The sequence below is a fragment of the Melospiza melodia genome, chromosome 17 (assembly GCF_035770615.1).
Source record: "Melospiza melodia melodia isolate bMelMel2 chromosome 17, bMelMel2.pri, whole genome shotgun sequence".
NCBI classification, from domain to species: domain Eukaryota; kingdom Metazoa; phylum Chordata; class Aves; order Passeriformes; family Passerellidae; genus Melospiza; species Melospiza melodia.
This window is the reverse complement of record NC_086210.1, coordinates 1,049,753-1,121,841: the sequence shown is the minus strand read 5'-3', so window position 1 is coordinate 1,121,841 and position 72,089 is coordinate 1,049,753. Positions and strand designations below refer to the sequence as shown.

Sequence of the window (72,089 nt, the reverse complement as noted above, 5' to 3'; positions counted from 1 at the left end):
TAGACCTCCTCGTTTCCACGGGGCAACTGCTGCTGGCTGTGACTGCCTCTGCAGTTCAGCTGGAACTTGGACAGTTGTAACATCTGTGGGTTCCGCTGCTGCACCATCAGACTCTCCCTCTTTGAGGCAGGGGGAGGTTTCCTCACCAGCTGGGGAAGTGTATTCCTTCAGCATCTGGCCCATCTCACACATCTCCTTCATCAGACCCCCCACCCAATCTGGGTGGTTCATTTCTGAGGTGGGCTGTGGGGCGTGGTCAGGCTCTGGGGTGTTGAGGATTTTTTGTAGGTTGAGGAGTTCTTGCTAGACAATGGCCATATTCGGCCGATGCACAATCCAGCCTGCTTGTACTAATGGACAATGAACACATTCACAAAAAATGGATAATGGACATATTCAGAAATGGGGTCAGTATATCCTTGAGAAAGATACAAGAAGAAGAGTCATCAGGACTCAGCAAGTTTGTCAGCAAGCTTGGGAGAGTGAGAAAAAAGAGAAAGCAATGGGTGGGCCAGACAACCACAGCAAGATGCACGAAAAATTAGATGATCCAATCAGCATTTAATTTAGATGTGTAAACAGCTAGGATTAACCAATCATGTATTAGCTAGAGAAGCGTGGGCAGTAGAAACTTATTATAAATCTGGTCTTTTTAGGGATAATAAATTTGGCTTCACTTGATCATATTGGTCATGGTGTGATGTCCCTGAACATCCGCACCTCGCAACTGGGCTCCTGGAAGTCTTCATCTATGTCACATTCCGTGGGTTTTTATTTACTCCTTATTTGTCCATCCTGTAGAAAAGGATTGGTGTCAGTGGGAAACTGACATTGCTTGTTTGAAGGGCAGCCCACCCATCCTGCCTGAGGATGATGAACTCCTCTGTTTTAAAGTCTCTTTTTGAGGGTCTCTTCTTGGGTCTTCTACAGGTTGGTTTTTTGTTTCCTCTCCTCCAGGCTGTCCTGGCCTGTGCTGGGAAAAGCCCACTGCAGGGACATCTGTGCACCCTGGGATCCCAGGGTCCTGGGCATCTGCATGGGGATGGGCAACATAACAAAGGACTGTCTGGAGGCCTTTGGAAATGGGAATTTATGGACAGGTGGGACTGCTCAATCTGACTGCACCAGGCCCTCACCTCTGGATCTCCTTCCTGCTTGGCAGGGTTCCGTTTCCAGGGAGTGTGGGCAAGGACTGGCACTCACCTGCACAGAAAGGCTTCTGCCTTTTGTCCCTGTAGCTAAACCCAGGGTGAGATTCCTCCTTTAGTGCTCAAAGAAAGGAAAGGAAATCCCAGAAGGGATGTGCTCTGTCTTTGAAATCATTACCAATTGTGAGGAAGACCCCTGCTAAAGTAGGATGTGTCCCTGATCAAAGAAGGTCACCCTTCTGACCAAACTGATCCCAGCCCACAGGCCAGGCCTTCTGCTGGGCTCCGGAAGGGGTTCTGCAGGCAATGTGCTCAGGGGAGAGACCTCCACTGCCCTCACTTCTCTCAGGGATAACACATCCCATCCCATCCCATCCCATCCCATCCCAAGGGTTCCCAGGATGGCCACAGACAAGAGCAATGGGATCCAGCACACTTAACGACTGTGTCGAATATCAGGTTTAGGACTTTCCCAACCAGCAGTCATGAACCACATATCCTGAACATGAAGTAGATACGAAAATAAAATAAAAAAGAAAACCAAGACATTTAACAAGGACCTTTCCCCAAGGACCTCCAGGACTGCACTGAGCAGGTTCTGGGGCAGAACACATCCCACAGCTGGCCCAGGAGCCCCATGCAGTGCTGGGGGGTTCCTGACCCTCGGGCCCACTGAGGCTCTCCTGGGCCAGGGAGCTGCCTCAACTGCCACAGCACTCGGGCACCACACAGGTGCCTCAGTCCCACCAGAGGACAGACACCGACGAGAGGGTGAGACTCTTCTGCCACACACCAGGAGTGGAGAGGAACCTCCCAGGCCCCTTCACTGTCCCTTGGCACATTCATTTCAGCCTGACCCTCAAAGCCCTGCTCAGCAACATCCCCCGCTAGAGTAGGATGTGTCCCTGGTCAAAGGAGGTCACCCCTCTGACCAAACTGATCCCAGCCCAAAGGCCAGGCCTTCAGCTGGGCTCTGGAAGGGGTTCTGCAGGCAATGTGTTCATGGGAGAGATCTCCATTGGCCTCACTTCTCCCAGGGATAACACATCCCATCCAAGGTTCCCAAGGATGGGCACAGGCAAGAGCAATGGGAGCCATGAGTCCACACTTACTTATGGACTCAAATTGGCCTCCTTGGTCATGCTGCCAAGAACTGCCTTTTTTTGTGGCCATTAGGTTCACCTGAAAACAAAAAGAAAAATGAAAAAGAGGAAGCTTAACTATGATATTTCCCCTTAGGTTTTAAAAAATGCATTTAAGAGCTTTTTTGTGACACATATATCCCTCAAAATATACTACTCAAACCTCTGATTTACTCAGGGTTTTTTAATTTACTGATTTTCCTTTCCATCACTGTCCAAACAGAATACAGCTCTTTCCAATATTCAGTCCTTGCTTGTGGTCTCCCGTATCATTTTCTCTATGTTCACTCTGCAATGCAAGGGAAAAGAGGGGCAAAATCTCTGTGGTGAGCAACATCTCAGCACTAGAGAAGACAAGGCAGTTGATAAGATGTTCTGTTGCACTCCCAGCTGGTCCCTAACCCATCTTGTCTGCCCTGGAGCTCTGAGAATTCTCACAGACACACACTTCATCTTCCTTGGTAAAAATTAAGACCTTCTGCTTTTGCAGAATGCAGAACCTGGTGTTCAACCCCAGTCATATTTTCCTCAGAGGCAAGGGACCATTTTCCATTTCTTCAGACTCAAATCCTGGAGGTTATCCTGACCAGCTATGAAGAAATCTATGGTGAAAGGACAAGTGACCTTGGCTGGAGTCGACGCAGGAAGTGTCCCGACCAGAGAGTAATTACCACTCATTCCATGATGCAGAACGCATGAAAGACACTTTATTATTCGTGTATAGTATTAAGAAATATACAGTTCATATAGGAACAGTAGTGGACCTAAGACCTGATTGGTCTTAAGGTGAAAACCTCTCACACTAGTGATGCATTATGATTAGTACACTCTAGCAAACCATTTTTATAAACAATGGTTATAGAAAGAGAGATAATAATTGTTTGATATTTTTTTTTTCTAGGATTGTTAGGTTCAGTTTGTGAGGAATTGTCTCTGTTCATTCTTTGACTGAACTGAGAATATTTACAGGCTGGCTGCCAAATGCCCATCAAACTTCTCTCACTCCCCCTCCTCAACTGGACAGGAGGAAAAAATACAACTGAAGAGCTCACATAAAGCTTGGGACATCCCTCTCCAGCTGCCACCATGGGCAAACCAGACTCCACTTGGGGACGATTGCTTTGCTTTTTCAGCAATTCCCAATAGAGCAGCAAGCTGGGTAACAAAGACAAAACTGAAATCACCTCACTCCCACTCTCCCCTCTCGTGCCTGTGAACACACCTGGCGCAGGTGGCTGGGGCAGCTGCAGTGCCTGATGCAAGCTGAGCTCCAGGTGGGAGCCCGAGACAGGAGCTCATGAATGGCCAACAGAGCCCAACAAAGGGCACCAAGAGTGGTGGCACCGCTGGGGAAGGGACACCAAGAGACCCAGCAGGAGCTGAGGGCCCGGGAGGAAGAGCCAGACTCGAGCCTTGGGCATGCAGACTGAGGGGATAAAACTGAGGGGCTCCCTTGCTGGGGGAACAGCTCAGGCTGTTCCTGTGTCACTGCACTGGGAATAAATGGCTTTATGGAATCAGACAGCTGAGACTGCTCTGGGAAGCCTGGGCTGGAACCAGGGAGGACACAGGGGCTGGGTGTGGGGAGTCCAGCAGGGCCCATTGGGGCCCTGCAGCCACTGCTGTGGAGGGGCTCTTCCCAACATTGAACACCTCTGGTGGCTGGAGTGTGATGGCCAGAGAGCCTTGGGAAGGGTCAGACTGGGAAGTTTCCTAAATATCCTCTTCTGCACAGCTGGCTGCAGAAAGCAGGGCCCTGCTGACCCTTCCAACAAAGCCGCCTGTCCCTTCTGAGCACATCCATCAGAGCAGCAGGGACGAGGTGAAGGCAGAAACAGGGACTGCTCAGGAGTGAGGAAAGGTCTGCTCAGGGCACAACTCACTGCTGTGCTCTGCTCTCCCTCTTTCTCGCACTCCATTTTCCTGGGCTGTCTGCTCCTTGGGACTTTGTTTTCTTTGGCCACGTTCCAGAGAAGGAGGACCTGGACTGAATTAAGGGACCCCTTGCCAAAAGCTGCTGCATGTCCAGAAAGCTTTCCTGGTGTTCAAGGAGCGGATAGACCCAGGTGAGGAAAAGAGGGGAGGATTAGAAATAGAGAAATGCCAGCAGGGAACCACGAGAAGTCACAGCCCCAGGGCCCATGGCTGTCCCACGGGTCTAACTGAAGGTATCAGACAGGAAATGCCAGGGGTGATTTCCCAGGAATGAACCCTGCTCCATCTCTTCCCACTACATTTTGCTGTTTTGCTCTGGTCTGAAAGGAGGGAAAGCATATAAATGGCAAAAAATGCTCAGAGTTTGAGGAGTTTTCTCCTGAAAGCAGAGCAATAGCGTGATGGCTTCTCAAACAGTAACAATGAGTAGATGATGTGCACGTGGAGCTGTCCTGGATGTACCTCTGCCATTGATCACTGATGAGCACAGACATTAGCTCAGATTACCGCTCATGGAAAGATGGTTGTGCTTCCAGGGATGGGTCACCCCACTTCTCACAGACAGAGACACATTGTCCTCTCTGTCTCTCATATTTGGAAGGAGCCCTGACAACTGCTTTAGACAGGAGAATTATTTTATGCAGGGCCACATCTGCACTCTTGAGCCAAAGCTGAAGCTTTGAGGGGGAAAAAGAAAAGGAAGGGGGAAAGACAGGAGAAGGGAGGAGAATAAAAAAGAAAAGGGGGGTGGGGCAGGGGTAAGAGAAGACAGAAAAAATATGGAATAAAAAAAAGAAATAAAAGAAACAAAAAAAGAAGAAACTCTCTCTGCCACATTGTCAGTGATGGCTTTGTTGCCCAGAGACCAAGAGAGTCTGGTCTGCCAACAGATGCCCAATAAATTAGACATTTTGAATTATGCATTGAGTGCAATAAAACATTATTACCAGCATGTGAGTTAAATCCAGGAGGATTGTATGAGTGGTGGTGAAATCTCATTATGCTTTTTCTGGTGTGCTAAGGTGAGCTAATAATATTAAATATAAAAATTAAATTAAGTTCTAGTCACTCCATGAAATAATTATTCATTCTATATTCAGACTAAAAATTTTTCCAATCAGCCAAGATCAAAGCAACAAACAATTATCCATAATGTATTCATGGCAACCAGGCTGTGTCTAATCAATATGCTACTTACTTTTCACTTTTTTCCCATTTAATGTGTAGCAAGAGTCATGGTAACAATTTTTGCTATCAGAAAAAAACCCATGAAATAAATAAGTACAGCCTGAATTGACCATTTTTTCTCTACGTAGGAATGAATTAGGAACTGGATTAGTGTCTGTAGACTGAGGGCAGGAAGGGACAATCGACTTTGAATGGGAATTCTATGGAATATTAACTTTGTGGTCTCCCTCCAACCCTTCCTGACTGGTCCCCCACCCTCTGCAGCACAGCTGGGCCTTGATGAGGCAAAGACACTGAAAGCCCTGGGGGCCCTGGAGGGCAGCAGGGCTCCTTCAGGCCTCAGCAAAACCCAGTGAAGGCCCCAGGTTGGTCCAGGGAGCTTTTCCCACTCAATCCCCTCTGGCAGAACTGGACTCAGCACTTGAGCCCTTTCTCTGGCTGGGCTCCTGCTCACACAGCCCCGGGTGCTGCTGCCTTGTTTGGCTGCTGGCCCGTGTGCTCCCTCTCCCAAGCGCTGCCTTTTCACCTGGAGCTTGCTCAGTTCAGCCGAGAGCCTCAGGAGAGGAGTGCTTTACTCCTGGCTCTTGGAGAGACCATTCCTGCCCTCAGAAGAGGCTGCCCTGGAAAGCTCGGCATATTTCCTGATAGGCATTTATGGGAAATCAGTGTCAAACGGAGAAAAGAGGTGCTGGGGGGGAGGGAGGAGCCCGTGGGGGTGGGAACCCTCCGCAGCTGCTGGTTCAGCCCATCAAAGCCTTCTCCTCTGCAGCCCCAGCTGTGTGCTCTGCTGCTGGCCTCAGTCCCTGCCCCTCGGTGCCTGGACCCCGCTATTTCCCGGCTGTGACAGCCCAGGCTGGCACTGAGGAGCTCATCCCTGTGTGGGGCAGGAGCAGCTCCCCGTGAGCACCCCCCATCCACGCACCAGGCAGCTCTGCTGAGCCATCGCTCCCGGATCCCCCATGCTGCTGGAGCCCTTTGCTGTGCCTGGCCATGGATGTCAGGGCAGCTGCCATTCCCATGGGAACCTGCTCACTGGCCTGAGACCACTCCAGGCTGCCCCCAGAGCTCTTCTGCCCACTCTCCCTGATGATCAGGGGGTTTCTGAGCTGGCAAGGCAGCGTCCCCCCTTTCTGACCCCTCCACTGCTCACTCACACAAGTCAACTTAACCTCTGCCCATCCTGTTGAGGATGTCCAGGTATCCCAGCTGCTCTTCACACCTCCCATCCTCATCCTCCCTGACACTCCTCTGGCAGAGCCTCTCCCCTTCCTCTGCATTCCACCAGCACTCAGGCACAGCCTTCCAAACCATCTAGGGATGGGTTTGGCTCTGAACAAAAATGATGTAGGCAGCTTCTGAGATCAAAACCAGCAATTTTGGGTTCTCAGGGGTTCAGAAACTCCCACTCAGGAGCATTTGGACTAAGAAACTGCAAGTTTGGGAGCTCTGGGGTCCCAAACACTGATTTACAAAGATTTTGGGTTCTGAAGAAGCCTCAACTTTAGGCAGCATTGGGGTTGAGAAACACAAATTTAGGGAGCATTTGACTCAAAACCACTGATTGGGGGAACTTTTCGCCTCAGAAAGTCCCCTCTAGGCAGCTTTTCAGCTCAAAATTCCAATTTAGGGAGCTCTTGGGCTCAGAAGCGAATGTTTAAGGAACTGCAATACTCAAAATGGGATCTCAGGAAGCTTTGCAGGTCAGGGAAAGCAACCTGGGGAGCTTCAGGGCTCAGAAACATCAATTTAATGAGCTTTGGGGCTCAGAAAACTCAGTGTCCAGAGACTTGGGACACAAAAGCAGCAATTTAGGATACTTTGGGGCTCAGCAATACCATTTCAGGGCACTTTTGGCCTCAAAAATTGGTATTTGGGGAACTTCACAGCTGAGAATACAGGAGTCTCAGGAGCATTGGGGCTCACCCACCTGGGGATGTTTTTGGGACCTGAAACAGCATTTGGGTGCAGAAATACTGATTTAGGGAGCGCTGGGGCTCTTAAACACCAATTTAGGGACACACATGCCTATGAAACCCTGATTTGGGGAGTTTAAGGCTGGGAAAAAATCATATTGGGAACCTTGGGAATCAGGGAGAGTGATTTTGGGATATTTTCAGAGCAAAAAGAACAATTTAGAGAGCTTTTGGGCTCCAAAACAACCAATTTAAGCCGATTTTTGGCTCTGTAGTCCCTATTTAGGGAGCTTTGGAGCTCCAAAACAGCGATTTATAGAACTTTTGGGCTGAGAAACATCAGTTTTGGGAGCAGAAGGAGCAAGCCCTGAGGAAACCCGGGAGCAAGGGGCAGGCGCTTACCTGGGACAGGTCAGGGGAGAAGCCGCTCTGCGCTGGGGCGCAAGCACTGCTTAAAAACTGGGATAGATACAGCTCACTAGCTCACTGTGCCCGACCCGTTCCCGCCCCCACGGGCTCCTCCCTCTCTGCCCGCAGCTCCTTTCCCAGTTTTACACCGATTTCCCCTAAATGAGGTTTCCCCGCTCCGGTCAGGGAGCGGTTCCTTGGCTGGGGGTGGGAAATGGGCACAGCCAGCGCTCCCCGCCCATCGCTCCCGGAGCCTCCCTGGCTGGGATCAACCCCACGGGCTGATGGCACACCAGGCACAGGGCGTGAGTGAGGGGCGTCAGGGCTCTGGAACACTGATCTGGGAACTTCATGGCTTAGAAACCCCTGTGTCAGCAGCTTCGGGGCCAGAATGGTGAGCTCAGGAGCTTTGGGGCCGAGAATGAGCAATTCTGGGGGCCTTGGGGCTCCAGAACACTGATTTTGGGAGGTTTTTGGCTCGGGGAAAAAAAAAATATTTTGGGAGCTCCGAGTCTCAACGAAAGCAACTTAGGGCTATTTTTAGCTCAGAAGCAGCAATTTGGAGAGATTTTGGGCTGAGAAACATCAATTTAAGGATATTTTGGTGTCTGAAATACCAGTTTAGGGAGCTAAGAAACACTCATTTAGGGAGGATTTGGGCTCCGAAATATCAAATAAAGTTTTTGACCTCCCAAATAAAAAACCTTTTTGGGGAGGGTTTTGCTCCTGAGGGCTGGAATATAAGTGTGGGGAGTCCTGGCAGACTGACTATCCCCCAAACCCACCACGGCAAGTGCTGTGTGCCTGTGGTGGCAAGAACAACCCCTGGATGACTGCAGACAGACGCTGTGTCCCATGTCACTGCCTGGGACACTGTCCTGAGCTTGGAAATGGGTGCTATGGGCACAGGTGCCCCATGAAAGAATTTAATCAGAGTGTGGTACTCATTGCCAAAGCAACCTTACAGACACCTGGGGAAGAAGCAGGCACCGAGGGGATTTAGGACATCCCCTGTGATGGACCAGCCTCTGGAATGATGGAATGGGCTGGGGAGGATGACAGTGAGCAATGGGTCCTTTCGGGACTACAGCTCCCATCATGCACCGCGGCATCCACTGAGCGCCATTGCAGCCGAGACTTCATCTCTCGTGATGCTCTGCGCACCGTAGAGCATCTTTGTAGCCGGACCACCATTTTCAATATGCCCCGCGACCCCAGAGGCCCGACATAACCTGTTCCGGCCGTACAAGTCCCGTCATGTTCCGTTCCCCAAAGGGGCCGACTCTCCAGATGTCCCCCAAGGGCTTCCCGGCACCATAGGTTCCCCGAAGGTGCCCCCTGAGGACCCGAAGTGGCCGCCCGCACCCACAACTGGCTCCCCGGACCCCCAAGTGCTGCAGTGGAGCTACTTCCGGGACTACAGCTCCCATCATGCTCCGCGGCGTTCGTGGCGTTTGAATGCAGCCGAGACTTCGTTTCCCGTCACCCCCGCGCTCTGCAGGGCGCCATTAGCGCTCCGCCTTCATCCCCGCGCCCAGAGAGCCCCGTTAGAGCCCCCCAAGGGCCCGCCCGGACCCCGAAGGGCCCAAATTCCCCTCCCTGATCTCCAAGGGCCCCCCTGCATCCCCAAGGGGTCCCCTGGACCCCGAATTGTCCCTCAGAATCCCTGAGTGCTTCCCCCCACCCCTCATTTCCCACCCGGCTCCCCCAAGTGTTCTCCCGACGCTCAAGTTTTCTCTGAATTCCCCCCCTAGACCCAAAACTGCCCCAAATGTGCCCCAAAATGATCTCCGTGTAAGCCCAAGAGCCCCCTTGAACCATGTGTGAGAAAAACAGGATTAAAAACTTTACAAAAGGACTAAACATAGGGCGAATTAGCATAGAGGAAAAATTAATAACCAATAGAGGTGAATTAGTGAATGAAGGGAATTGTGATACTTAGAACCAGTTACCATTAATTTTACTGGTTGCTAAACACGGATCGATTTTTGATATAAATATAAAATTAGGTAACAAAAATGAAACAACTATTATTACAAATAAGAAATAAATACAATTAATACATTTAATTGGAAAATATTAAAAATAAAGAATGTGGAGAGCATTATTAATAATTGGTTAGCTGAGAAAGGCCACACTGATATAATGCCACTGGTTAAACTGAAGGAGAAAAGTCAGCAGTCAGCAAGCTAAAAGGAAGAGTCAGCAGCGACCTTGCTGCAACATGAGGATAGGGAGTTGAGATTAGTCCTGAATACATCCTAAGAATATGTAGAAAGTATCAAAAGTAGAACCATAGGAATGTAGAAGTAGGCGTAGGTGCTGATATGCAAGCTGACCAATCCTGAGCTCAACTTTTGCAATATGTATGAAGCTCATTATTAACTGTATTTAACCCACCGTACTGATCAATAAAATTGAGCCTGTGATGATCAAAATGATGTCCTGGTTCCCTTCCGTCGACAAATGGTGGAGAATGCGGGCATAACCGAATCTCTGCCCTTTTTCTCGGATTAAAAGAAAAAGGGATTACGCCACGGTCCGGAAGTTGGGTTTGGGTCCCAGCAGCCGGGACGGTGCAGGAATTTGAAGCACCCTTAAGGTTCACAACTGTGACTTAAGCCAATACGTGTCCGCCGGAGCCTGGAGAGCTGCAACAGCGCGCGCTGATTAATAGGTATGGATAGGCAAGCGGCATATGATTTATTTACCGCCTATTTAGAGCGGCGTGGGATAAAAGGGATAGATTTAAAAAAGGAGTTACCAGGGTTATTAGCTTATGGCCATGCTAAGGGTATCTTTTCTAATCCTCATACAGTTCATGAGTTATCAGAGTGGAGAAAGTTTGGGGAAATATTGTGGGATACAGTACTAGACGATGATAAGTCAGCAAAGAAATTCGGGAAGTTATGGCGGGTGGTGTATAACACGTTACTTCAGCAGGTCTCTGAGAGAAAGGCAGCAGAAAGGGCAACAGAAGCTCATAAGAGGAATATAGGGTATGGTCGTGAAGATGATCCCCTGGCACCCTCTGTAACTAAAGTACTTATGCCTAAGAGTCCCCAGCAAAGTGGTGTGGAGGATTTCTCTATAGGCGCAGTGGAACCGTCTGCACCTTTCCTGTCAGAGGGGGAGGGCGAGTCGGATGGTGGAGGTAGGAGCAAGCCAGCTTTGCCTCCGCCACCAGCTTCAGGCGGGTCGGATGGTGGGAGTAGGGGCAAGCCAACTTCGCCTCCGGCGCCAGCCTTGCCTCCGCCGCTACCTCTCAGTGAGCCGGCTCCGGTTACAGGTTCGGTGGGGGGGTCACCTTCCCCGCCCGATCCGGCTCCAGCGGGGGGGCTGGTTCCCCCCCGCAGGCAGGCTCCGCTTGAGTCGGCTCCGGTTTCACTGTCAGCTCCAGCGGGGGAGGGGGGGCTCCCGCTTCCCCCGCGCGAGCCAGCCTCTGCTTCACTGCCCCCCCCGCGCGAAACCTCGGTCTCTGCACCGAAGCGCCAGCAGCATAGCACTCTTAAAGAGCCAGATCCCATCCCAGGGGCACACCGTGATCCATGGGGGGAGATGGCTAAACAGAGGAGGGAAGCTTGGGCTGCTTTGGCGAAAGAAGTAATGCAAATGGGGGATGGTGAGGTGGTGGAAATAGCTTCTAGTCTTGCATGTCCGGTCACATACACACCATAATATGATGCACAGGGGAACCTTACGCATAATATAGCAGAATATACTCCCTTAGATTGGAAGCTGTTAACTCAGCTACGTTCTACGGTTAGTCAGTTTGGAGTAAAAAGTGAACCTGTTAGGCAAATGTTAGATTATCTTTTTAATACTCAGGTTTTATGTCCTAATGATTTAAGAGGAATAGTTCGGTTGATATTTACTCAGCATCAGCAGTTATTATTTAATGCCCATTGGCACGCGTTGGTAAATGAATCGGTTGCTGTACAACGAGCCCAGGGAGACCCATTACATGGGGTGACAGTAGAGGAGCTGATGGGCTTAGGGGCATATTTACGTAGAGAGGCACAGATGATATCGGGAGCAGATAAACTTACAGAGTCTATGTGGTTAGTGCGTGCTGCAATAGATATGGTTAAAGAGCCAGGAGGGTTACCGGCTTATATGGGTATTAAACAAGGAAGGGAAGAATCATTTGGAAATTTTATCGATAGAACAGCTACTGCTATAGATCGGGCTGGTGTTGCATGGCGCTATTGAAGCAGGTGTGCTTTGCAAAATAGCAATCCAGCAACCCAAAGAGTGTTAGCTACTTTAGGGGCAAACTGGACTATTGAGGAAGCATTAGAGTGAATGGCATTGATGCCAACAGCTTCACAGGCATTTATAGCAGAAGCCTTAAAGGAATTAGGATTAGGGTTGCAAAAGCATAGTCTACTCAAAATCAGGTGTTAGCTGCTCTTGCTCCTCTCCAAAGCGGCTCACTGCCATTCACGCAAGGAGGCTCGAGACCATTCATCAAGTGTTACCGATGCGGCAATGAGGGACAGACACAAGTTGCCGCCGTGACATCGGAGACACCAGCAGCTGCCGTGACATCGCTGCTACCTCCTGTCTGCAACCCGCAACAACCGGGAGCCTCGCTTGGACTTATCAGCAGCAGTAGACGTCACACTAATGACAAACCGGCCTGAGAGGATACCCACTGGAATAAAGGGTCCTCTTATACTAAATGGACAAACATGTGGAGCATTATTGCTGGGACGTTCCTCTATAACTATGTTGGGATTATTTGTTTTGCCTGGTGTTATCGATGCGGACTTTACAGGGGAAATACAAATTATGGCTTACACCCTTTATCCTCCGATTAAAATTACAAAAGGACAACGCATTGCACAATTGGTACCACTGTCACAAATGACATTGGGAATACAATCATTTACTGGGCAAGCACGGGATGAAAAAGGTTTTGGCTCTACTGGTGTTACACTTTTAACTGTGGATTTACAAAATAGACCAAAACAAAAGGTTGAAATTACCTATGGGCATCAAAGCATAACCCTTTATGGATTGTTGGATACAGGAGCAGATACTAGCATCATTTCTCCAGAAGCATGGCCACAACATTGGCCTCTATTTCCCTCATCAAACATGCTCACAGGAGTGGGAGGATTTACATTGGCAAGCAGGTCGCCGTCTTTGTCTGTGTGCATTGAGAATCAACAAATATCTGCTGTGTTTTCAATTGTTCAACTGCCTCCTACAGTTTTCTGCTTAATTGGAAGGGACATTTTAACACAATTGGGAGTGGTGTTAACTAATCAGCACCCTTTGGGGTAATTGCCATTGCTTGGACTTTCCCCATTCCACTCACCTGGAAAACGGATACACCGGTGATGGTTAAGCAATGGCCATTAAAAGGGGAGAGTCTTATGCATGCCCATGAATTGGTACAGGAACAATATACAAAGGGACACCTGCGACTGTCCACAAGCCCTTGGAATACACCTATTTTTGTAATCAAAAAGAAATCAGGGAAATATCGTTTGATACATGATTTGAGGGCTGTAAATGACCAAATGGAACCAATGGGGGCCTTACAGCCTGGTCTTCCAAATCCAGCTATGATTCCAGAACACTGGCCACTTTTAATTATTGACCTAAAGGATTGTTTTTTCACTATTGGCCTGCATCCTGATGACATGAAGAGATTTGCTTTTACTTTACCAGCAATAAACCGTGGGGAACCAGATAAAAGATTTGAATGGACATCTCTTCCGCAGGGCATGCGCAACTCTCCCACTTTATGTCAGCTTTATGTTGATGCAGCATTACAGCCACTACGTCGTAAATGGCCAGCAACTATAATATATCATTACATGGATGATATTTTGTTTGCACAGCAACAGCCATTCTCCTCTTTACAGATTAACACCATTAAAAATACTCTTGCTGCATATTCACTTGTTATTGCTGCAGAGAAAATTCAGACTACAAAGCCCTGGAAATATTTGGGATGGACTTTGACGAATCAAATAGTGATACCACAAAAATTGGAATTACAATTGGACATTAAAACTCTACATGATGCACAGAAGTTGCTGGGAGACTTACAGTGGCTGAAGCCTATTGTGGGAATACCAAATCACTTATTAGAAGCCCTACGGCCTTTGTTAAAAGGTGTGGACCCTACTACTCCTGTACACCTGACAAAGGAGCATCATCTTGCCTTGCAGCAAATTGGTAACTGTGTACAGCAAGGGTATGTGTCTCGTCGACAACTCGACCACCCCATTGACCTTACTATTTGGAATAGCCCTTGCCACTTGCTTGGTGCTCTCTCTCAGTTGCAAAAGAAAACGGGGGAGATACGGGTGTTGGAATGGTTGTCACCACCACTACAGCATAAGAAAACAATATCTTCAAAAATTGAACAATTGGCTGCATTAATCAAAAAGGGGCGTCTCAGAATTCTTGAAGTGGATGGTAGAGAACCTGCTACTATTAGATTGCCTATGGAAAAAGAAACCTTGGACTGGTACTTGATAAATTCAAAGAATTTACAAGAAGCATTATTGATGTCACCTGCTAAAGTAGAGACTAGTAAATTAGTGCCTAGAGTTTTGCGATGGATGACAGAATGGAACTGGATTACTCGACCTTTAAGAGAAGAAAACCCCATAGAAGGAGCTATTACAGTTTTTACAGATGCAGGAAAGAAATCAAGGCGTGCTGCTGTTACCTGGCAAGAAAAAGGACAATGGAAGCATCAACTCCTCACAGCAGACCCTGCAGATAGCTTACAAACTTTGGAATTGTTAGCAGTAGTATGGGCGGTGTCCAACTTACAGGAGCCTTTAAATGTGGTCACAGACTCTATGTATGTTGCAGGAGTAGTCAAACGAATAGAGGAAGCAGCAATTAAGGAAGTGAATAATAAACGATTGTATGAGTTACTGATACAGTTAAGGAAAGCTTTACGGGAAAGAGCAAACGGTACCCTTAAGCAGTATATTGAAAAACATCAAGATTTGACAGATCCACAAGCATGTTTGGCTAAGGTTTTGTATGTGATTAATCATTTATGCATTTTTGGGGAAGACGATACCCCCCCTGCAATGAAACATCATCCGAGGTCAGGTCAGGAAAATACTAAGGAAACAGAGGTCTGGGTTAAGTATAAGAACCCAAGTACAGGATTATGGGAAAAACCTGCAAAAGTATTATATTGGGGTCGGGGTATCTTTGTGTTTCCTCACCTACAGGGCCTTTGTGGGTGCCTGCTAAGTGGACTAAACCTGTTTTTGATGCAGCCTTTGGTGGATCACCTTACGGAGGAGGACAAGGAGCGACTGGGGAAGAAACTGCTTCTAGTCCTACAACCACTACTGTTTCAATTGAAGGGGTACTCGGAAGCGGTGGACAGAGCACTGACACGTCACTATCGGACAGCCCAGGAGTTGATTGGTTTCATTGACTCATTATCAACTTTTCATTTAACAGATCCAGCGAAACTACATTGCCTTGACTGTCACAATTCACATTGTGCTGCCTGGATAGCTCTACGTTGTGGGGGTTGTAAAAGAACTTTTTGGATAGAACAATCATTATTACGGGATTTGTGGTGTCATACTTGTGAACACGAGCACACATGGGGTAAAAGCTGGCAAGAAGAATTAAGGAGACAAACGGGGCAAAACGCATATATAGCTTTAAATCTTTATGAGTCTCCTGAACAGAAGGTTCTTGCTTATTATCGATGGGAAATACAATGTATTGTAAATAGAATTAAGGTTCAAAGTAAATCACGTATAGTTTCTATAAGGTGTAGGAAATTAGTGCCTTTAACACAGCATTCAGTTGTAGGACCCTTCCAAGGGGATCCTGATAGAGCATTAGATTGCTGCATTGATAAGTTGCAAAAATTAAGTTCGAAAGTGGCAGGACCAGTTAAATTAGGAGCAGTAAGATTGAAGACAGATAAGAAAAAGAAGGCAAAAAAGGGAACGGTCTCATTTGAATAGGGGTATCAGTGATTGCTAATTAATTTTCTATGATTAGAACAATTTTACTGTTGTGGGACCCTCGGGAGGATATAGTTGTTGAGGAGGATAACGAACAAGAACTACGATTACGAAATAAGATACGCCTTGTGTTAAAGAAAGACCTTGAGCTGTTAGCCTCATATAGTAAAAAGGCTGAAGAGGCTTTGCGATCACCACCATTGAATTGGTTGCTTTGGGTTGAAGATACACAATTTTATACTGGTCCTTACTTACATTTGCTTCCTTGTTATGTTTGCAAAAAGGATAAAGATAAATGCTATGCATGGGTAGCTTTGCATTGTGCAGATTGTAATCAGATTTATTGGTATTCACAGAAGTCATTGGGATATTTATGGTGTACATCTTGTTTTGGAAAGTGGATTCGAAATCATATCTGGGTTAGAGCTCTTGAACAAAGTACTGGCCTGCCAGGACGGACAGGATTACAGCTCTTTGAGAGTGCAGAACAAGTGGTTATAGCATATCTTAGGTGGAAGTTACAGGAAAACCTTAGAATATTTGAAATTACTAAAGCCTCACGCATCATAGCAGCTCGCTGCAAAGCTGATTTGCCTTCAAACTTACCTCGTGCTATACCTGTGAGCAAGGATGCTGATTTAGAATTAGATCAGTATATCCAAGAATTGACTCAGCCTTACAATAGACAATCTAGCAAACCAGGGAAAAGACAGCGAAGAAAGGAAAACAACGTAAGCAGAGGGAAGAAAAGGAGAAGCAAAGCAAGCAGAAAGAAAAATGAGGTTTGTTTTTGTAATACTGCTCAATGCTGTAGCAAGTGAAGCAGTAGGAGTAACACACTTTAGTCAACCAAGGGAAAATTTATGGGTAACACTTGCTAATCAAACTAACCAATCATCACTTTGTCTTAGCCTCGGAGGAGTCAGTAACCCATTTCGAACATGCCTGGTGAGACTTCCGGTGTGGTCTCCTGGAGAATTTTGTAGTTTGATAAACAATCAAACCTTATGTATGTCTAACATGTCAAACATGACATTGCCGGTGCAACAGGGGTATACTGCAGGTCAGAGTGATGGCTATCGTCAATACTTACTAATCCAATCACTTAACACCTCTTTGCACTCTCCTCCTGAGGAATTGGATCTTTTTGGAAGTACAAATGCCAGCATATCTAACACTACAGCTGGTGGATGGTTTAGCTTCAAACTTTTGGGTGCTCAGAATTTAAACCAACCTAAAGAAACATGGGCCACCCTAGATTCATCCCTGAATGTGAGTGAATTCTCTCCACAGCATTACAGTCAATGTAACGGCACAAATATCACAGCACCAATGAAATTACCCACAGGAATATTTTTGATTTGTGGAGACAGGGCGTGGAATGGTATACCAGCTAAACCACAGGGTGGACCCTGTTTTTTGGGAAAATTGTCATTGTTTCATCCTAATGTGTCCTTGCTAATGCAGCTGAGTCAAAATTCAAACAGGAGAAAACGTAGCATACATGACTTAGACTGCAGCAAGATAGGAGATCCACGGTTTTGGGGCACATTCAAACAGGTGGTGGTTTCAACTATCTTACCAGGAGGATCTGCCAATAAAGCTATGAATTTAGCAAAACAATTAGGATGCTGGGCAAAGAATGAGCTGAACAAGACATCACAAATTCTAGACATGCTAACTGCAGATGTGCAAAGTGTTAACCATGCTGTTTTGCAAAACAGAGCTGCTGTAGATTTTTTGCTCTTAGCACAAGGGCATGGATGTGAAGAGTTCGAGGGAATGTGTTGCATGAATCTGTCTGATCATTCAGTGTCCATTCACACTAAGATAAAAGAGTTACAACAGGGACTTCACAAACTTAAGGAAGAAGACGGTTTAGGAATTGACGAATGGCTTAAAGGCCTGGGACTTGGACCGTGGCTGAGGAACCTTGTGATCTATGCTATAGGACTGCTGGGTGTAATTTTACTGCTTTTGCTTATTTTGCCTTGTATCTTTAACTGTATCCAAAACATGGTCAGCCGTACAATAGCAAAAACATGGCAAACTAATCTCCTTGCACAAGAAGAAAACGGGGGAAATGTGGAGAGCATTATTAATAATTGGTTAGCTGAGAAAGGCCACACTGATATAATGCCACTGGTTAAACTGAAGGAGAAAAGTCAGCAGTCAGCAAGCTAAAAGGAAGAGTCAGCAGCGACCTTGCTGCAACATGAGGATAGGGAGTTGAGATTAGTCCTGAATACATCCTAAGAATATGTAGAAAGTATCAAAAGTAGAACCATAGGAATGTAGAAGTAGGCGTAGGTGCTGATATGCAAGCTGACCAATCCTGAGCTCAACTTTTGCAATATGTATGAAGCTCATTATTAACTGTATTTAACCCGCCGTACTGATCAATAAAATTGAGCCTGTGATGATCAAAATGATGTCCTGGTTCCCTTCCATCGACAAAAGAATAAATTACTTTTTCTTTTATATTTTGGGATGTTAATCCCAGGTGGACGATGTCAGACATGGTGAGGCTGGGGATGAGGAGCAGGTTGTCCAAACAGAGTCAGCCTGCAAGGGTGTCATTCTTCTCTGCACCCAGACCTCCTAAGGAGACATTCAGCATCAAGATCACTTGGGGAAAGCTTCAGTTACCTTTTCTCTGAACTGAAAAATAAAAAAAAAATACTCGTGATTAAAAAACTAAAAATCATGAGGTGCACTTTGAAATTATCCTCCTGAACAGAACTCCAAACTGACTCTAATCACTGCACAAACCCTGGAGACTCAAAGATAATGGAAGGGAGACAAAGAGCTCCCGAGGGCATTCTGTATTTTCATGATCCCCGTGGTGGGTTTGGAGCTGGGTCCAGGAGCCTCAGGCACGAAGAGAAGGATGAAGAAGCTGCTCAAGGAGTCAGCAGCAAAACTCCAAGTCCCTTGGAGCATGGCTGGGCCCCACTGAGGGCAGGGAGTGCCAAAGGCTGCCCAGGGACTGCTGAGAGGCCAGGATTGCAGGGAGCCCAAGGCTCTGAGCAGGGAACTGCAGTGCTGGGCAAGGCCTGGGCTGGTTGGGGGAAGCAGAAAGGCCAAGCCCTGAGCCCAGCCTGGGACAGCAGGGCCTGTCCCTCACGTCTGGCTCAGGGCTGTTTGTGGGCCAGGGGGATGTGAAGGGCAGCAAGGACAAATGGCATAAACCTGTGTGACACTCCAGATCCTCATGGAACTGAGGGGCCAGTGGGACACTGTGGGAAGTTGTGGAACCAAGGGGATCATGGTGGCACTGTTGGGGCCCATGGAACCAAGGGGCCAGTGTGACACTGTGGGGCCTCATGGAAACAAGAGGCCATTGTGAGCCTGCAGGGCTGCAACACCCCAGAACACTGAAATGCTGGGGGTAACCAAAGGTTCCTTGACTCGAATTTGGTGCACAGGAGAAACACCAACCAGATATTATCAACATGGACAGATGCAAAGAATATTCTTGATAGGAAGGGACCCAGAAGGATCATCAAGTCCAGCTCATAAGTGAATGGCCCAAACATGGTTGAACCCACAGCCCACTAATACCAGCACCATGCTCTGATCAATGTAGCTAAGAGGTCAAAATGACACAAAATATTACTGGCAAAATATAGACAATCAAGGAACTTTTGTAAAAGGTTTAGTACAATATCCACTTCAATATGAAACCCTTATCATAGCATTAAATTCAATAAGTTAATCTAAAAATTTAGTTGAAAAACCTTTATCCCTTAAGATGTTAAGTTACCAAAAAATGTTCCAGCTAAGTAGGATTAGAAGGAGAAGAAATAGCAAACAACAGAAAGACAGAAGATCCATAGAAAGACACACGCATAGGTACCAACTGCTCAGGTTCCAGCATCACTAACAAAGGAACCCCAGGAGAAGGCAGGACCCAGACCATGGTCTGGCCTCGTGCTCCGGCTTTTAACCCCCTGGGCCTTCATGAGCCCGCCTGTGGGTGGGACTGTCAGTTGCTTGTCCAATCAGAGCCAGGGTAGCACCAGCTGCTAGTGTGTGATTGATTGATTGATTAACAGCTGGGCTAAGCAGAGCTGGGTTAACATCACCCCCTGCTGTGTGATTGACAGCTCTGCCAGGCCAGGGCTGGGAACGGGGCTCTGTCCCACCACAAACCAAGGCCTGACCCGGCCCTGGCCCCACACGGGCATTCCGAGCATCCCAAGGTGTCTCGGGACGTCGATCTCATCCAGCCTCTGACAGCGACCATGGTGACACTACAGAACCTCATGAAACCATGGGTCACTTGTGACAATGTGGGTCCAAGGACACCATGGTGAGACTATGGAACCTCATGGAATCAAGGAGACCATTGTGCAACTCAGAGACCCTATAGAAGCAAGGGTCAATGATCAAACTGTGGGGCCCATAGGAGCAAGGAGCCAATGTGACACAGCATAACCGCATGGAGCCATGTGGGCCTCATGAAACCAAGAAACCATTGTGACATTGCAAGACCTCATGGAATCAAGGGGACCATTGTGGCAGTATGGGACTCCATGAAATCAGGGGAACATGGAACAGGTCTGCCTGGTTTGGCCTCCTGGGGGCTGTCTGACAGGTCCCACTGAATTAGACATGCCAAGGACCACTTCCCATCTGACCATGAGGCACTGGGGCTCTGTGCTTTTATTCCTATGGAAAAGAACTGTCTTTCTTGTCTAGCCTCCCATGGCTGAAATTAGGATTCCACCTCTAAAATTCCCTATATCCGGGGGTTGCTCCCAGATAAAATCTGCTAATACAGTCAAGTCTGGCTAGCCTTGGCCTCTGGTCACTGCCTCTCATCTGCCCCTGCACATTGGGGCTCACTTGTTTCCTTCCTATGGAGACCATTGTGACACTGCGGGGCGTTGTGGAGCCAAAGGGCCATAGTGACACTGCAAGCCCTTGTGGAGCCTGTTACACTGTAGGAACTTGTGGAACCAAGGAGATCATTGTGACACTGTGAGTACCATGGAATCCATGGGGCCATTGTGACACTGTGGGGTCTTGAGGAACTATGGAGACCATTGTGACTTTTTTGAGCCTTGTGACATGCAGGGGCAATTGTGACACTGCAGAGTACCATGGATCCAAGGGACCATTGTGACACTGTGGGGCCTCGTGGAAACAAGGACATCATTGCGGCTTTGTTGGGCTGCATGGTCCCAAGGGGCCAGTGTGAAGCAGCGGGGCTTTGTGGAACCAAGAGGCCATTGCTGCATTTCAGGGCCTTATGGAGCCAAAGGGCCGTTGTGATCCTGAGGGGCACCGTGGATCCATGGAGATCATTGTGACATTGCAAGGCCCCATGGAATCATGGAGACCATTTGTCGTGATCCGTCCTAGTGAATGGATGATGTGATGGTTCGTAGGGGTGATCTCAGGGTGCAAAAAAACCAACACGGCACAGGGGATTTGCAGTAACAATCAACAAGTGCAATTTTCTTGAAATAACCACAACAGAAATGCATTGGTGAGGGGAACCGGGGGAACAAAGGAGAAAATAAGGAAAAGAGGGAGGAAGAGGAGGGGTGGGTTATAGCTACCAAACGTGATGCTGAGTTATCCTTCGGGATCCAGCCGATGGAGTCTGCCAGGCCATGTCCGGGGAGATCTTGGAGGCACAATTCATCTGGACCCCAAATTATACTATTTTTCACTGGGGGAAGGGGGAATGAATTTCACAACCGAAACAAAGCTCTTCAGGGGCTGTGGAGAGCTAGGGATATGCGTGCGGAAGAAATCGAGCTGTACGGTCAGTCGGGACATCCCCCCCACCCTGCAGTCAGACCTTTGCTCCGTACCTGGCCGCACCCAGCCGGACGCGAGCAGAAGGAAATGACACTGACTGCCCAAGCTATAAAAACCCTTGTGATCCCTCAATAAACGCCATTTGCTGTCCACCACGTTGGTGTCAGGAGCATATGGACCGAGTGACCCTGGGGTTACGGCCACCGTGCTGGACTAAGAACCTGGTCGCCACGCCTTGAGAAGGCAATATCTGGTGCCGAAAACCCAGGACACGATCACCGCCCGGGGTTCGGGGATCGCCTGGACGAGGAACTGGCTGCTGCACAGCTGGCCTAGTGCAGCGGGGGGGATGCCCCCGGACCAGTGAGGAACATGGACGCTATTGCGAAGGTCGTAAGTCAGATCCACGCTCAGTGGGGTATCGAGTGTAAGCTTAAGGATTTTATTCTCGCAGTGCCAAGACTGATAAAGCTAGGGTCTATAGAAAGCCCAGTAGATATTCTCCATCCGGAGATATGGGATAATTGCACGAAGGCTCTGGCCGAGGAAACCATGTCCTCAGGCTCAGGGAAAACCCTCAAATCGTGGGGCAGAGTTATCCAGGCTCTGCAAAAAGCTCGGCAAGAGCAAGAATCCTGGAAAGCTGCGCGAACTTGTTTATTAGCCATGCCGCAGTTGGGAATAGGAGCAGCGACGCAAACCGCGGAGGACTTTGACCCATTCAGGTGCACGGAGGCGCGAACGCCGGAACCCCCTCAGTGACCAGACTCACCATCAGAGGGGGGGGGGGAGCGCACGCAGACCTTTTGGCAGGGGCTAGCAGAGGAGGCACGGAATGCTGCTATAATATCGGACCCCGACGCGGTTGATAAAAAGGCACCCCTGCCATATGCGTTTGAAAATGGTGCTGGAGCGCGTGACCAGGGCTGGAATGATGACACGGGGGGATGAAAATGCAGAAGGCTCGGTGAACAGCACAAGCGTGGGCAAGCATGGAGGAGGGGCGGCCCCCGAGAAGGAGCGTAAGACCATTCAAAGCGCTCATTTTAAATTAGGTCCCTATAGGGCAAGAACCTCCCTCAGAAGGAGGCAGGGGGAGCCCAGGGGGAAGGAACGGCCCGACCTCCGCAGGAAGGGGCGGGGTCGGAGCCCGAGAAAACGGCTGAGCAGCCCGGAAATTTCCAGGCATTCGGCTTCCGGCTCAGACTCTGACTTGAGCTGGGACGGGCTCGAAAGGTGGTCAGAGGACGATTCCGACACTGACTTGAGCTTTAACAAAAAGGGAACAGCGGCATACAAGATCACTAGCTGCAGCGCTCCTGCGTGGGTTAAGCGGATATCAGAGAAAGATCGAACCCCGCTTACAGACTGGTGGAAAATAAAAATGGCTTGTGCGTAGTGGGCTCCGTCTGCCACACTGGTGTTCCCGGTCCGTGTGGGGGGGCAGGCGGAAATCAAAGAACCTACTCCCCGGTAAACCCGAAGGACGTGCAGGCAATTGTTAAAGCGGTTGCAGACAGGGGGATTAATTCTGCCATGGTTTCCACACTCATTGACAGCGTTTTTGGAGGCGATGATATGCTTCCCTTTGATATCAAGACTTGCAGACTTGCAGGCTGATTTTCGATGGGGCGGGGATGATCGTTTTTAAACAGGAATGGGAGGACAATTGTGTAAAGCAGCTAGCCTTAGTAACAGGGGCAGACCATCCACTGCACGGCTCCAGCATACAGAGGCTAATGGGCACAGACCCCACTATGATCACCCCCCAGGTGCAGGCTGAGGGCCTGCGGGCCCATGAGGTTATGACAACAACCCATGCTGCCCGAGAAGCCATCCGTGTTGCTTCCAAAGTAATAGCCAAACCATCCCCACGGTCAACTATAAAGCAGAGTGAGAGTGAGAGCTTCACTCACTTTGTGGACCGCCTTCAGGCAGCATTAGATCTCTCTGCATTACCCTCAGAGGTGAAGGGTCCTGTGCTAGCAGACTGCCTATGCCAGCAATGCAACTGAGCCACCAAGGACATTTTAAGATCACTGCCACCTGGGTCCAATGTTGCTGCCATGATCAGACATGTTGCAAAGGAAGAACACCTAGCTCCCATCCAAGCAGCCGTTCACACTGCAATAACCAGTGTGATGGCATGCTTTAAGTGTGGCCAGGCAGGCCACATGGCAGTAAACTGCCCCCAGTCAGGACGCCCCTGCAACCCATACGCCCCACTACCAGGAAAGAGAGAGAGACCACCGAGCAACCCGACATCACCTGAGAAGCTCGCACCATCAAAATCAAAGCAGCAACAGTATCTCTGTGTGATCTTGTTTCTAGGGTTAGCAGGTGGAGGACAGGCAGACACAAAACATCCCCCTCACCAGCCATTCAGGTGGGTTCTACGCCATCTCTCAGGTGAGGGGGTCATCAAAAAAATTGTTACAGCTGACACCCCATCTTTCGAGTTCAGGCTAAAAGACATTTTTCCCTTGCATACAGGGCACCCCAAATTTGAGGAGACGACATTATTTCAGACCTACTGGTGCCCTGCTTCCAACCCAGGAAAAAATTACTGTAATTACCCAGGGTATGGATATTGTGGATATTGGGGGTGTGAAACTATTGTGACAAGCAATAGATGGAAACCACAACAGCCTGATAAGTTCCTGCAAATTAGGTATACTCCCCACAGCTGTCTCGAACCAAAATTTGATATGGGTGGGTACGTGATTTCGCCCCAAGGCAGGAAACAGCACACCTGCACAGGCTATATAATGACAATCCTGCAACCAATGATGGCTGGGCCACGGGCAAAGTGTGGACAGCGTTTATTTATCTCTCTCGCTGCATCTGGGCAAACATGCAAATTATCAGATTCCCACCTCCAATATCCCAATCAGTCGGACCCAATCCGATTCTAGCAATGAGTAGACCCAGGAAGGGGATCACAGCTAACAGCAGTTCTAGCCACAAAACACAGATGCTAAAACTAACCTCCTCCCCATCCGATCTCTTAGCCAAACCAACCCTCTCCAATCCATTCTTAAGCGTGTTAAATGCTACCTTCTTATCGTTAAACCAATCCAACCTGAACCTCACAGAGTCATGCTGGTTATGCTATGATGCACAACCGCCTTTTTTCGAAGGTGTTGCCCTCGATCTCCTATTCATCTTCTCAAAGTCAGACAATCCATGCCAATGCAGATGGGACACTCCCCGGCGAGGCATTACCCTAAGTCAGGTTACGGGCCAAGACAAATGCTTTGGCAATGCAACCTTGGCAAAGCAGATGGGCAACGTCTGCCGGGAATTCGTCAAACTTAAGGGAGGGAAGTTCTAGTGGATGATCCCAGCTGCATCAGGAATGTGGGTCTGTCAACGATCCGGGGTAAGCTCATGTGTACTCCTTGACAAATTCGATCATTCTACTGACTTTTGTGTCCAAGTTTTAATTGTCCCCAGAGTCCTGTATCACCAGGAAGAAGAGGTGTACCACTTGTTCGAGGAACCTGACCAGCTCCACAAACGAGAAGTGATAACAGGCATCACCATCGCAATGCTCCTCGGTTTAGGAGCTACCAGCGCTGCCACAGGCATCTTGGCCCTTGCAACAAAACATCAAGGACTGGCACAACTGCAGATGACTGTCGACAAGGACTTGCAGAGGATTGAGAAATCCATTTCTTCCCTAGAAAAATCCCTTTCCTCGCTCTCAGAGGTTGTCCTCCAAAACAGGCTAGGACTGGACCTTTTGTTCATGCAACAAGGAGGCCTGTGTGCCACCTTGAAAGAGGAATGCTGCTTTTATGTGGACCACACCGGAGTCGTGAGAGACTCCATGGCTGAACTGAGAAACCGACTAAACCTAAGAAAAATGGACAGAGAAGCTCAACAGAGCTGGTTCGAGTCGTGGTTCAACCAGTGCCCATGGCTCACCACCCTGATTTCTACACTAATAGGCCCACTTGCTATAATCTTACTAACCCTAATCTTTGGGCCTTGCATATTAAACAAACTGGTGCTATTCATTAAAAAGCGTTTAGAAACGCTTAACATTATGTTTGTCGAGCGCCGACAATTACTTTAAGGCATACCAGTTACTAACGCACTTAAAATTTTATACTAATTTTACTAACCCATGAAATTTTGTAACCTCTACATTTTATAATTTTATACGATTTTTACTAATTGTGAGGGAGGAGGGAAACGTGGAGAGTTAGGGATATGTGTGCGGAAGAAGTCGGGCTGTACGGTCAGTCAGGACATCCCCCCCACCCTGCAGTCAGACCTTTGCTCCGTACCTGGACGTGAGCAGAAGGACGTGAGCAGAAGGACGTGAGCAGAAGGAAATGACACTGACTGCCCAAGCTATAAAAACCCTTGTGACCCCTCAATAAATGCCATTTGCTGTCCACCACGTTGGTGTCAGGAGCATATGGACCGAGTGACCCTGGGGTTACGGCCACCGTGCTGGACTAAGAACCTGGTCGCCACGCCTTGAGAAGGCAACAAGGGGGAAAGAATAGTGTCTGTTCAGGGGTACACAAAATCGAGCCAGGCAGTAAGCGAGAAACATTGTTTTCATGGCCCAGTGCCTGCACCTGTACTTGCTCTGGGCAGCTTTCCTCCCTGCCCTCTGCACACCTCCCCCAAGTTGGGAGGGTTTCAGTCCCAGTCTCTGGAAGAAGGTGAGAGGGGGCCTTCTCACACAGGGGTTTCATGTCTCGGGTCCTTGATGAAGAGGCCTACATCTCTACTTGTCTATCACGATGGTTGAGAACAGGCTAGAGGGGTCTTCTCTTGGAGGAGGGACCACGCTAAAGCTCCAACCAGCCAGGCCAGGAGGCGGGGAGAAATTCCAGCACCATTGTTCAGGAAAAAGGGCAGGGTGCTCCTTCGAGTTCAGTGTCGCATATAGCAAACAACACCTCTGGAAACAGTGAGCTAAGATGTGGGATCTCAGTGCCTCAGGACTGAGGTGCAGAGTGACCGAGACCACCCTTGGGGGGCTCGGGAGTTCTGGAATGTTGCCAGAAGTGTCTGGTGGCTGGACTTTGATCCTACACAGGAGACAACACCTGTATGAGGATAGGAGGATTTCACTGGGGTAAATGGTGAAGGGATAAGTTAGTTAGAGTGAAACACAGGGTTTAGGATTTCTGTACAGGGGGGTCTAAAGAAGTAAGATGGAGGAATTGGGGCGTGTCCTGTTCTTCTTCTTCTTCTTCTTGGCCTCCATCTTCTGTGGTGATGTTGGCACTTTGGGATTAGTTATTACTAAAAGTGCACTGGTTAATAAGGGTAAAAGGTATTGGGGAAAAATGATAAATATTGTATACGTAACTTCGAGTATAAAGATAGGTGACTGCCCCGGGGGCTCGCAGTGTGCTCATGGCTGGCTGCTGAGCAGACCTCTGTCGGGCCAAAAGAAAATCTTTTAGATAAACAATTAATAAACGCCGAGACCGAGAAAAGATCTGAAGTCTCTTCTCGTCCTTTGAATCGCGGGCTGTCCAAGGCCACCCCGGGCCTTTCCAGGTCACCTAAACAGCCCAGAAACTGACAAAACTCCACCAGATGATCCACACTGGGATACGACCCTTTGTGTGTGGAGAATGTGGGAAGAGCTTCCGTGACAGCTCTCGCCTGATCATCCACCAGACAGTGCAAACTGGGGAATGCCCCTACATGTGCTCAGTGTGTGGGAAGAGCTTCATCGAGAACTCCAGCCTGATTCTGCACCAGAGGATCCACACTGGGGAGAGGCCCTACAAGTGCAGGGAATGTGGGAAAAGCTTTAGGCAGAGCTGCCATCTGAATGTCCACCAGAGGATCCACACTGGGGAGAGGCCCTATAAGTGCAGGGAATGTGGGAAAAGCTTCAGGAGGAGCAGTGGGCTGATTCTGCACTAGAGGATCCACTCCAGGGAGAGGCCTTACAAGTGTGGAGAATGTGGGAAGAGCTTCGGCCAGAACTCCAGCCTGATTATGCACCAGAGGATCCACACTGGGGAGAGGCCCTGACAGTGTCCTAAGTGTGGGAAGAGCTTCTCCCAGAACTCTGCTGTGACCCAACACCAAGGGAGGCAGCAGTAAGGGATGCCCTACAAGTGCCCTGTGTGCAGGAAGAGTGTCGCCTTGATTTTTTAAGATTTTCTAAGCCTTCTGATGTTTACATTCTTGTAGCAAATTTTCTCACACAGTTTCTGTAAATAACTTATTGTTTTGCATTCTTTTTTAGAAGAAGAAAAATTTGATGGACTGTTGGTTTGTCCAGTGTCATTGGAGAGGTGGCACTTTCACCCTCCAATCCACTGTCACTTTCAGAAAACTATAAATGTTGGAGTCAGAAAATAAACTCACCTTTTCTCCCTCTTGAGAGCAGCAATGTGTGTGCTCGTGTTGTTTTGTGTCCTACAGTGACAGGAAGAGCTTTGAGCGCTGCTTCAACTCCATCCCCTGTTGGGGACCTCCACTGGATAGTCCACAGTGACCCTCGCTAGGCAGAGACTTGGTCATCCATGGTCCTGGTGATCCATGTTGGGAAGACACCTGGCTGGTGGTCTCCACATCTTCCTGGCTTCCCTTGGGCACTTGGACACAGCCATAGAAAAATCCATTGGGATGCAAACTGACATCAGAATTTCATAGGGAACAGCACATTTTTTTTACTTTTGACACCAAAAGTCTGACCTTTGGCATCCAATCATTGCTTTGGGTGGCATCCAGCAATTCCAAATGGTGTTGGAGGTCTTTTCCAACCTGAATCATTCCATGATTCTAATTCTCTCTGGCCCACCAGCATATTCCACAGCCAAATGGTGATGGACTGGGGCAAAAAACCAGGATTTTGGAGACAATGGAGTGGAAATCCCTCTTTAAACAGGTCATTTCTACCCACCCAAGCATATGGATCCTCAGCCAGCATGGACACGTAAATGCTTTTATTTTGGCCTTTATTTTCTCTCATTTTTCTTTGCCCTTCACCCAACATTGGGGTAAATATAAAGACATTTAAATATCACACGGATGGTGACATTGTGGGACATGGGTGGGGACATGTTAGGGATGGGGACAAGGGCATGGGTGTGAACATGGCTGTGGATGGCGATATTGGGCATGGGGGGGTGTCACAGATAGAGATGGTGACATGGGGCTCTATGGCCATGGATGAGGACATGGGGGACATGGCCATGGATGGCAACACAAGTGGCCTAGGGGACAAGTCCATGGGTTGTCATGTCCATGCCATGAGGTGTCCCATGGCCAAGGACATCACATCCCCACCACCACCATGACACTGTCCCTTTCATGCTACCATTTATTCCCTGCTCTTCCCCTGGCTGTGACACCCGCCTTGTGGGATGTCCCCATGTCCTGGTGACCTGTGTCACTCAGGCCACTCCCACCAGTGGCTCCAGCAGCAGCCAGAGCCCATCCTTGGCACGCAGGATCAGCTCGGGCTGGCGGCACAGGGGTGACCTCACGTTGTCCCTCCGCAGCACCAGCTGGGACGGTGTCAATGCCACTACCACCTTCATCTCAGCCATGGCAAAGCTCTGCCTGATGCAGTTCCTGCCACCACGTCCCCACTGTCACTGTCATCCCACTGTGAACCCAGCCAGGGACAGGGGTGGCACTTGGGGACACTCCTGTCCCCACTCCAGCACATACCTGGGGCCAGCAGAGAAGGGGATAAAGGACGGCAGGAAGGACTGTCCCTTGCTGTTCTCCAGACAACCTCAGAGGATTGAACACCTGGAGTGACACCGACACAGTCACACTGAGGGGACACAGCTGTCACCACTGTGGTGGCAGGGACACATGGAGGCCTTGAGAACAGTTAATAACAAGTCAATAACAGGATGAGAAAAGCAAGTATTAGTCTCAACAAGAAAACCACAGGTATCGGCAACAAAGAGGGGTTGGTGTGTAATCTGCAACCAATGATGAGCTCGGGTTTTGTAATATGTATAAGCTTAATTAACACCACTATAAAAGAGTGTAAGCTAGATCAATAAATCGGAGTTCGATGCTGATCAATTAGGATGGGTCAACTCCCTTTGCTTCCTCAAATGGTGACACCTGATCGTGATACGGCAATGCACCACGGAGGAGTGAAGACACGGCTCAGGTCCTGAGAAGCAGCTGAGACGGCAGAAAATGCGGAGAACAGAAAAAAAAAGCAGATAAAAAAGAAGCTGAGACGCGTCGTGCCTCGGGTGTCGTACAGGCAAGCCCGACTGATACGTGCTGCATGGACCTTGAAGAGGCTCCAACAGCACTGACGCTTTTAGGTATGAAAAGGCAAGCAGCATATGATTTATTGACTGCCTTTTTACAAAAAAGGCAGGTTAAGGGGACAGATTTGCAAAAGGATTTACCAGGGCTTTTGGCTTATGGCTACGATAGGGGAATTTTTATTAATCCCCATACGGTTCACGAGTTAATGGAGTGGCGTAAATTCGGTGATTTATTATGGGAGGCTACTTTAGAGGGCGATAAAACTGCCAAGAAGTTAGGTAAATTGTGGCGGGTCGTTCGCAATGAATTATTGCAGTTTCAGGCTGAGAAAGAGGCTGCCCAGCAGGCTACCGCTGCTCATGGGTGTAATAAAGATTACGATCAGGACAGGGGGTACGATCAGGATAGGGGATTACCATTAGCCCCTGCAATGAGGACGGTCTTATTACCTGCTTCGCCACCCTCTTCTGCTTTAAGCCAGGCTACACAGAGTGCTTCTGAGGCTTCCACACCCCCTGAACAACACGAACTATGGCCAAGACCACCCGATAATCTCCCGAAAATCAATGAGCCGATCCCTGGGGCGGAAAATGACCTAGCGGGGGCTATTGCAAGGGAGTGGAGGTTGGCCTGGGCTGCACTTGCCAGAGACGCTATGAAAAAGGGGGATGGGGAGCTTATCAGCGCTGCTACCCAGCTGGCTTGTCCTGTTGTATTCAATCCGCAAGAAGGAGGGGGCATGCAGGCTACTATTACAGCCCTTGATTGGAAATTGCTGTCTCAGCTGAGGTCTACTGTTAGTCAGTTTGGAGTGAAAAGTGAGCCAGCCAAACAGATGTTAGATTTTATTTTTGATGCCAGTCTTCTTCTTTTGGTGAATGATTGTCATGAGGATAGCTAAATTGATCTTTACTCAGCCTCAGCAATTGTTATTCAATGCTCATTGGCAAGGGCTTGTAAATGAATGCGTAGCACAGTTAGGGCTAGGCTTACAAGAACAGGCAAAGACCTCTCAAAATCAGGTGTTAGCTGCTCTTGGACCTCTTCAAACGTCAGCAACACTGCCTTCAATGCCTAGTTGGTGCCAGAGCCGCAGTGACCACGCACCAACAGAAGTCGTCGCTGCAGCATCAGCACCTCTCGTGTCTCCAACCCGACACCACAGGGAGCCTCGGCTTGGAACCGGCAGCTGCCGTAGAAGATATGCTGATGACCTGCACCCACGGAAGATCCCGACAGGGATTCACGGACCTATTGTTATACAGGGTCACACGGTGGGTGCTTTGCTTTTCGGAAGATCATCTGCATTGGGATTATTTGTTTTGCCTGGCGTCACTGATGTGGACTATATGTTATGGTGCGTACTCTTTTCCCACCACTCCAAATTAACAAAGGACTGAGAAGTGCTCAGCTGGTGCCACTTGAGCCAAATGACTAAGGGATTACAGACTATGAAAGGACAAGAGAGGGGGGGAAATGGTTTTGAATCCACCGGAGGACTTACCTTACTGGCTTTGAACCTTTCTGAGAGACCCAAGAAAAGGGTGGAAGTGGAATTTCAAGGAGACAGAAAAGATCATTTTCAGGCTTGTTGGACACTGAAGTCGATTCCAGCAGTATTAGCCCTAGCCGTTCGCCTCCTCTCTGGGTTCGCATGAATGAAAAACAGCTAACAGCTTTCCTTTTCAGTAGTCCAATTACCACCTACCGTGCAATGCCTGATAAGGCAGGACATTATGGCTCAGTTGGGGGTGGTTTTAACCCTTTGGGGTAAAAGCCATTGCTTGGACCGTGGCTGAGGAACCTTGTGACATATGCTGTAGAGATATTAGATGTGCTTTTAATGCTTCTGCTTATTTTACCTTGTATTTTTGATTATATTCAAAATGTGGTCAGTAGAATGATAGAAAAAACTTGGCAGACTAACGTCCTTGCGCAAAAAAGAAAAACGGGGAATTTGTTGGAGAATTTTGCTCAGACATGGCTTGAAGGAAAAAAGGCCATGAACATATACAGCTGGTTAAAAAATAAAAGGCAGCTGTGAGCAGCAAGTTCTCAGGCTTTTCCCTTAACAACAGTAAACACCATGTCCTTGAGGAAGTGATGAGAAAAAACATGGTGGAAAACATGGAGGCCTTGACAACAGTTAATAACAAGTCAATAACAGGATGAGAAAAGCAAGTATTAGTCTCAACAAGAAAACCACAGGTATCGGCAACAAAGAGGGATTGGTGTGTAATCTGCAACCTATGATGAGCTCGGGTTTTGTAATATGTATAAGCTTAATTAACACCACTATAAAAGAGTGTAAGCTAGATCAACAAATCGGAGTTCCATGCTGATCAATTAGGATGTGGTCGACTCCCTTTGCTTCCTCAAGGGACACCTCATAGGGTGGCCCTACCTCAGGCTCAGGCCAGAGGTCTGGGCTGTGGTGGGTCCCGTAGATGCTCATCGGGCAGATGAGCTATGGTAGGATGGGAATGGTCACTTTAGGGACAGCAGATGAGGGTGGGTGGTGACACTGGGGACACCCTGTCATACCCTTGGGGATGACATGGCCATCACGCTGGGGGATGTCCTCGGTGCAGCGCTGGGACACAGCAGTGACAGGATTGGCGTTTTTTACATCCTGTGACCTCCCTGTCCGTGGGATGTTGTGTCAGGCACTGCGTGAAAAACGCCAATCACTTGTTTTTCAAAATTTTAGAAGTTTAATAGTAATAAAATGGTTATAAAAATAGCAATATTACTAGAGTAATAAAAATTTGGACAATTAGGATTTAGGACAATATGAGACAATAAAAACAAAGAGTTACAGACGGTCCGGGTACCTTTTTCTGGTACCCATTCAGCACCACAGCCAGATGTGCTTCCACAAACAAAGGCACTGCACAGTTTTTTCCACCAAGATGCTTGAGCTTTACAACAGCAATTTCAGCTGTCAAACACAGAGGTTTGTAATATTGTTAGCATCTGTGCTGTCAAGGTCACGCTGCACCATTGCAGATGAGAGTGAACCCTCATGGACTGTGTGCTTTGCAAATCTGGCAAATTGATGTCACACACATCCCTGATTTTGGCCGTTTAAAACACACCCGTGTCTCAATTGGCACCCTTTCCTCAGCAATATGGGCTACAGTACACACAGAGGAAAGGGGACTGGGTGCCATGGTACACTGGCAATCAGCTTTTGCAGCCTTGGGCATTCCTCAAACCATCAAAACTGATAAAGGGCCTGCTATACTTCCCAGAAAACCAGGCAATTTCTACAGCTCTGGGGTGTATCACACCAAACCAGCATCCCTCATTTACCAGCTGGACAAGCAATAGTGGAAAGAGCACATGGTGCCTGAAAAGGTATAGTTAATAAACAAAAGGGAGGTATGTGGTGAGACCCCACAGAGTAGAATAGCTAAAGCTCTATACACATTAAATCACTTAACAGTATTAGGAAAATCCCCGAACCCAGTTATGTTAAATCACTCCTTATCAATGCAATCATGTGATGTTCAGCTGCCCAAATCCAAGGGAATGGCACGAGACCTCCTTACCAATACATGGAGGGGGTCCCTGGGATCTCATTACCTGGGCTTGGGGACATTCATGTGTTCCAACAGACAGTGGGACACATTGGGTACCTGCCAGATGCATCCAGCCTGCACTGCATCCTGACAGCACCTCCTGATAAACCCTCAGCAGACACAGAGCCGTGTGATCAGTGATTGGTGACAACCTCATGGAAATCTGGGACTGCAGTTCACATAAAGATTCATCTGTTTACAAATTATTCCCCTGTTTACAAACTGTTTTCCTTGTCTACAGATTGTTTCCTAGTTTTTGTGTTTGTTTTTCTTTCTTTAATAAGGGTTGAATGATTCTTGTTCTTGCAGACTGTTTTATTTTCTTCAAGGCTTAAATGGTTTGTTGTTTTTACAAATAAGTTGCAATCTGTAACCTATAAGCCTAATGCCTGGGGCATATTTACCTGAGCTCTCCCCTAGCAGTTCCTGGACATAAATGCTGCAGCTAGAATGCAAATCAAAATTTCTAGAAAAGAAAGGGTGAGATGTTGGTGTCACCTTGCCAGCCCCTGGGCTCAGTGACAAGAGCTTTGGCCAATTTGATCTCTCATAAGCCTGCAGACATCTCAGTGGCCCAGGTCCCAAAGGGGTGTGGAGTTCAAACCAATGACAGCATCCAGACCAGGCCTTTCAAATGCTCTATATAAAGGAGGGAGTGGAAAACAAAACCCTCTCTTGCCACACAAACATCAGGGTGAGTGGTGTCTGTCTCCTGTGCCCCTCACCCTCCACATGTCACCTAACACAGAGGCAGATCCAGCTCTGGATCACCTCCATGCAGGTGAATCCTGGTGTGTGATCCATGCTGGAATCTCATGGATCCTCTCATTCTGCAGAAACAGGCAGAGAAACCAATTGCTTGACCACAGGTACAGAGGGGAATCTGTGCGGGATTCCAGAAGGGATATAGGGCAGGATTCCAGACCAGGGCACGATTCCAGATCAGGATCAGGTAGAATTCTAAAGTGTATCTGGGCTGGATTCCAGAGCAGGATCAGGTGGGATGGATGGGGCAGCATTGGAGTGGGATTCCAGAACAGGATTGAGGGGATTCCAAAACAGATCAGGTGGTGTTGGTGGAGCAGGATTGGGGTACAAGGGATGCAGTAGGATCTGGTGGGATCCTTGCTCTCTGTGGGCTCTTCAGCCAGATCCAACCCATGGCGACAGAGACAGGGTGACACCAACTCTTACTCTCATCACCAGCTGAATGATCCATGGTGCAGGTCCAACCCCTTCCCTCTCCCTGCAGAAAGCCACAAATTGCTGGCAGAGTTCATCCTGCTGTTCCCACTCATCACACAGCAGCCCTTCCCAACAGACTGACTTCCTGTTTTCCCATGTTTTAAACACAAGAATTACAGTTGTTCAAAATGTTTTATTTCTCATGTATAAATACCCTGGTTTGGGCAATAAATCTCAGTCCCATCCTCCAGTGCCCAGCACTTCCTCTCAGGGAATGAGGAATAGAAAAGGGGACATTGGGAACTGGGATAAAGACACTGGGGATGGGGACACTGGGAAAGGACTGGGGACACCAGGAGCTTGGAGTGAGCACAGCAGGAGTGAGATGAGGACATGACACCCATGCCCAGATCCATTCCTTGGGATTGATTTCCCACCCTGTGCCCCATGTCCAGGAGCAGACATGGGGACCAGGGATCATGGGGGCATGGTGGATACAGGGGATACACACACATCCAGGGAATGGGCAGACCTGGGGGACACAGTGGGGACATGGGGGACACAGGGAGTTGGGATCCTGAGGATGTGGGGAGAAGGGATTCACAGGACACTGTGACTGGGGACACCAGGAGCTGGCTGGTGACACAAACACCGGGAATGAGGACACTGGGGCTGATTCCCCTTTATTCCCTGCCAGATGCAGCCCCCTTCTTGCTGCCCATCCCAGGGCCCTCGGGCTGCCCAGTGCTGCCTCCTCCAAGGAGCAGGCGGCTGTAGGTGCCGCGGCGTTCCCGCAGCTCCGCTGGTGTTCCCGTCTCCATCACGGCCCCGCGCTCCAGCAGCACCAGGCGATCGGCCCCGTCCAGCACCCGCGGCCGGTGGGACACGACCAGCATGGTCTTTGCCAGCCCAGTGCGCACCCAGCGCTGTGCCTGCGGCCAGAGAATGCTCTCATCCCAACCCATCCAGCTCAGAGAACACTCATCCCAACCCATCCAGCTCAGAGAATGCTCATCCAAAACCATCCAGCTCAGAGAACTCCCATTCCAAACCATCCAGCTCAGAGAACTCCCATCCCAACCCATCCAGCTAGGAGAACACTCATCCCAACCCATCCAGCTCAGAGAATGCTCATCCCAACCCATCCAGCTCAGAGAACGCTCATCCCAACCCATCCAATCAGAGAACCCTCAGGCCAACCCATCCAACTCAGTCCTACCCTGTCCCACCTGATCCCACCCAGTCCCGACCAACCAATCCCATCCCACTCTCAGTCCCACCCTAATCCTATCATCCTGTTCTTACCATCTCCCTGTTCTCCATCCCATCCCCATGCCCACTATGCCATCCTGCCCACACTATCCCCATTCCCACTGTCCCATCCCATCCTACTCCTACCACTCCAACTCTTCCCATTGCACTCCATCTCTGTCCTCATCCCAGCATTCCCATCCCCTTCATTCCCACCCCATCCCACCCCACCCTATCGTATCTCCTTGTCTTCATCCTTTGATTCTACTTTCCTGCCATCCTACACCCCTGGTCTCTATCCCATCCTACTATCCTGTCCTATTTCTCCACCTCGTTGACCCACACCACCCCATCCAATCCCTGTCTTCATCACATCATTCCCACTCCATGCCAATCATTATCCCTTATTGCCACTACCTCATCCCACCATCCCATTCCAGCCATCCCAGCCATCCCATCATACCCCATTTTCACCAACTACACCCCTATCCACACCAACCCCCTCCATCCCACCCCACTCACCGCTCCATCATCTCCATCATCCAGCGCCTCATCGAGGATGAGCACGGCGGGACGCCGGAGCAGAGCCCGGGCCAGGGCCACACGGCGCCGCTCCCCCGCCGCCAGCCGCCCCCCGCGCTCCCCCACCTCTGTGGGAGCGACCACAGGGGATCAGTGGGGTGCAGCCCTGTTCTCCCCTCTTGTCCCACCCCCCACACTCCCCCACCTCTGCGGGGGGACCCTGGGATCAGTGGGATCCCAGCACAAGAGGTTCCCCCCCCTTCCCCTGCCCCCCACACTCCCTCACCAGTGTGTGAGCAATCCCATGGGATCAGTGGGATCTGACCTGCGTGAGCAATCCCATGGGATCAGTGGGATGTGACCTCAGGGATCCCCCGCACACCCCACCATGTGCCACCCACTCCGCTCTCCCATCGCTGCCAGAGGATCCTGGGATCAGGGGGATGTGCCCCAGGGGTGCCCCATCCATCCCCCTAGCTCTCACCAGTGTCCCAGCCCTGCTCCAGCCCCTGGATGAACTCCATGGCTCCAGCAGCAATGGCGGCCTCCCGCAGCTCTGACTCTTTGCAGTGCTCCAGCCCCAGCAGGATGTTCTCACGGATCGTTCCAGAAAACAGGACGGGATCCTGCTCCACCAGCACCACCTGCCCCAGCCCCAAGCCCTATGATGCTGTCTTGGCTCCTGGTGTCCCCACCCCTGTTCCATAACCCCATGCCACCTTGGTGTCCCCATAGTGTCCATCCCTGATCCCATTCTCCCCATCTGTGTCCCCAGTGTCCCCACCCCTGACTTTCCACTTTTCCCCATTCCTTTCATCCCCATCCCATTTCCCAATGTTCCTATCCCATTTCTTCTTGTCCCCACCCTATTCCTGATGTCCCCATCCTCTTCCCAGTATCCTCATTTCTGCTCCCATGCTCCTGTGGTCCCAGTTCCATTTCATTGTTTATTGCAGACATCTTTTATGGAAAATCCTTTCCTTAGGATTTTTCCTCCTGAGAAGCTGAGAGGCCTCAGGAACAAAATGTAAACATTGATTATCTGCTACTGTGGAATGCAACAGGTGCATCTGTGATGAGCCCATGTTGGATGTTTGTAATTAATGGCAAATCACAACCCAGCTGGCGCAGACAGAGAGCCAAGCCACAAGCCTTTGTTATCATTCTTTCCTGTTCTATTCTTAGCTAGCCTTCTGATGAAATCCTTTCTTCTGTTACTTTAGTATACTTTTAATGTAATATATATATCATAAAATAATAAATCAAGCCTTCTGAAGCATGGAGTCAAATCCTTGTCTCTTCCCTCATCCAAAAACCCCTGTGAACACCATCACAGTTGTCCCCTGACCCCTGTCCCCATTTTCCCCATTCCATGCCCAGTGTTCCCAGTGTCTCTGCTGTCCCACCTTGCAGTGCAGGTACTGGTATTCATACTCTGGCAGCGGGATCCCATCCAGCAGCACTGTCCCGCTGCCAGGATCCCGCAGCCGCTCCAGCAGCGCCACGGCCGTGCTCTTCCCGCTGCCAGTGGGCCCCGCCAGCGCCGTCACCTCCCCGGAGCGCACCTCGAAGCTCACGTCCTGTGGGATGGGGACAGGTGTGTGAGTCTGTCTGAAATATTCCTCATCTGCCTCACCATCATCATTGGGGGACCACTGAAGAGTCCCCACTGTCTAAAATCTCTGGTTCTGAAGGAGAAAGTCACATGCCAACAAGGCCCCGAGACCTGAGAGCATTGTTAAGCTGTTGTCCACAGGTGTATTTACTATATGCTACACTGAGCCCAATGAGAAGAAGAAGGGGGCACCTTGCCTTTTTGCAACAGTAGCCTTGGAAGCTGTCCCCTCTTTGCCTGGCTGGACTTCTCCTGAGTTTTGGGTGGTCCCCCACAAAAGACCCTTCACTCGTCTTACAACTGCCGTGACAGACGAACTGAGATGTAAGAAGCCTCTCCATCAAAGACCAAGACATGAAACCCCCATGTGAAAAGGCCCCCCACACTCTTTCCAAGGACTGGGACTGAGACCCCCAACCTGGGAGAGGTGTGTGGGGGAGGCAACCTAACCAAAGCAAGATGGATGTTGCAGGTGTGAGCAGTGGACCACGAAAACAATGGCTCACACCCACTGCTGAACATGGACTGTGTGTACCCCTTTTCCAAACATTATTCTTTCCTTCCCGAAGATACAATAAACTACCTTTGACTCGGTTGCAAAATCCATTCCCCTTCCCCCATCGAAAAAGAGTATAATTGGGGTCCAGATGGACTGCAACCCTGAGATCTCCCCGACGTAACAGGCGGATCCTCGACTGGACTGGACCAAAGGATTTCGTCTCTGCATTTGGTAGCTATATCCCCCTCCTTCTCTCTCTCTCTTTTCTCTCTCTATCTTTTTCTCTCCCTTAATCCCTCTACTGCATTTTGTGGTGGTCATTCAATAAAGCTGCATTCGTTTTATTACTGCAAATCTCCTGTGCCGTGTTGGTTTTTTTGCACCCTGAGATCAATCCATGAACTATCAAGAAACCCGTTTGTAAGGACGGATTGTGACAGCAGGTGATGCCAAAATTCCCACCCCTGGGAAACCCCACCTCCCCCCAGACCCACCTTCAGCACAGGGTGCTCTGGATTTCCAGGATATGTGAAGGAGACCTTCTGAAAAGTGACATGGCCCTGAAGCTCGGGGGGCTCCCGCGTCCCCCCGACATTCCCTGCGGGTTTCCGATCCAGGTATTCCCAGATCCTCTGTCCAGCAGCTGCGTTGGTCAGGAATTCATTGAAGCCGTAGAGCAGCACCTGGGGAGAAGGAAGGGGGTGGCACCGGGATGGACAGAAGCACGGTCGGATGGACAAACACGTGCATTCCATGGGATCACCTGGGTATGGTTACCAACTCTGTCCTGGTACAGCAGGAAGGTGACGAGGACCCCAGGAGTGATGGATCCGTCACGGAGCTGCTGGTGGCTCCAGCACCATGACCCGGATGGCCAGTTTGATCACCTGTAGGTGGGACAGGCATATTGCTGCCCCCAACCCACTCCTGGTGTCCTCATTCCATCTGCTCCCATTCCAACCCACTCCTGGTATCCCCATTCCATCTGCCCCCAATCCACTCCTGGTGTCCCCATTCCATCTGCCCCCAACCCACTCTTGGTGTCCCCATTCTGCCTGTCCCCATCCCACTCCTTTGTGTCTTTATCTCTGTTCCTGGTGGCCTCATCTCTGTTCCTGGTGTCCTTGTTCCAGTTCTGGATGTCCCCATCTTACTCTTGATGTCCCTATTCCTGATCCTGATCTATCACAGACATATTCTCTGAAAAATCTTTTCACCAGGATTTTTCTCCTGAGAAGCTGAGAGGCCTCAGAAACGAAATGTAAACAATAATGATCTGCTGCTGTGGAATGAAGCAGGTGCATCTTTGATTGGTCTCATGCGGTTGTTTTTACTTGATGACCAATCACAGGTCCAGCTGTGTCAGACTCTCTGTTGAGTTACAAGATTTTATTATTCATTCCTTTCTAGCTTTCTAATGTCTCCTTTCTCTTTCTTTAGTATACAATTTTCTTTTAATATAATATATATTATAAAATAATAAATCAGCTTTCTGAAACATGAAGTCAAGAATTTTGTCTCTTTTCTCATCCTGGGGACCTGCAAACACCACCACACTGATGTTCCCAACCTTTATCCCAGTGTCCCCATCCTGTTTCTAATGTCACCATTCCCATTCCTGCCATGCCGTTCCTGAACTCAATGTCCCTGTTCTGTTGTCCCCATTCCCGGTGTCCCCATTGTACTCTGAGTGCCCCCATCTTAGCCGCTGGTTTCCCATTTCTGGTCCCAGTGTTCTCATTCCCAGTGTCCTCATCCCTGATCCTGGCATCCCCATTCTCTGCTGTTCCCATTCCCAGTCCCCCCTGACCCTGTAGACAAGGACGAAGATTGCCAGCTCCAGCTCTATCTGCTCCTTCAGCCTCAGCTCCTTGGCCAGGTTACATCTGTGCTGCTCCTCCTCCTCCTCCTCTGCCGAAAAGGTTCGGATGGTCTCAATGGCGGCAACAGATTCCTGCACCCCTGTGGCTGTGCGGGCGGATGCTTCCAGCATGGATCGCTGAAGGGCCTGTGGCAGCAACAGGGGATCTCCAACTTTACCAGATCACCTTCCGGGCCCACCATCCACATCCCATCCCACCACACCCACTGCATCCCCACTATTGCATTCCCGCCATCCCACGCCCTTCTCTCTCACCCTCACCATTCCCATCCATTCTCCTAATCCCACCATCCCCATCCCCACTGTCTCATCCCATACCCACCACCTTATCTCATCCTTCTCTTCTCATCCACACCAGTCCCATCTCGACCATTTTGTTCTATCCTCATGTCAGCACTCCCACCATCTCACTCCCCTGGTCTTTATCCCCTTTCATCCCACCATTTATCATCCTCCTTTCCATTCTCCATCCCATCCCCATCATCCCATTCCCCTTGTCTTCATCCCCTTTCATCCCACCATTTCCACCTCCATCATCCTCCTTTCCATTCTCCATCCCATCCCATCCCATCCCATCCCATCCCCACCATCCCATTCCCCTAGCCTCCATCCCAGCTCCACCATTCCCACCTTTCTTCAGTCCCCTCCCACTCTTTCCCTCCTACTCCTGACCTGTTTGCGGGTGCTCTGGATGCGGCGGGTGGCGATTCCAAGGGGCACCTCCAGCAGTGCCAGCAGTGCCAGCTCCGGTGCCAGTCCCACCATGAACCCCCCCACCACCAGGGCCATCACCAGGCTCCGCAGCAGCTGGTTGGCTCCACTCGGTGCTGCCCTGCACACCCATGGCACTTCCATGGAAAACTGAGCCAGGAGCTCAGCTGCAGGGTGGGAAAAGAGGTTGGGATTGTGGTGGGTGAGACCATGATCCCATCATGGATGATCCCATTTGGGATGGGAATGATGTAATGGGGAGCAGTGGGATGGGATGATGGGAATGGCTGTGGAGATGGTCAGGGTGGAATGGGGCAGGACAGGGGAAATGGGATGGTGGGAAAGGAAATGGTGGGATGGGGTGATGGGATGGTGGGAGGCAGCTGGGGATACGCAACAGGGTGGAGGCACGGGAGTGAGAATAATGGGGACAGAACAGTGGCTAGAATGGGAAAGTGGGATGGGGACAGGATGGAACACTGGAGTAGAATGAAGCCAGGAAGATGGCATAGGATGGAATTGGATGGGATGGTGGGAATGGGAATGATGGGGATGGAGTCGTGGGATGGGATAACAGACAGATGGGATGGGATGGGATGGGATGGGATGGGATGGGATGGGATGGGATGGGATGGGATGGGATGGGATGGGATGGGATGGGATGGGATGGGATGGGATCAATGGGATGGGATGGTGGGAATGGAATGGGATGGGATGGGATCAATGGGATGGGATGGTGGGAATGGAATGGGATGGGATGGGATCAATGGGATGGGATGGTGGGAATGGGATGGTGGGAATGGGATGGGATGGGATGGGATGGGATGGGATGGGATGGGACGGGACGGGACGGGACGGGATGGGATGGGATGGTGGGGATGGGACTGGGGTGACAGACTAGCTGGGATGGGATGGAACAGGTGGGATGGGTCGGGGGGGATGGGGCTGGGCCGTACCCCGTTACCTGCTGGTGTTCCCTGGAAGAAGTCCAGGTCTTGGTGCACCAGGTGGGAAAAAAGCCGCAGGCTCAGGCTCTGACGGAGACGCGCCATCAACAGCATGAAGAGAGACCCCCGGCAGCCAGAAAACAGCACACTGTGGGGACACAGGGACACGGTGACATCGGGGACGTTGGGGACATGGGGACAGGCCCTGGGAATGCTCCAACCCACCTTGTGGCTCCAGCAGCCGCCACCATCCCGACAGCTCCAGCGGTGACTCCGTCCCCACTCCCGATGGCATCCAGCACCTTCCCGGTGGTGTACAGCCCCGCCATCTCCCCTGGGTGTCACCGAGGCTGCATCACCACGGGTGAGACCACTGACACAGGGGGACCCTGATTTGTGGGGGGCAGGATCCAGTCTGGGGAGCGGGGATCTAATTTTGGAAAGGCGGGACACGATTTGGGCAGGAGACAATTTAGAGAAGTCAGGACCCAATTTGGGGGGTTTCGTGAAAAAATTAGGGATTTTACACCCAATTTAAAGTGTCAGTACCAATTTAGGGGGGGTTCAGCACACAATTTTATGGATCAGAACCTAAACATAGGAGATCAGGACCTTAAGATCCCAGGTCTTAGAGGTCAACATCCATATTTGGGCATCAGACCATTAGTTTGATGGTCAGCACCCAATTTTGGGGGACCAACAGTCAAGTTTGCAGGGTCAGAACCCAATTTGGAAAGTGAGCACCCCATTTTTGCAGGGTCAGCACCCAACTGAAGGGGTCAACTCACAATTTAGGAGGGTCACCACTCTATTTTAGGGTGGTCATCACCTATTTAGGAGCTCAACACCCAATTTTAAGGCACCAGCATCCAATTTGGTGGGGTATCCCAGATTGGGGGGTTCCCAATTTGGGGCTGCAGAGCCCAAATTGGGGGTGTCAACGTCTGTCACCACATGTCAACGTCCTAAGGTGACGTTAGGATGTTTGTATCCCCATCTGTGTGTTCTGTTTATGCTGGATATCATGTTCTGTGCCTTCAAGACTGGCTCTGAAGAGTGAAAGTTTTGCTTTGGTTTTGCTATCAGCCGCTCCCCCACGGCTGGCGGGACACAGACACGGGGCAGTACATGGTGCTGCTTTTGCTTTTTGCTTGGCTTTTTGCTTTTCTCTTGCTTCTGCTTTGCTCCTGCTTCGCTCTTGCTTTTGTTTCTGCTCATTATTTAGTTTAGCTAAGCAGTCCGAATTTTTCCCTGGACTGTTTCTCCTTTCCCTTTTTTGGATCTACTTGAGCCTGCTCCAGACCAGGACCTGGGAACACCGAGAGTTTGCACCTTGTGGCTGCAGCAGCTGCCCCAGGACCAGAGGGACTGACAACAGAGCGACCACCCCCAAGAGAGACTTTCTGAATTTGTCATCTTTTTCAGAGTGGTGAAAGAATGTTGTCATCTGGTATTGTTCATTTTGTGTGCTTTGCCTGTTAAATAAACAGGTTCTTCCCACTTCTCTCTGAGGAATCTTTCCTGAACTGGTTTGGGGACGGGTTGTGTGGGTTTGCTTTCTGGAGGGGCCCCTTTTGGAGGTTTTCTCCCAGATTTGCCCTAAACCAAGACAGTCACCCACCAACGACAGCCAGCATGAGGCAGAGGACAGCAGCTCCAAGGACGTTCCTCTGCTCCCAGGTCAGTGCCAGAGCGCGCCGGACGCTGCTGGGAGCCTTGGGGACGCCTCCGGGGGTCTCAGGGACGCTGCCGGGGGCTGGGGGCGCGGCCCAGGCCAGCACGGCAGCAGCGTGGGTGACCCCGAGCCAGGCGGGCGCTGCGGCCGCCAACAGCCCCGGGCCGGCCCCGAGCGGCCCCAGGAGGCTCCGGAAGGTTCCGAACACCGCGGGGGTGGCGGCGGCCGTGACGGCGGCCGCGGTGGCTCCGGAAGGACGGCGAGGGGCTGGCAGCCGGGTGGCCGCGGCCAGGATGGGCAAGCGCAGGGCAGCCTCGAGCCACACGCCCAGCACGCCCAGCGGCGCCAGCAGCGGCACCAGCGGCACCAGTAACACCAGTGCCAGGGCGTCAGCCACCAGCAGCACACTGGGCAGGAGAGCGGCGGGTGGCAGCGCCATGGTGGGACCAGTACGGACAGTGCTCTCTGTGGGGTTCCCGGGAAATGAGCAACAGCCTGTGGAGACACCAGTTAAAACCAGTTAGGACTGGGGCGCTCCCCTGTGCACACCAGTGCTCTCAGTCTAGACTACAGTGCTCCCAGTCTGGCCCGCTGAGCTCAGCAGTCCACACCAGTGCTCCCAGTTCAGCCTGGGGCACTTCCAGCTTGGGGCACTCACCAGTCCACACCAGTGCTCCCAGTCCAGCCCTCTCAGCTACCCAGGCCACACCAGTGCTCCCAGTCCAGCCTGGGGCGCTCCTGAGTCCAGCCTGGGGCGCTCCCCTGTCCACACCAGTTCTCCCAGTCCAGACTACGGTGCTACTAGTCTGGCCCCCTGAGCTCAGCAGTCCACACCAGTGCTCCCACTTCAGACCCCTGAGCTCAGCAGTCCACACCAGTGCTCCAAATTCAGCCTGGGGCACTCTCCAGTCCACACCAGTGGTCCCAGTCCAGTTCGGGGCACTTGCCAGTCCACACCAGTGCTCCCAGTTCAGCCTGGCGCACTCTCCAGTCCAGACAAGACACTCACCAGCCCACACCAGTGCTCCCAGTTCAGCCTGGGGCACTTCCTAGTCCAGCCTGGGGCATTCTCTAGTCCATATCAATGTTTCCAGTCCAGCTTAGGGCACTCACCAGTCCCCAGCAGTGCTCCCAGTCGAGCCTGGGACTCTCCACAGTCCAGACAAGGCACTCCTCAGTCCGCACCAGTGCTCCCAGTCTAGACTACGGTGCTCCCAGTTCAGCCCTCTCAGCTCCCCAGTCCACATCAATGTCTCCAGTCCAGCTTGGGGCACTCACCAGTTCACACCAGTGCTCCCAGTCCAGCTTGGGGCACTGCCCAGTCCACACCAGTACTCCCAGTTCAGCTCCCAAAAGCTCCGTTAAGGTTTCGCTTTCGAGCCCCCGCCCATCCCGCTCTGCCCCGCCCTCTCCCCGCCCTGCTCCGCCACCATCCCGCCCAGACCCCGCCTCCTCCTGCCCAGACCCCGCCCCCTCCGGGCACCGCCTCCTTCGCCTCTCAAACCCGCTCCAGCCCCCTCTGCCTGGCAACCGATGATGTCACCTCCGCTTTGACCTATCACAGACGCCATTTCAGGCGTGGGCGTGTCAGGCGAGGATTCCCGCGCGCGCGTTCCGGGAAACGGCGGCGGCTGCCGGGAAGGCACTGGGCCGGCATCGGGAGCACACCGGGACCGTCCGAGGGCGACACGGTCCGGACCGGGACACGCTGCGAGCAGCACCGGGGCCCGCACGGGCCCCCGGGACTGCCCGGAACCACCGGCGAGAAGAACCGGGAGCAGGACCGGGAGCCAGAAGGACAGACCGAGACCCACCGGACACAGCAGAACCCACCGGTCCCCGTGTCCCCGATACTGTCTCCCCCCATTCGCCGGTTCCTGGCCCTGCTGGGGCCCGAGGGCGGGCGATGGACGCTGGTGGGGAGCTGATGTCGGCTTCTGCTCTCGGTACGGGGGGACCCCGACCGGAGGCGCAGGACCCCTTTGAGGGGCTTTGGGATCCGATTTGTGGGTTTGGACATAACAGGACCCCTTTGAGGGGATTTGGGATCAGATTTGTGGGTTTGGATATGGCAGAACCCCATTGAGGGGCTTTGGCATCTGATTTGGAGGATTTGAACACAGCAGGACCCCTTTGAGAGGCTTTGGGATCCGATTTGGACATAACAGGACCCCTTTGAGAGGCTTTGGGATCTGATTTTGAGGCTTTTTGGACATAACTGGAGGGGGACAGGATGCCGTGGGGGGTTGCAAGGCCAATTTGAGGGGTCAGGACCCAATTTGGGGGAGGCAGAATCTGATTTGAGCGAGGTCAGAAACCAATTTGAGGGGTCAGGACCCAATTTAGAGGTTTTGAGCACCCAGTTTGGGAAATCAGGATCTGATTTTGGGGTTCAACACACAATTTTGGCAGTGGTCAGGATACAATTTCCAGTCCTCTTCCCTCAATTCAGGGGTCACCACCCATCGTGGTGATGCTGATGCTGTGTCCCCACCGGTGAGGTGGCCGCCCCCTACTTCACGGGCCATGTCACCGACCTGGTGGCACAGGAGGAGGACGCCTCAGGCGCTGTGTGGCCCCTGGGGCTGGGTAGGTGGGTGACACCGGGTGAAATAAACAGGGCAGGAGACTTTTTCTCCTTTTTAATGCCTTTATTAAAAGTGATCAGCTCAAGGTTGGGAAGCTCGATGGGTCCGAAACTGCTCCCAGGGTGACTCGGAGGAGGAGGAAAGTGCAGCTTTGTCCACTAAAGGGCAGAGCTGGGGGTCCCACCTGTGACGGTGTTCACAGGGGTTCTTGGATGAGGGAAGAGATGAGGATCTGACTCCATGTTTCAGAAGACTTGATTTTTTATTTTATGATATATATTACATTAAAACTATACTGAAAGGATAGAAGACAAGGTTTCATCAGAAGGCTAGCTAAGAATAGAATAGGAAAGAATGATAACAAGGGTTTGTGGCTAGGACAGAGTCTGAGCCAGCTGACTGTGATTGGCCATTAATTAGAAACATCCACATGAGACCAATCACAGATGCACCTGTTGCATCCCACAGCAGCAGATAATCAATGTTTACATTTTGTTCCTGAGGCCTCTAAGCTTCTCAGGAGAAAAAATCCCGAGGAAAGGATTTTTCATGAAAAGATGTCTGTGACACTTCACCTTGGCAGCAACTGGTATAACTGGTTCACTCTGCAACCCTTTTTTGCCCAAAAAATTGGCAGATTTTTTTATTTATAACACCCCTGACCCCTTTGTCCATCCCCGCTGAGCCATCACAGAGCTGGGCTGTGACAGCCTGGCAGCTGAGGTCTTTGCTCAGGGTGAGAGGCAACAAAGGTTCTCAGCCTCTCTGCAGGCTCGGTACTTTGTTCCTCACCTCCAGACATCACTCTGATCTCTTAATTCTGTATTGGCTCGTTGTTTTGGGGTTTTTTTCGGTAAGTTTGGTGGGGTTGCTTCCCATGGCATGCTGGTCCCGAGGTTATTTTGCATTTTCTCTGATGCCCCCCCCCCCCCCCCCCCATATCCCATCCTCTCACTGTTGGGAGAGAAGGGCCATCAATTTAGCCTCAGGCAGGGCCATCCCGATACAAAAGAAGCGATTAACTAAAACGACTGGTGATTACAATAACAAACAGGTAGAACTTCACGGTGACTGTGTTCACAGGGGTTCTTGGGTTGGGGAAGAGATGAACATCTGACTCCATGTTTCAGAAGGCTTGATTTATTATGTTATGATATATATTACATTAAAACAATACTAAAAGAACAGAAGAAAGGATTTCATCAGAAGGCTAGCTAAGAATAGAATAGGAAGGAATGATAACAAAGGTTTGTGGCTCGGACAGAGAGTCTGAGCCAGCTGACTGTGATTGGCCATTAATTAGAAACAACCACATGAGACCAATCACAGATCCACCTGTTGCATTCCACAGCAGTAAATAATGTCAATGTTTACATTTTGTTCCTGAGGCATCTCAGCCTCTCAGGAGGAAAAATCCTAAGGAAAGGATTTTTCAGGAGAGATGTCTGTGACAGCCTGACTGCCTGTTCTGACAAAAGCCTGTGCTCTAAGAAACTGCTGCAGCCCAAGACAGAGATAAAGGGGGGGCCCTTGAACTCTGAAACAGAGAGAGAGGCTGCTGTGGAAAGCAGGGTCAAAATGACCCCAGGAATTCTTTCTGATAAAGAAAAATTCACAGGAAATGTAACAGGAAATCAGTAGAATGAATATGTATGAACTTGTTGTGAAATTGCATGCAGATGTATTTGAGAGGGAGCTATGTGACTGTGTTCTCAGGGGTCCAAGGATGAGGGAAGAGATGAAAATCTGACTCCGTGTTTCAGGAGGCTTGATTTATTATTTTATGACATATATTATATTAAAACTGAGCAGCCCAGCTTCTGTCCAGGCATTATTTCTTCTAAACAGCCCATTATCGGTCCAGGGATTATTTCTCCTGAGCTGCCCAGCTTCTGTCCAGGGATTATTGATCCCAAGCACCCCAGTTTCTCTCCAATGATTATTGATCCCTTGCCTGTAGGGTTCCTGCACACCTCAGTACTCCTCAGATGATTGAGCAGCCCAACTTCTGTGTGGGGATTATTGATCCCAAGCAACCCAACTTCTGTCCAGGATTATTGATCCTGAGCTACCCAGCTCCTGTCCAGGATTATTGATCCTGAGCAGCCCAACTCCTGTTCAGGGATTATTGATCCTGAGCAGCCCAGCTTCTGTCCAGGGATTATTGATCCCTTACTTGTAGGGTTCCTGCACACCCCAACACTCCTCAGGTGATTTAGCACCACAGTAGCCCCTGGATGCAGAGACATTTCTCCATCACATTTAAAAGAAAAGTTCAGGTGGGTTTTCCAATGAGCAATGTGGATTTCCCTGGAGTTCAGCAGCCAGGATCACATACCCCAGAACCAGAGCTTCTGTATCCCTAGGTGATGGCACAGGGAATATCTGCTCTGCTGCTCACAAACAGCTGCAGCTGCTTTGGGTGCCTGAACATCTGCAGTGACAACTGCACCCAGCTGTTCCTGCTGCAGGGAGCGATTTTGGGAAAACATGGGCAGGATTGAGATGCTGTTCCCAGGTGCCTTCTAGAGCAGTATCTTTCTGGAAGGAATGAGCTCCTGAGATTTGTTTTGCATTCTTTTATAGAAGAAAAGAAATTTATTAAACTGTTGGTTTGTCCAGTGTCATTGGAGAGATGGCACTTTCAGCCTCCAATCCATGGTCACTTTTAAAAACCTATAAATGTTAGTCAGAAAATAAACTTCCTTTTCCTTCACCTTCAGAATCCCTGAAAAGAACTGCTGCACCTCACCTGCACCTGGGTGCTGGGCCCCAGCTCCTGAGGGCAGCATCATCTCCCGGCTCACCTGTGACACAGGTACCAGCTGGGGAGTGAAAGAGCTGGGGCTGGGTGATCCCAGCGACAAAATAAAGCTATGCCTGCTTTTAATGTACGAATTGGTGTTAAAAAGTGTGAAAAACGCTAATCACGTGTTTTTAAATTTTCAAAAAGTTGAATGATAATAAAATGGTTATAAAAATAGCAATATAATTAGAGTAATAATAATTTGGACAATTTGGATTAGGACAATAAGAGACAATAGAAGCAAAGAGTTATGCATGTCCGGGTACCTTTTTCTGGGCAAAATAAGCCTGATAAAGGACACACGTTAACAAGGGATTAACCCTTAAAAAACAATAACCTGTTGCATATTCACACACCTCATACATGATGCATAAATTCCATTCAAACACAGGATTCTGTCTGGTCAGTGTCAGCTTCTTCCTTTGAATCCTGACGGCTTCTTCCCGAGTGAGGCGGGAAGAAGTTCGTTTCTTCTGATAAGAGAGCAATAAATTCTCTTTCTCTGAAAGATTGAGGTGTCCTTTGGCTGCTGACTGGTGTGCGTCCTTTCTTTTAAAAAAAAAAAGTATCTTACATAGCATAGTTTCTATTTTAACGCTTTGTTACAATCTACAACTAGATTTAACACACTACTTAAGAAAACTAATACAGCATCACTTTCTAACGTAACACACAAAGTATTCGTTTGAATATCTGCCAAGAGCCAATCAGAAACCGCGCGTTATTCAAAATGCCCATTGCGTTGGGTGGAAGACGCTGATTGGTGGCGGGGCAGGCGGAGGCGGCTGCGGGCGGGTCCCATTGCCAGCCCGGCCCTGCCCGTTCCGGCCGCGTGTCCCTGGCAGCGGAGCGGCGGCGGCGGCAGCGGGTGCGTGGTGCGGGCCGGGCCCGGGGCTGGTGCAGGGCTGGGCGGATCCGCGGTGCCCGAGCGGGGCTGGGGGGGCCGGGCAGATCCGCCGTGCCCGAGCGGGGCCGAGCATGGCCGGGCAGATCCGCGGTACCCGATCGGGGCCGGTGCAGGGCTGGGCCGATCCGCGGTGCCCCGAGCGGTCGCTGCCCCGAGCGCGGTCCCCGAAGGGCGCTGAGGCCCAGGGCCCGGCGAGGCGGCGGAGGGCTGAGGGCGCTGAGGGCGATGTGGGCGGCGGGGCCGAGCCGAGGCCGCGGGAAGAGCCGGGCCGGGGCGGCTCTGCCCGGGGTGGGTTTTGCTGCCAACAGCGGCACCGGCTCCAGCGCCGGGCCAAGGGCTGCTGTGGCAGGGCCGGGCTGCAGCCACAGAGAGCGGCCCTGGGCGCTGGAAACGGCGGCTCCGGGCTGGGAGGGCCCCAGCAGCAGCAGGAGGAGGAGGAGGCGGCGGTGGCCGGGCCCGGGATGAGCGCTGGCATGTATTATCTGAGCGGCTCTGATGTCTTTCACGCTTTAGCTCTAGAATTACTCTGAGGCCCGGCCCGCCCCCGATCCCTCTGGCAGTGCAGCTTTTCCCACTACTGGCATCGAGTGCTCAGGCCAGGCTGGGGCGCAGCCTGGGGAGAGGGCTCTGAGGCAGAGGGGGAATTTTCCAGAGGAGAAATCCATTTGGATTGAGGTGAAATGTGCATCTGTGAGTTCAGTCTGCAGCTTGCTGTTTAGTCTGACTGTGACTGTGTTCACAGGGGTCCAAGGATGAGGGAAGAGACAAGGATCTGACTCCATGTTTCAGAAGGCTTGATTTATTATTTTATGACATATATTATATTAAAACTATACTAAAAGAACAGAAGAAAGGATTTCATCAGAAGGCTAGCTAAGAATAGCAAAAGAAGGAATGATAACAAAGGTTTGTGGCTCGGACTCTCTGTCCGAGCCAGCTGACTGTGATTGGCCATTAATTAGAAACATCCACATGAGACCAATCACAGATCCACCTGTTGTGTTCCACAGCAGCAGATAATCAATGTTTACATTTTGTTCCTGAGGCCTCTCAGCTCTTCAGGAGGAAAAATCCTAAGGAAAGGATTTTCCATAAAAGATGTCTGTGACACTTATGCATAGTAAACTTTTTTCCCAAAGAAGTTTCCATATTCCAAGAGCTGTTTAGCATGGGTCCTCCTCAGTTCCACCTTTTTAGGGCATGTGTATTCCTTGGTTGTGGTTTTGGTCCTTTCTTATCATCTTCAGTTTTGGCCGCTGCCCACACTGCCTTCAGAGGATGAGTGCTGATAGCTGGTAATTAACAACAGAAATAAAAACTGTATCTTTATAACAGTTTTTTTAACAGCACCCATATAGAAAGTTATTTTAACAGCACCCATATAAAATCCATGTTAACATTTGCACAAAGCCAATACTGCAATCTATAGCAGGCCAAGGGCCGGGCGCCCCTTGGCGGCTCCGGCCTGGCAGAATTTTGGGGGTCCCGGTGTTTGGTGCCGGCAGAGCACCAGCGCTGGGCCGGGGGTGCGGGGGACCCTCCCTGGGGGGGAGTCGGGCTGCCCGGGGCAGGCGCTGCAGCACCAGCCCGCAGCCACGGGGGGATGGCCCGGGCCCGGCAGGCTGGGGGCTGGCACAGCGGAGAGGGGGCCCCGGAGCTGGGGGAGCCTCTGCAGCCTGCGGTGTCAGACGCCCCGATAAGGGGGAGCCCAGGAGCCTGGAGATGGTGGCACCATGGACAAGGGACACCCATGGTGTGAAGAATGCATATTTTATGATTGGCTCTTTGCAAATATTAAAACGAATATTATGTGTTATGTTAGGATGTTATGCTGTATTGATTTTTTAATTGATTTTTAATTGTGTTAAATATAGTTTAGGTTATAACATAATGTTAAAATAGAAACTGTGTATGTGAGGTATTTTTTAAAGAAAGGAATGAGGTACTCACAGCAAGATGGCAGCCACAGGACACCTAAATCTTTCAGAGAAAGAGAATTTATTGCTCTCCCATCAGAGGAAACTAACTGCTTCCTGCCTCTCTCAGGCTTGAAGATGCTGTCAGGATTCAGAGGGAGAAGCTGACACTGACCAGACAGAATCCTGTGTTTGAATGGAATTTATGCATCATGTATGAGGTGTGTGAATATGCAACAGGTTATTATTTTTAAGGGTTAATCCTCGGTTAATGTGTGTCCATTTTTGGGCTTATGCTGCCCAGAAAAAGGTACCTTGACGTCTGTTACTCTTTGCTTTTGTTGTCTCATATTGTCCTAAATCCTAATTGTCCAAATTACTAATGCTCTAATTATATTACTATTTTTATAACCATTTTATTACTATTAAACTTTTAAAATTTTAAAAACAAGTGATTGGCGTTTTTCACCCTTGGGTACCCTGGGTGCTGAAATGAGGACCCTGCACAGGCAGCACCCCTGGGCCCCTCTGACTCACCTGGGGAGCCCAGGGAAGGAACCTCTGGGATTGCCCCAGCAGCCCAGAGAGAGGGGACACCAATACACACTGGGGCTGCAGGAGCCCAGACAGGAGGGAGCCCCTGAACTGCAAAGTAGGGAGACCAGAGAGGGGAACTCCTTGGTGGGTGTTTTTTTGCTGAATTTTGGTGGTTTGGGGTTTTTTGAGGGTGGCTGAATCCTGGTGGTCTGGAGGTTTTTATGGACATCAAACACCTGGTGAATTCTAGAGATGGAGTCAGGCAGGAGGAACAGCCAGTCCCCAAAATCCCACTCTTGGCATCCCTCATCCCCCTCTGCAGTCCTCCCTCTAACATCTTTAAGCCTCTGGGAAGAGCCCAAAGGGATGGAAGTGCCTAAAACGCTGCTGAAGTGCCTGAGCTGCTCTCACCTGTGGATGTTCCTGTCCACAAGCCTCTCCTGGTCAGTGCCACGGGGGGCTGGGAAGGAATTTAGGGGATCCTGAGAGGATTGGAAGGGGTTCTGGTGGCTCTTGGCTCCATTTGTGGTGCTGGGAAGGGGTTAAGGGGGCTCTAGAGGGGTCTATGGGAGAGTTTTGGGAGTTCTGGAAGGGCTGTGTGGCTTGGAGAGAACTTGGGTGGGTCTTGGCAGAGGTGGGAAAGAGTTTTGATGGATCTTGGGGCCATTTCTATTGCACAGAGTGGTTCGGGGTGTGGGGGACAGCAGGGATCTGGGGGCTGGTTTGATGGAGCTGGAGTGGCTCTGGGGCTGGGAGGGGGTTTTAGGGCAGTCGTGACCCCCAGACCCCCAGAGCTGCCCCCAGACCCTGCGCACAAGGTGCTGCTGGGGGACAGGGGCTCCATGGAGGGGTTTGTGTTCCTGGCACTGTGGGAGTGAGGGGGGATCCCCAGGGGCCGTGTGTGACCCCTGCATGCCGGTGTCACCCCCTTGTCCCTCCCCACAGGGCTGCCCCAGCTCTGCTGCCCCAGAGAGAATTTGGGGAGGGGGCAGAGGGGATGAGCAGCCCCTGCTGGGGGATGGCCCCAGCCCAGCCCCTTTGTTCAGCACCGAGCTGGGCTGGGGCTGCAGGAGGAAGAGGCCGATGGGAAGCAGATCCTGCAGCTGGGACAGTGCTTGGGGTCAGGGCAAGGTCCTGCCCTGCACACCTGGCTCAGGTGTGACCCTGCCTCAGCAAGGGAGCGGGACGTTCCCATCCCCACTGATCAGGGCTGGGAGCAGCACTTGGAGCACGGATGTGGAAATACTGGGAGTGACTGGGAGCTCACTGACAGGGTGAATTATCCCCCCTTCCCCTTCTGAGGCCACCCTGCCAGCTGAGAAATTCCCCTTGTGCCTCGGCCTTGGCCAACAGCTGCTGGGCTCGATTCCTCTGCAGCTCATCACAAACACTGTCTGCTCCAGGCACTGCTGCTGCCCAACCAGCTCCTGGTTCCTTTAGCAGCAGCCCTGGGAACTGTTTCTGTTCCCTCAGTGGCACAACATCCCTGTTCTCACCCTGCCAAAGAAAGCTGTTGGTGCCAAGTGCGGCCAGGATGAACCATTGCTGGGACTGAAGCCCCTCTCTTGGGGCCCTGCTCCAAAAGGAGCCCTTGGAGCTCTCCTGGGCCAGCGACTCCCTCTGAGTAGGGCCTCTCCCAGCTGGGAACTCCCCTGTTTGCTGCACTCGGGGATCCTGAACAAGGACAGAGCGTGGGCTGATCCCCCCACTCCTCCAGGCTCAATCCTTTGCCCGCTGGGGAGATGCCAAAGCATTCTCAGGGAGCATTGCCTTCCCTCAGGGGAGTTGCTCACAGGCGCCTTGCCCTGACTCTTTGTGTCTGTGTGCACACAGGAGTGCCTGTGCTGGGGAAATGTGGCAGAAATGCTGCTCTCTGAGGGGTTTGAGTGCCTTGGATAATTGAGCCACTCAGGCTTGTAGGTAAGGTTAAATCACAAGCTGTAAGTGAATTTAAATGCTGCTAAGAGTAGTTCTTAGTAACTAAGTTGTTACCTTTAATATAAGTTATAAGCTAAGTTAAATATTGTAAAGTGTTTTTCCTCTGTTAAATTGCAAAGTCATAGGTTAAATTAGGTTAAATGCTGTTACACTCTGCTCTTTTGCTAAATTGTGAACTTGAAGGTATCAGTTAACATTAAGGTACAAGTTAAGTCCTGTTAAGTTTGAGCTCTGTTAAGCATTTAGGCTGTATTCCTTTTATCCTTGCCCTCACTGTCTTTGTGTCACACACACAGGGACAGTTCTCAGTTCATTTCTGGTTTGATTACCTGGACTCTGTTTGGTTTTGTTGTTGCTTTGTTTCCCTGGTGTGCCTGAAGTGTCCAGTCAGGAGCAGAGTGACTCTTGCCAAGGAACTCTGTGCTGCTGTCCCTTAATATTAAATCTGGTTTTTGCTGCTCCCTTGCTGGGGATTTTTTCAGCGCTCTCAAGCCCTTGTTGGTAGCAGGGTGAAGGAGCCCTGGCCCAGGCTCTGGCCCTAGGGGACACGGGGACGCTGCCGGGGGGTCCCTGTCCCCCTGTCCCACCCCCAGGGCCCAGCCCCCCGTCTCCGTGTCAGGCTCTGGGGTCGATCTCGTGGAACATCCTCTGGGGGAGGCTGTGGAGCCGGGGGCGGGGGGACCCAGAGGGACGGGGAATCCTGCTGTGCACAAGTAGGGTTGGACTGCTCTGGGGAGAGCTGTGAGGGGGGCTGGGGCAGAGTGACCTCCCCAGGGACCTCACACAGCCCCTGTGATGTCACACAGACCATGTGATGTCACATAGCCCATGTGATGTCACATAGCCCATGTGATGTCACACAACCATCTCTGTGATGTCACACTGCACCTCTGATGTCACACAGTCCTGTGATGTCACATTGTCCCTGTGATGTCGCACAGCCATATCTGTGATGTCACACAGTCTCCTGCTTTGTCACAGAGCCAACTCTGTGTCACCTTGTGATGTCATACAGAAGTGCTGTGACATCACAGAAGACCGATGACACAAAGTCACCCTGTGATTTCACAATCTGTTCTCTGATGTCACAGCCTGCTCTATGATGTAACACAGCCACTGGGTGATGTCACAACCCACTCTGATGCCACAGAGCCACCCTCTATGATGGCAGACTCTGCTCTCATATCCTCATATCCTCATATCCATATAGTCTCATATCCTGCTCTGTGATGTCACAACCGCCTCAGTGATGTCACAGAACCCTCAAGAACTCAGTTCTATTGAAACACTGAAGTTTCTTGGACTTAAAATAGATCCCTGTGAGGGACGCAACTGAGGAAGTGTCCCCAGGTTCCAGCTAGAGCAGAACACTGGAGGCAGGTGGGGACAAACAAGGCAAAGGTGTCTCTGGTGCTGAGCACACCTGGATGTGTTTGAGGAATGCAAAGGGCCAAGGCCTGAGCCCCAGCCCCTGGCCAGGCAGATCCTGTCCCTCCCTGCTTCCTCAGGGCTCTTCCCGGGATGGGCACTGGCATGGGGGGATGTGCAATGCCAGGGGCAGGAGCATGGGGCGGCATCTGCCAGGCTGCTGAGCAGGGACAAGGAGGCAATGAGGCCCCAGGCCTGCAAGGGTCACTTGTCTCCTCCTGGCCCCAGGGCCAGCAGCCATGGCCAAAGTGCTGCCCAAGTTGGCTCTGGCAGGGCTGTCTTGCAGCTGCTGCCCATCCCTGTGCCCTGTGCAGCCCAGGCTGTCCCACGGTGTCCCTGCCCTGTGCCTCTGTCCCTGCAGGCTGTCGGCATCCCCCGGCTGCCCCACCTGGCTGGGCCCTTCCTTTGCTGACAGCTCTGCCTGGCCACTGCATGGTGTTTGGATTGACTGATCAATTAGATCAAAGCTGTATTGGACTGTCTGAAAGGGGATGAGTTTCTTAATAAGTACAGAATGATATGATGTAATGTAGTAGAATAAAGCGATGGATCAGCCTTCTGCAATCATGGAGTCAATGCTAATTATTACCTGGCTGGGAGCCTGCAACAGCAGGCAAATACTGCAGTACTGATAAACAGAGGTACAGCCAGGGGAGGGAGGCAGGTGGAAAAGGCTTTGTGCTGTCCCTGCTCTGAGGGGATCCTCAGCACGGCCCTAAAGATCTGCACATAGGAGAAAACAATGAACACAAAACAACCAAATACCAAAGACTAAGCATGATGAGCCCAAGTTCCCTGAGGCTGGAGTGTGAGCAGGAGAGCTTGAGGATCTGGGGGATTTCACACAAGAACTGGCCCAGGGCATTGCCATGACATAGGGCAGGGAAAATGTATTGGCCGTGTGCATGAGAGCATTGAGAAAGGCATTGGCCCAGGCAGCTGCTGCCATGTGGGCACAAGCTCTGCCAGGGGGCAGAGGGTCCTGTGGTGCAGGGCTTGGCAGATGGACACAGAGCTGTCGGACCACATGAGGGTCAGAAATGAAAGCTCTGCTGTGATAAAGAACAAAAAGAAAAAGAGCTGAGCAGCACATCCTGAGTAGGAGATGGTCCTGGTGTCCCAGAGGGAATTGTGCATGGCTTTGGGGACAGTGGTGCAGATGGAGCCCAGGTCAGTGAGGGCCAGGTTGAGCAGGAAGAAGAACATGGGTGTGTGCAGGTGGTGGCCACAGGCTACGGTGCTGATGATGAGGCTGTTGCCCAGGAGGGCAGCCAGGGAGATGCCCAGCAAGAGGCAGAAGTGCAGGAGCTGCAGCTGCCGCGTGTCTGCCAATGGCAGCAGGAAGAAGTGGATGATGGAGCTGCTGTTGAACATTTGCTGTAGCTGCACTTGGGCACCTGTTCATGGAGAAAGGGACAGTGAAGGGTTAGAGGAGATACCAGTAACCAAAATCAAAGCAATTTCCCATACACCCTCCTTTGTAACACACAGAGACATGCTCTTGTGTTGAAGAGTTCTGATGTTTTCTTTTTAAGCTCTTTCCATGTACTTCCTGGTATTCTTGGATATCAGAAACCCTCAGCATTTCTGCTGCCCTCTGGTAGAACAGAGTGATTTCCCTGAGGCAAGATAATGAGTGGAGACTGGGGGCAGATGATCTGTCACTTCATTCTGTTTGCAGTTCCTCTGGGCTTTCACTTTTCTCAGGTGGAGGATATTCACAGTCCCACGTTTCTCTTAAAAACCCCCAGGCACTGCTGAGCGCAGATGGATCCATCACAGCCCAGCTCCACATTTGTAGCCAAGGACTCACATTGCTCATTTCACCAACCCAGCAGCATTTTCAGTGTCACACCTCTGCCTTTCCCCATGGATCTTATCACTGAGAGATGTTCTAGGACAGGTTTGCATGCTGGGTTGAAGCTCCCGGCTTGGACTGAAATCTCAGAGGGACTTCCAAGTGTCCTTATGCTGGCATTGGATGAAGGGAGATGCAGCTCCTTTCCTGGCTGCACTGACAGCATTGCCCAGAGCCAGGCACTGGAGACAGTGTCACCCTGAGCCAGCGGTGCCCCCTCCAGAGCCCCCAGGGCTGGGCAGCTGCTCCCAGCCCTGTGCTCTGCAGAGGGAACTGGGCCCGGGGCTGCAGAGCTGCCCCACGGCTCTGCTGCAGCTCTGCCTGCACAGGAGGGGCTGCACGCCTTGGAGCCTCGGCCCTGAGGGCAGAGGCTTGGCTGGGGCACAGGAGGGAGGGGGCTTGTTCAGAGGGAGGGGCTGCACTGGAGGGGATCCTGTGGACATCTCTCAACTCACCCTGCCACAGCATTGCTGGGTTTTGTTTTCTCTCATTGCCTGATCTTCTCTCTGCTTGCTGGAGATTTTCCTCCTGCAGGGGTTTCCAGCCTTCACAGACCCTAAATCTCTGTGCACTCTCCCTGACCCTACAGAACCCTGCCTGTTTGCAGGGCACTGTCTGGGGGCAGGTTCTGTTTGCAGCTTGGAGAAAGAACAGCTCAGACTCAGCCTGATGACTCCAGCAAGGGTGATGCTGCTGCTGACCATAGGCAGAGTGGCTGAAGGCACATCAGGGATCTCCTGTGAACCTATTGATCACTGAAAGGAACAGTTCAGATGTCTCAGGGACTTGTCAAAATTCATAATCGTCCTTTAATATTTATCCCCCCCTCTATGTCATTCTCCAGTATTAGGAATCTGAAGACAAAGTCTTAGGAAATGTCCTCATTTTTATCAACATCCTTGTCTTGGAAATATTCTGTGACTGATCAGAAGCCAACAGCATATCAGAGCTTCATGAGCATTTCACCTCCCCTGCACCAGAAATACTCAGAGATGTACTCACAGAGTCTGTAGGCATTGGGATGTTCCAGCTGTAGGAAATCACTCCAGGAACGGCAGCTGCATTATCCTGCAGCCAGAGGTTCCTGTGCCAAGGCTGGCAGTGATTCTGCCCCAGGCACTTCTCAGCCCCTTCCCAGCCCTGCCTGATTGAAACTCTCTGTGCCTCTGTGCTGTGCCTGGGGTGGCTGCAGGCAGTGCCCCAGCCCTGCTGGGCTGTGCACAGGAGGAGCTGCTCCTGGGCAGAGCTGTCTCTCTGCAGTGCTGTCCTTGCCAGGAGCTGCCTCTGGGCCAGGAGCCCAGCCCAGCTCAGCAGCACAGACACAGCACAAAGACTATAATGAGCCTCTGGGGCTTTGTGCTGATGCCCTGAACATCAGTCCCTGAGAGGGAGCTGAAGAAACTTCTCCAGAACTCCAAGTCAGAATCCAACTCCAAAGTTTCTTTGACTTTTAATGGTTCTCACTGAGGAACATGACAGAGAAAGTGTCCCCAGGCCCCAGGCAGAGCAGAGAACTGGAGGCACTGATGACAGCTGGGGACAAAGAGAAGACAAGTCTTGCTGCCCAGGGGCACAGCAGGGTCTGTGCCACCAAGGGCTGTGAGGAGACACCTTGTCCTGAGACACTGGGGCCTCCTGGCACAGCCCCATCCAGGCTGGGCACTGTCAGCCCCTTGTCCTGCCCTCAGCATCCCCCCCTAGCTCACATCCCAGCGGCCTCAAGGATCTGCTGGAAGGAGTCCCTGGGGAGCCTTGCTCAGCAATGGCCCTGGTGGCTCCTGAATGCTCCCTGCAGGGACTGCAGGTTTTTCAAAGGACTTTGGGTTTTGCTTTGGCCTTGCAGTCTCTGAGAGCTTTGTGCAATCATGGCCTCCAATTATCTGCTGTAATTAGTCCATGGAGAGGCTTTGTCAGTAACAACCCTAAGTGGAGCTCATTAATGCTTCAAGGTACTTCAGTTATTTTAAGGTACTTGGTGTTTCCCTTTTGATAGAGACTCCGTGAGAGATTTGTGCAATCATGGCCTCAGTTATCTGCTTTAACGAGTCCCTTGAGAGCTTTGTATTGACACTCAGTGGAACTCATTAATACTTTGAGGTAATAATGGTTTTTAAGGTGCTTTGGAATTTCCTTTCCTCAGTGAGGCTTCTGAGAGGTTTTTGTGCCATCTGGCCTCCAATTCTCTCCTCCAAGGAGTCATGAGGACCATGTTTTGGGGATGGACCTCAGTGGGACTCATTCATGCTTTGAGACACTCTGGGGTTTTCTTCTGTCTTTGACTCCTGGAAAGGTTTGTGCAATCTCCTCTCAGACCTTGAGATTCAAGGGCTCAGCTCCAAATGCACCATGGGGCTCATTAGAATCAAGCAAGTCCTGACAAACCATGGTTTTGTCTTGATTTCCCTCTACTGTAGTGCAGTTCACTAGGAAGTTTTTTTCTATTGTTATGGAGAAATATTTCAAAGAGCTTCTAATAAATCCACATTCCTGTTTTAAGGGTGCATGGTTCTATTTAGAGAAGAAATGTTGGCAGAATTCTGTGAGTGACATTGTCCCAGGGACTTTGCTAAAGGAGCTCTGGCCTGCTCTGAGAAGCTGTGTCTTGAGATCTGGCACAGTGTGGAGAGCCTTGCTCCACATTTCCAAACCCCATCCTGTCTCTCCTCACTCACCTGGCATCAGCTTAGCTTGGAGAACTGGCTGCTCTCAGGCAAAGAGGGTTTTTTTTCTTTTCTTTTAGCGCTCTAAAACTCCTAAGCTCCCTGTTGAAAGCAGACACCCTCCTCAAGTGTGTGCCAAGCCCAACCTGCCACCAAGACCCCTCCAGACTTGCTCTGGGCCAGCTGTGAGGACGTGTGGAGGCCCAGAGGCCTACCATCAGAGTCTCAATCCCCCAGACATGGAGGACTGGTTCTAGATAAGAGGAATAGGCTTTCAGGTTAGGGTGAGATGCTTTCTTCTCATATTGACCTTTGCAGACACATGCTGATTTATGTTATGTTAGGTTACCCCATTGGCCCATTGGCCTAATTACCCTAGTTCAACTCCTATTGCCCACATTTGTTTGGCCCTAGAATGTTCTCTCTCTGTCCCTCCATTTGCCCTAGTTTGCTGTATTCCTCAACCCTTGTTTCCCTATTGGCTGACCTGAGATCTGACCGCCTCCTCTGCACCATTTTCCCCCATATCCATTGGACCCTTGAGACAGAGTAAAGATCCATTCTGAATTAAATGAAGTGTCTAAGAAAAGTGAAAAGTCTGTGAGGCCAAAGCTAAAGGAAGAACTCGCATGCCGAGACAGCAAGGAGACAGAGAAAGAAAAACAACAAAGACCACAAGGTCGATTTGCCCCCGACTTAGAAATTCCTTTGATAAAGAAGAACTGGTGCTAAATGTCACACAGAACGAATATGTATGAACTTATTGTGAAACTGTATGCATATGCATTTAGAAGGGAGATAAAAGAAGACCCGAGGTCTTCAGAGGCACGCATGCCTTGTTGAGAGACTTGCGTCCGGCGCGCGTCGTAAATAAACATACCGAGCTTTACAACTTTTATAAAGTTGTGAGGTTTCTTCTTTTCTCCGCAAAACATTATGGCACCCCAGATGGGACTTCTCTGTCCCTGCAGGGGCAGGGGGGATAGACGGACCTCCAAGGCGCACCCTAGGATTTTTTTCCTGGTGGGGCTCCGCTCGTCTCAACTTGCCACCTGCGAGGACAGACAAGGACCTGCTGGCCTGCGGAGGAAGATACAGTATGTACTGAGGGGCCCCCGGGGGAGGGAAAGGAGAGCAAGGGAGTAAACCACCCAGAGACGTCTGGGTTCAGCTGACAGAGCAGCTGTATTAGAGATGGGGTTCATCTTTCTGATAGAGCAGACCGCAAGCGGTTCTGGGGGTGAGCCGGGTGAACCCGTGTATGTGTGGGTTGGGGGTTCATAGTTCTGATAGAGCAGAACTGTTGAGCCCGTGTGTGCTTTGTTTGTGTGTGTGTGATGTCCGGACATTGTGTTGCTGTATGGTTAATGTGTGCATTGTGTGGTCGGTGCACTGTGTTTCTAATCGTGCAAATGTATAAGTGTATGGTGTATAAAAGAGAATAAATCTACAGTGCGGGAGGGTCAGTATTACCCGTGTTTGAAGCAGCCGAGTGAGGCCTGAGGCGCCGGCTGCAGCAGGCTGCTGGGGGCAGAGACAGAAGTGCCCCGCAGAGAAGCGAGTGGAAGAATGTCAGTGATGGTATTTATCGTGTTTAAATGTAGTGATTTGTGTAGATCTGGTACATTTTAACCGTGAGTATGAGTATGAGCTCAGAGAGTTCCTTTGCCTTAGATGTTTGATTTTGATTGTGTCCAAGAAAATTGATGTGAGTAAATGCTGAATTATGGTATGCTGTGTTGTGTTGAGAAAAGCGAGCACTTTGAGAGATATGCCCTTTCCCAGTGGTTTTGTGTAGTGATTTTCTTCCGCTGCATTGTGGTAATTTGATTCTCAAATTGTATAGTAGTGTTTGTAGAAATTTTAAGATTTTGTTGCAACAAGAGTGGCATTTTACATAGGAGAACTATAGTACGGTGATTTATGCTTAATTATGATAGAGTTAAAGGAATTCCAAGAATTCCCCCCCTCACAGCAATTCAAGCCTTGGCTCTAGTGAATTTCAGATAAAAAGAGAGTGCGAGTGTTTGTGTCTGAGGGCATATCAGAGTTTCGGCTGTGACTAGCACAGCCTTTTTGCAAAACAGTAAAACAAGTGTAAGTAGACACAGGGCTTAATTAGATTGTGCAAGAAGAGAACTAGAAAAGACTGATATTTTGTTTGATCAGAATATAGTGTCTGTATCACGTTTTTGATTAGCATGCTTTGTGAGGTGACAGTGGCTGTCCCCTGGGCACAGGGACAGCTCTGGCTGCCCCGTCTCCCCAGGGAACACGGGAATGGCCTGTGAGCAAAAGCTAGATGTGCAGTTATTATTGCAGTGCGGTGTTTATGAAAAACACTGGTTTTGCTGTTCTAATAAGTGTCAGAGCACATGTAAATTAGAAGTTTCTAATCAAGCGGATTCAGAACCTAAGGTCTTAGAACTTGTGTGTGGGAACCACATCTGATACCTGCCACCTAGAGCTGTGTGTATAAGAAGAAAGTTGAGAAACTACCGTGAAGGTCTGTAAAAAAGTTTGAGTAGAAGCGAGATAGGGCAAGGAGAAATAAATAATGAGAACTGACCAGAGCAAAGAGGTTCCTAAATTAGCCCCTTTTGGGAGGGGCTCACTGGGAGAAGGCTGCCAGTAAGAGCAGCTCAGAAAATAAAAAGATTTATAATACTTCACTGCTGTTAGTACTGTATTAAAATAGGAAGATAAATGGGATAGAGTTTTGTATGCTGAAATGTCTTTGTGTTTTAAGAAATCACCCAGATTTCTTGAAAAGAGAAAACAAGACAAAGAGAAAGCAAATCAAACATGTTGTTCAGCATGCAGCATAAGATAGCAACGTATGAAATCAGGCAAGGATTATCATGCTGAAATGCAAAGCAATCACAGTTCACAAAATGAGTACATATGATTTGCTAAAGGCTCCTCCCAAAGTAAGGGAGGAAGGATAAAGATGACCTCCCCAAAAAGGAAGAATTTTTGTTGACACAAGGGCCATATATTCAGTTTTAAATAAAACTTTAGTACCTGTAGAGAATGCTTATGTTGCAGTGTGGAGAACAACTGAACAACTAGCCAGTCTGAGAAGGCATCCTTGTGCAAACCTTTAAAGTAATATGTGTACTATGTGTACCTAAAAGCTTTTGTGCAATTCGCTCAATTTGCTAAACATTCTCAAATGAGAAAAGTTACTCTGGAAGCAAATGATATAAAGATGTTAGGCTTAACATTAACAGACACTGAAATTAAGAAAGACATTAGTAAGGAGATATTAAAATAAGTAAACAAGTGTTTTCAAGGGTATGGGCCTCTGCTGTACCAGGGAGAGTGAAAGATGCTCCCCCATGAGCATCAAGTTTAAGGAAAGAACACAACTAGTGAGAACTGTGTAGTACCCTCAAAAAGAAAATAAGGAAGGAATCAGCCCAATAACTGATAGTACTGGATTAAGGGCTGTCGATAAGATAACACAGAATTTATACCCTGTGGTAGCAAATCCATATACCTTACTGACTTGTTTAACACCTGAGCTAACGTGGTTCACTGTTTCAGGCCTAAGAGATACCTTCTTTTGCCTCCCTATCCACAAAGCCAGCCAAGAAATTTTTGCATTCAAACTCAAGCTCACATAGTCCATGTGCCTGAAGGCTTCAAGATTCCCCACTCCGACTAGAGAACAGCTTGCAAAGACCCAGAGTCCCAGGAAGCTCCACAAGAGGAAAAGAGGCTGTTGCAATACGTAGATGATCTTCTAGTAGCCACTCAGACGAGAGAAGCAAGAGAAGCCTAGACGGTAAGCCTTTTGAATTTCCTAGGACTCCAAGGACGCAGAGTCTCAAAAAAAAGGCACAGGTAGTGAAACAGAAGGTAATCTACCTGGAGTAAGAAGTGAGTGCGGAGCAGCAGACTTTAAAGCAAAGAAGCCCTATGCCAAACCCTGAAACCCCAGACAATGAAAGAACTCCGAACCCTCTTAGGCATGGTAGGGTAGTGCCAGCTGTGAGTTTATAATTATGGACTGCTCGCCAGACCCCTCTATGCTCTTATTGCCAATGGAAACAGAGATCTCCAGTGGACACAAGACACCACATGGGCCTTTCGCCAGCTAGAGAGAGTGCCCTCATGTCAGCTCCAGCTTTGAAACTTCCAGATGTAAGTAAACCATTCTTTCTATTTTTCCCACGCAAGGAATTGCCCAGGGAATACTAGCTCAAGGCTTGGACCCTTACTGAAGGGCAGTTGCTTACTTCTCTAAGCAACTAGATGCAACAGCCAAAGGATGGCCAGGTTGCCTCAGAGCTGTAGCAGCAGTCATGCTGAATATTCAAGAGGCATGCAAGTTTACCCTGGGACAAAAATGACTGTGCTAGTGTCCCACACAGTGTCCGCAGCACTGGAAGTAAAGAGTGGCCACTGGCTCTCACCACAGAGGTTTCTGAAATGCCAGGCCATCATGGTAGAGCAAGACGATGTAGAGATAGTGGTGACTAATATTGTCAACCCAGCTTCTTTTCTCAGTGGAATCAAGGAGAAGCAGTACACCACGATTGCCTAGAGACCATTGAAGCTACCTACTCCCGCCGCCCAGACTTAAGAGACACTCCTCCGGACGATGCAGAGACCTGGTTCACTGACAGGAAAGCGACATTGCAAAGTTCACGGTGACTACCTGCAGAGAGGTAATCGAGTCTGGACCCTTACCAACAGGTACCTCTGCGCAGAAGGCTGAGATAATTGCCCTGACCCGTGCCCTGGAAAGGGCAAAAGGGAGGAGAATAACCATCTACACAGACCCAAGGAATGCATTTGGAGTCATACATGCACATGGAGCCATCTAGAAAGAGAGGGGACTGCTGACCTCACAGGGAAAGAAGAGACAATCCAGCTGCTAGAAGCAGTTCAGCTACCTGAAAAGGCATATTAAGGCACACTAGAGAGTGAGCTTAAAATTAGAAGAAAGAAATGAGCTGGCAGATGGAGAGGCAAAGAAAGCAGCAAAGGGTGAGGTACAGATTTTCCTCGAAGGTAAGCCATAATACAATAATACTAACCAAAAGAGACGTACAACTGCAAGGGGTGGGCTACCATTGAAAGAGAGCTAGTAATCCCTTCCCATTTTCGTGGTTACTAGTGAAAGAAAGGCACTAGAAAACACACTAGAGGCTAACTATTTAGAAGCCTTTTATAGAGTGTGGCTCCTTTTTAGAGATGACCAAGACTGCGAGTGATACAGAGTGCATTACACACATCTGATTGAAACAATCGTTGTATCGTTGTCAGGAATTTATATGCCACTATCACTCAGGTAAGCCGACAATGTGATCCTTGCCTCCAGACTAACCCCAAAATACGCCCCCTGCCGAAACTCGGTCAGAGTGGGAGAGGCCATGGGCCTGTACAGCAGTGGCAAATTAACTTTTCAGAACTCCCAAGGAAAGGGGGGTATCAGTATTTACTAGTATTGATAGATACATTTTCAGGGTGGCCAGAAACATTCCCCACCAGAACTGTCAAAGCTCAAGAGGTGACCAGATTATTTTTATAAAGAATAATACCGCGCTTCAGAGTTCCAGCCACGATATCCTCAGATAAAGAATCACATTTCATTTCCAAAATAGTGCAACAGATTAGTAGCCATCTGGGCATAGATCAGGAACTTCACACCCCATACCACCCCCAATCAAGCGGCCAGGTGGAGAGAATGAATCATTTGATTAAGCAGCAAATCATAAGACTGAGGCAAGAAGTTAATCTACCCTAGCCCAAGCTCTTCCACTAGCACTATTGCAAATTCGAACTAAACTAAATTGAGCTAAAGGAATGCTGAGTCCTTTTAGAATGCCTTATAGAAGACCACATACAATGCAAAGGGAATGTCCAGAATGTCCACCTACATGGTGGCATTAAGCAAACAGCTCAGAGTAATTGAGAAACATGTGGCTGGAACTCGGAGCAAGGAGTTAGATTGCCTGGGGATGATATATATGTTAAGTCTCTTACAGAGAAGACTTCGGAACCACAGTGGGACAGACCACTGCGAGTACTTCTCACCACCTTCACTGCAATCAAAATCAAAGAGCAGAATGCCTGGATCCATCACTCTCGGGTTAAGAAGGCCCAGAAGCCCCTTCAGGAGTGACACCAGGAGACAATGAACTGACACTAAAACTTACTCGGGCAAAATGAGTATATTGCGGTTGGGAGTAGCTCATACTTTGGTGTACAGAATTGTTTTGTATGTAATTCTAACTGAAGTTTTAGAACTAGAGAGTACCTCTATCCAAAGCAATGCTGAATGGCCTTGGTCCCTGGCATTTAATCAGTATACTGGATCCATGGGAAAACCTTCTGAGATAAAAGATTTAAACATATCTACTGTAGTAATCCACGAGAATCAGGTATGTCAGGAGCAAGAATGGCAGGAACAGGAACGGTGGACACTTCAAGGAATCAGAGGAGAAGAAATCAAAGTAGGGTGTCAGGTCATCAATAGGACAGTTTATGAGAGACCAGATGTAATTAGTGTCTGAACCTCCCCTAGTGTATATGAACACCAAGAAGTCTGTGATAACCTAAGTGAATCAGACTGTTGGTGTAATTTCACCTTGATACAGCCTGTAGAAGTGACCTGCCTTTGAGCTCGAATTACTATCAGACTTTCATTTGAATTCAAAGTGGACACTGCACTTTTTACCACAGCAGGGCCTTATACACCCCATACTAGTTCAGACTCTACCCAAACTCCAAACTTGAACCTAACGTAGTAAAGAATGTGACTGAACAACAGCTCCTTAGGTCATTTTCCAAGCCGGTTGGCTGAAAACTCAAGCAATGGCTAGTAAAGGGTGCTGAACTGCAGGTGGTAAATTAACCCAAGCAAGGAAGGTGATTTTCTTTATTTATAGCTATCCCTTTTCCTACTGAGATTTGGATCAGTGATTGTCCCAGTCTGAAGCAGTTAGATTCTGCTTAAAAGAGGTAAAGAGAGACCCCCCCCCTCAGAGCTCAGCAGCAGGCTGTAGGATTTTGAGCATCACTTTTGTGCTGAGTGTTTCAAGTAGCAGAAACCTGATCCCAGTTTCTTCTGAGGCACTGCAATGAATTTAGGCTCTTCTCTCAGACTTCCCCTTCATTATTTACTTGAGGCTTAGACCTGAAGCTAAGAGCAAGGTGGGTGAGGTTTCGTAGACCAGGAGAGACATTCCTGCTTGCCACACATCTAAGAAATCAGGTGCTCTAGAGGGAGAAAGAGATTCCCTGAGGTCTCTGCATTTCCGAACAAACATCTGCCTCAAATATGACCTAAACCTCTGTCAGATACACTTGTGAAGTGTGTCTGAATTTGCAGTGTGAGCCCAGCACATCCCTCTGGCAGGGAGAGATGGTCATAAACAGAAAGCAGTTCCTGTTCCCCATAACAAACATCTAACTGGCATATTAGGGACAAGATGAGAAGTTTTAAATAGAATTGATTCAGAAATACTGGTGAATAAACTGGCCACTGCAGCAAGTAGCCTAACAAAATTGAAGCAGCCTCTATAGTAATCTCTATTGGCATTAGAAACTAGCCAGTGACAAATTTCAAAAGTACTGCCAAAGTAAAGAAGTATGAAAAGGCTGGAGACCAAGACCACAAGTTAATAGTAGAAGCACTTAGTATAGTACAAGATAATGTGTCTTTAGCTTTCAGTTGTATACAAGCACAGTTATGGATACAAGCAACAGCAGCTCTGATCATATGAGAAAGGAGTGAAGGTAATTTTCCAGCTGAAATTCAAGAAATTGTGTAGGATAATGCAATTGATGTTGAAAGGAAGTTTCAAACCTGGCAAACTATGGTAAATTTCACCTATGATCCTGTTTCTAATGTGGCAACTCCCTTTGTGCTTACCATACGTAATGCCACTGTTTATGTTATCCATCCCATCATCGCCCTAAGATTAAACCATGAAAAAACAATACTCTATCCTTCAGAACATAAAGTGAGCACGAAAGATGAATAAGAAGTGGCAAACAGTAAACTTAGAATCCTGCATACTAGAGAACAGATGAGATTCATTTGTGAAAGCAATACTATTAATGCTCAAGATGTGTGTTTAGACACTGAGCAGAGTATTTGTCACTTTGAAATTCATCCAGTCACTGACCAGAAAACTGTGCTCGTATATACTGGAAAAGGGAGTATGCTTGAGAACTGCTTGTGCTGCTGTACAAATTGATAGCAATGATGTTATTCTGTCTAGTAGAAACCATTCTAATCTCTGTATATGTAATTTTGTTAAGATTATTAGATGTGATCTTTGGGTGGTCACCAACTGCAAATGGAATCGTTAAGAAGTTGTGCCACCCCATTGTAGTTTTACTACTATTAGTTGGAGTAAGCTTAAGATTATCTATTATATTGTTAATTTAGAACTAGAGAATGCTACAACGAATAGCTGTACTAACATCTTTGTCAAAAGCACATGGTGAAGCACTAAAAGACACTTACTGTTGTAAAGGTTTTCATTAAGTAAAAGAATTTACTTATTTCCTAGGAAAGGGGGGAATGAGACAGAGTAAAGATCCATTCTGAATTAAATGAAGTGTCTAAGAAAAGTGAAAAGTCTGTGAGGCCAAAGCTAAAGGAAGAACTCGCATGCCGAGACAGCAAGGAGACAGAAAAAGAAAAACAACAAAGACCACAAGGTCGATTTGCCCCCGACTTAGAAATTCCTTTGATAAAGAAGAACTGGTGCTAAATGTCACACAGAATGAATATGTATGAACTTATTGTGAAACTGTATGCATATGCATTTAGAAGGGAGATAAAAGAAGACCCGAGGTCTTCAGAGGCACGCATGCCTTGTTGAGAGACTTGCGTCCGGCGCGCGTCGTAAATAAACATACCGAGCTTTACAACTTTTATAAAGTTGTGAAGTTTCTTCTTTTCTCTGCAAAACACCCTGACCCTCAGCTCCACCCTCACTACTCCATATAAGACCCTGATCCCTCCGCCTACACCCTGCCTTTGTCCCTGGAGCCTGTTCAGCTGTGTAGCCTGTTCCTGTACCAATAAACCCAGTTTGCTGGAGATCATATGAAAACCCATCCTGCTCATTCTGTCAGCTTTCTAAGGCAGCAGTGAGGTTTGGGCTTATGAGTACTGGACGTTCCAAGGGCCTCAGTAGTGCCATGATGCTACACATGGCGCCCGAAGAGGAACCAGAGTCCTTAAGGTCCCTATGAGCATCTCCAGAAATGATCCTGCCAGCCAGACATCACTGGAAGCTGTACCCCTTCAGATCAACCACAACACTGAAGTGAGCATCCAGTTTTATCTAATCTCACTGAAGAAGAAGTTGACAATCCCCTCAACATCCATGGGACCTGCTTCTCTGACAGCCCCATAAGCCCCACTTTGGCTTCTGATTTTCTGTTCCGGTGGGTGGGCATTCCCTCTTCCACTGGGGGCAGCTATGGGAAATATTCATTCCCAAGCTGAAAAGGATGCTTTAGTTAGGTTTTGGAGAGTTTTAAATTTAGAGGGGAGTTAATTTTCTGAAGGGAGTTTAAAAGGTATTGTTCGTAGTTATTTGAGGAGCTTCCTGATATCTCTGTTGATTCTATCTATCAGTTACCATTTTGGGATGCTGTTGGGGAAAATCTTTATATTTTATAAACACAAGGGGTTTTAAAAGTTGAGAAATTTTATCTGTTGTTTCATTCAATTTATAGGATCATTTAATGAGTGCATGGTTCCAACCCTTTGCACTGGTTTATTCAACCCACCCTCCACGTTCCCGAACCCAGGTTCCCTGAGAACAGGATGGGAGATGGAGCCTGTCCTTTGGCACAGACAAGCCATCTGCTGTCTGCCATCTCCCCTTCCAGGCCCCTTCTCCAGTCCAGCCTCTTCCAGTTCCCACATCACTGGAACCAGACATGGGGCCAACTAGAAGGAAGCCATTTTGGCTACCAAAGGCCTTCAACGCCAGGCATTGCCGGTCAGCACAAAGGCCTGCGCCTCTGCCAGCAGACCTGCCTCCTCTACAGAGGAAAAGAGTGATAGCTTATCTGAGAGTGAGGATGAGCCCAAGGATTCTTGGCAGAGGATGCGGAGAAAAGCTGCAAAGGAGGGGGACTGGGAGGTGGTATCCAAGATTCAGGTGGCACCTGTGCAGTATAAGCTGGGGCCAAAACCTTAATGGGAATCCATAGGGAATAGATTCCCATTTAGGTTTTGGCCCCTGCTTATACTGCACAGGTGCGACCTGAATCTTGGATTCCCTACCTCCATAGGGAAATGAAGGACTTAGTAAAGCTGCCAAGGATTATGGGAGGGGTTCTCCCTATTTTAACAATTTGCTGGACATGCCATTTACTACCCACACAATGGTACCACAAAATTTAAAATGGTGTATGAAAATTATATTGTCATCTGATGAATTTATTTTCTGGAAAGGAGTTTGGATAAATAAAGTTCATGAGTTACCGAAAGGTTATGTTGAGGAAGAAGGGCGACAACACCTCACAATGGACCACATTACCAGGGAAGGAGACTATACTAGACTGCAGTATCAGGCTGAAGTCATCCCCCAGTCAATACTGGAAGATCTCAAAGGCGCTGCATGGTCCACCCTCCTCCAAACACTCTGATGCTTCTACACCCCACACTGACTTCACTTACATTCACCAGGGCTCGGATGAGAGCTATATCAAGTTCATAAAGCACCTTATGAAAGCCCTGGAAAAACAGGTAGTTGATCAAAAGGTCCAGGATTATCTTATTAGCAAATTAGCTTTCTGTAATGCCAGTATTGACTGCAGAAAGGTTCTTCACAGCTTCCCCCTTGACCCTGAGCCAACCGTTGCTCAGATTGTTGATGCTTGCATTTGCCAGGCAGTCTCAGACCATGACTCCATTCTAGCCAAGGCCACCAGCCAGGGTGCAATTGAAATGCTGGTTGCAGCAAATGTGCTTCCCCACAATACAGAAAGTAATAAAGGCAGTGGAAACTGTTATAACTGCAGGAAAACTGGACATGTAGCAAAAGACTGTAAATACAAGAATAAAAACTGTTCTGGTTTTTTACCCAGCCCTCAGTCCCACAGCCATTACCCAAACTGTTCTTGAAGCCAACAGCACTACCAGCCCTCAGGAAACTCCCAGCAGAGCATGAAATGACACCAAATATGAAGTTATTCTGTCTCACCCTTCCATTGGTGAGAGATGTCCTAGGTTACAATATAAAGATGTATTCTATTCCCATCCTCAAGAGCTGTTGAAACAGGAGGGGCATTGTTTTATTCCTTATCTCCTCTTAATAAACCCATCAATACCTTTCTGCATGACTCAGAGATAATGCCCTCCAGGAGCCATTTCTGTTTAATGGACCACCTCATGACTCATAGAATGATATCAGCCCATTGTGAGATGCTCCACCCAGGGGGGAAGAGCTAAGCATGCCCCCCTGGATATTATCTGCGGTTTGGGACAAAACAAGCTGCGTTTCCACTGGATTCCCCAGAGCAACAGCTACCTTTTCCACTGGATCTTCAGAGGTAGGCTACACCCTACTACAGGATCACTGCTCCAACATTACCACATCTGCCACTCCAGGAGGACTGCAGCCACCATACCAACTGGACAGCTACCAACACCCTGACCAGCAGAGTGACAGGTTACATTCTGACTTTATCTGTGGGCTTTTTTTTTTTTTTTTTTGTATTATTGCATGATTTTTGATTTTTTTCCCTAATAAATTGTATTTCTGACTTTGAGTCTCTCTCTGGTTTTGCTTTCAAACTAGAGCAAATGGAAAAGCCTGAGTGGGTTTCCTGAAAAACAAACTCACCTCAGAAACCACCTGCTCAGTCT

At 49.5% G+C, this 72,089-nt stretch overlaps 1 non-coding gene and 1 pseudogene across 1 annotated transcript; one reads left to right on the top strand and one right to left on the bottom strand.

The window, feature by feature from the left end:
- Positions 1-34,665: 34,665 nt before the first annotated feature.
- LOC134425962 (antigen peptide transporter 2-like) lies at positions 34,666-44,947 on the bottom strand (annotated as a pseudogene).
- Positions 44,948-50,348: 5,401 nt separating this feature from the next.
- Positions 50,349-50,431, top strand: LOC134426084 (small nucleolar RNA SNORD45). Its single transcript, XR_010029862.1, has one exon. It is a non-coding gene; the product is annotated as a small nucleolar RNA SNORD45 (small nucleolar RNA).
- The last annotated feature ends 21,658 nt before the right edge of the window (positions 50,432-72,089 follow it).